The sequence below is a fragment of the Serinus canaria genome, chromosome 1 (genome assembly GCF_022539315.1).
Source record: "Serinus canaria isolate serCan28SL12 chromosome 1, serCan2020, whole genome shotgun sequence".
In the NCBI taxonomy this organism is placed as follows: domain Eukaryota; kingdom Metazoa; phylum Chordata; class Aves; order Passeriformes; family Fringillidae; genus Serinus; species Serinus canaria.
In genome coordinates this window covers 34,177,449-34,240,192 of record NC_066313.1, presented here as the reverse complement: position 1 = coordinate 34,240,192, position 62,744 = coordinate 34,177,449, and the positions used below count along the sequence as shown (strand labels likewise).

At 39.0% G+C, this 62,744-nt stretch overlaps 1 protein-coding gene across 1 annotated transcript; it reads left to right on the top strand.

Moving 5' to 3' along the window:
* Nucleotides 1-14,200: 14,200 nt before the first annotated feature.
* RAB38 (RAB38, member RAS oncogene family) lies at nucleotides 14,201-32,626 on the top strand. Its single transcript, XM_009102736.4, has 3 exons — nucleotides 14,201-14,631; nucleotides 22,246-22,526; nucleotides 32,338-32,626. The coding sequence occupies exons 1-3, from the start codon at nucleotides 14,427-14,429 to the stop codon at nucleotides 32,488-32,490; spliced, it is 639 nt and encodes a 212-aa protein (XP_009100984.1). The 5' UTR covers nucleotides 14,201-14,426; the 3' UTR covers nucleotides 32,491-32,626.
* The last annotated feature ends 30,118 nt before the right edge of the window (nucleotides 32,627-62,744 follow it).

Genomic DNA, 62,744 nt, shown 5'->3' with positions numbered 1-62,744 from the left:
AAATTCATGAAATGCAGAAAAATGGAACAGTTGTCTGTAATCAAACTACCCCATTTAACTTAAAAGGGAAAACTCACTTTTTACTTCAGTAGCAGAATTTCACAAGAAATCCTGGATTCTAATTTGCTCAAGTTGAGGGGCAGGGAAAGGCTTCATGGTTTTTTCAATCCCCTCTCAAAAAATATTAAGCCTGGTCCATGGCAAGTTGAACATGAGTCTGCAGTGCCCTTGGAGCCAGGAGGGGTTCGGGGATGCATCAGGCACAGCATGGCCAGCTGGGCAGGGGAGGGATTGTCCTGCTCTGCTCTGCTCTGGGGCGGCCTCACCTCCAGAGCTGGGGCAGTTTTGGGTGCCACAATAGAAAGAAGACATTAGACTATTAGAGAGTGTCCAAAGGAGGGCCACAAAGTTGGTGAGGGCCTTGAGGAGAAGCCATGTGGGGAGTGGCTGGGGTCACTTGGTCTGTTCTGCCTGGAGGAGACTGAGGAGAGACCTCACTGCAGTCTGCAACTTCCTTGTGAGGGAAAGAGAAGGGGCAGGCACTGATCTCTCTCTGGTGCCCAGTGGCAGGACCCAAGGGAATGGCCTGAAGTTATGTAAGGGGAGGTTTGGGTTGGATATCAGGAAAAGGTTCTTCACCCCGAGGGTGCTTGGGCACTGGAACAGGATTCCCAGGGAAATGGTCACAGCCCCAAGCCTGACAGCATTCAAGAAGTGTTTGGATGATTCTCTCAGGCCCATGGTGTGACTCTTGGGGATGTCCTGTGCAGGGCCAGGAGCTGGACTTGATGATCCTTGTGGGTCCCTTCCAACTCAGCTTGTTCTGTGGTTCTGTGCAGATGTTTGGAAATTTAGACTTGTGTTTTGCCAGAAGTGGGACAAGGACTTCTGAAATAGGTCATACTGTGCATTGGATTGTTTTAGCTTAGGGAGTTGGAGGATGGGAGAGGAGCTAGGTTCCTGCATTTTTCTAATAGCTGTAGTGCTTGAGAATAAGAATATGAAAGCTAGATAATTTTACTATCTTTCAGCCATTAGGAAATTGATTCTTTATCACCAGGCTGTTGCTGACACTCATGGCACTACCAATACAAAAACACTTGCTATTCACCATGCATTGTATCATGTTAACTACATGTGTTTTGAATAATATTCTGTGTTATTTTCTTAGCAATTCCTTCATCTGTCTGTCACTGCTTGTGTGTGGCAGCTGCACCAGTGCTAATAGGAAGATGGGAGTGTTCTCAGAGTGGTCTGTCACTGTCACTGCCCCCAGTGACTGTCATCAGATGTTTGCCTCTGGCTGACTGCTGTGTGTGAATGTCCCTGTTTTTTGTATTCCAGAGTTGCACAGAAAAATGTCAGTCAGCCTGATGGAGCTAGTATGTAGATGTAGATTGTTTATGTGGCTTCTTCCTATAAACAATGCATTAGCTGAAATAGAAAACATGCTATCACTCAGGAGAATAATTGTAGGGTTGGCAGATAGGTCTTGTAGTGAACATGTAAAGCCCTAATATATTTGACTGATGATGGAAGGTTAATAGATGATATCATGATTGATAAATACTTTCAGGGGAAATAAAGCTTATCATCAGCCAAGCAAATAGAAATATTAAAAGTTTAGTGTTGTGAAAATTAATGCATACTGAGGACAAGAAAGATACATCTCTTTAAAAAATCCTTGAAAAATCTATTAAAAAAAATCCATTGAAATCCTTGAAAATTATTAAGAGCTGTGGTGGAGTCTCCATCACTGGAGTGGGATGATTTTCCAGTTTCAGGACTGCCCCTGACACCAGAATTGCTCAGGGATTCATGCAATTGGTTTATGAAGGAGACTTGGCAGAGTCATCATGACTCCTTCTTGCTTTGTGACCTGAGAACTTGAAACACAAGGTGACATTTAACTTTCAAAATTGTCAGTCTAACTTTGCAGTGTAAATAAAATTCATATAAAGCAACAGCAGGGATTTTTTTTCTAAATTTGTTCAAAGTGCTGAATTTAGGACTGAATAATTTCAAAGTTGTGTTGTTCCAGGGGCCTTGGGATGACAGGAATACCAGTGCACAAATCAAGTTTATTAAAATGACAAGCTCAGGACAATATTAAAGCTTTATAGCTTCTTGCCTTTTTTTATTTTTTTAATGACTTACACTTTATGCATTGTTTTCTTCTCCATTGCTGGGGGCTAAAAACTAGCTTTTAAAATGGAATTAAGAACATTAGACTACTTTTGAAATTTCTGCTAACATCAGACCTCTTATGACCTCTGAAAGTACTAAGATATAGTTCCAAAGTACTTTGATTGAGATGTGATTAAAACAAGGCTGTAGGTAAGTCTGGAGGTATTGGTTAATAGAATATTTCTAAGGATGTTGAATGGAGAATTTTGAAAAGCATTTTTTCCTCAATTTTGGTATTTTAAAAGGGTCAAATGCTGGGGGAGGGGTGTTATTTATTTTAGAAGACAAAAAGGAAGCTGGAATAAGGAAGCATTTTCTCAGTGGTTTCAGTCTACAAAAGAGCATCTTTCACCAAGATTTTAAAATTTCAGTTTTTCATTCATTGCTTTCAGGAAAAAGACCGTCATGGCATGGGTTTTTTCCCCCCCATCAAATTATTTATTTCTTCAGAAAAGCCATTTCTGGTATGTGTTAAAAATCCTGTTAAAACATCAAAGCCATGACTGTTTTTGCTTTCACCTGAATGAGTGGGCCTTATTTAACTCTGCTCTAGACAACCTGCAGGGATAGAGCTGCCTGATACCACTGGAACTGTCTCACTTTGGCTTGGTGTGATCTCCACAGCATAATGAAGAGCATGCTGTGATGCCAGGAGCCTCTCAGGGATGTGGTGCAGCAGTGGGTGAGGAGGGAAGTTTTGGGGCGAAATTTGCCTACATCTGCTAGTGACTGTGGTAACTCCAGGACATTGCAGGAGTGGGGCAGGGACAGCTGGGGGGATTCAGGCTGTGCAGGGGGGCCCAGCCTCACCAGGTGTCTGGTAACACAGCCTTACTAATGCTCTCATTTGCACCATGAGAGCAAAACAGCACTTGAGTTGTAAAATAAAATGTGCTTGTGAGGTCCAAAAGCCTGTGGGTGTGAACACTCTTGTACCCAGACCAATTCATGGCTAACATTTTCCTTACTGCAGTCCATTCATTACACGTGTAGATGCATCAAGTTACTTTAAAATAAGTTGATTTCAATTTGGACATTGAATTTGAAATTTTGAGGGTGAGCCTGAGCATATTTAAAAGAAAATACAAGTCCTTTCCATATCCTGAGCAATACGGGCAGCATGTCATAAACAAACAAAAGTAAAAGCTTTGACTGCAGTATAAGATAATGCAGCACACTTGACTAACCTTTCTGAGCAGTGAGTTTAAAGTGAAATGCCTCTATTTCACTGAGAGCCAAAGTATCTTATGTGCTGAGGAGAAGGTATTGGAGACTGCTCAAGCAGGCTGAAATGTCTGTGCTGGTTACTGTGGCTTCTGTATGTGCTGTTGGCTGAAGCAGTGTGAGCATGTGTATGTGTATGTTTAGGTTTCCAAAAAAGTTCAATGCATTTAATGGAAGTAAAATGGTATTAGTAACCTGCAACTTTAGGAGGTGATCAGGTCCAGGACATTAACAGAGCATCAGTTTTTATCAGTTCCCTCTGAATGACAAGTAGTGAGGAGGAGAAGAGGTTGAAGCCTTTCTGTATAGCCTATGTACATATGTAGAATTTTTCTATGTCTGTAATAGGAAAGGCACTGACACGTACTCCTGCCAATTACTCCTGATTGTTTCATTTGGATCAGCTGGATTGATCCAGCAGATGCTATTTAGCATGAGATGCACAAGCTAAATTAAACTCTCTCTCTCTCATTTCATCTCTCTTAACATTTTAGTGGGGTGATAGTTTAGCTCACTCCTCTTCAAGCACATTTTGCTATTTGCACTTTAAGATATTTGTGCATGTTTATGCCTTGGGACCTCTGACTTACCTCTTTAAATAAAGAATACTTTTATGGGCTGTGTAGAAGGGCTGATATCCCTTCAGCTGTATGACAGGTGATAAATTGTAAGTACTGTCATAACCACCATAGACATTAAAAGGGGTGTCTTTGCCCTAGGAGGATTTCAGAATCTTGAAACTTATTTAATATTCTTAAATGTCAAGGAGTTCCAAACTTAAAGTTCATTGCGTTAGATGGGAAAAACTTCCCAAAGCCATTAACTAGCTGTACAGAACCCTTATATTTATTATAATTATATTTAGCAAAAGATACATAAGGATACAGTATGTGGATTTTTTAAAACTTCATTTAATTAACTTTTCTATTACTCTTTTATTTAACACTTGTAACACTAATATAAAATGATGGCCCCTTCTATCATTCTGTTTAGCGTTTTGTTGGAATAAATAGGATTTTTGGTCTGGACTATATAATGGGATTCCTTAGGGTTTTTCTTCTTATTAGCACTGATGACTGAAGGAAGCTGACTGTCTCAGAAGGCAAATCTTCCTGAAAGCACACAGACCATGACCACCTCCCAGGTGAAGTAATGGGAGGCCATTACTTCACCTGGGAATGGTGATGCCCAAACCTACTGTCTCCTGACTTGACTTTGTACTTTGCTCTTGGTCTGACTGTGCCACTTCTTACTCCCAAATCTATCTCTGCATCACAGTTCAGGAAAATCTGGAGCCTGCTTAAAATCCTGATCCTATTTTGGGACTCTCTCACTTCTCCCTGTAGGTGTTTAAGCATAAACAGGAATACTCCAAAAGCTTGACATTTGGGTGACTAAGTCTGCAGTCTGTACTATATTTTGCTTTCACGAAGATTTCCTTCTAAATCTCCTACGTTAGTAAGGCTGCTGAGTTTCGTCACTCAGTTACATTTCTCTCTGCTTTTCTGAAACCCTCTATTAACCTTGGGATTATATGCACAAGTTTGAATTTCAGCAGGATAATACCTGTATCCAGTTGTGGGAGGGGAAAAAAAAATCAATTACAACAAATAGGCTAGAAGGCCAAATCAAATACATAAAAACTCAGCAGTGGGATGACGAAATAAAAGCAATGAAACTTTCTGTTCATGGAAGGCATATATTTTCTGTATAGAAAATAGAAATAGGGTGATTGCATTTTCCTGCTTGTTGGGGGCTGATTTTTAAACTGAAACATTGAAAGGACGACTTTCCTTTTCTTTTATTAATTAAAGAGGCTGGAAAACTTGAGCTCCATCTTATCCTATAGGATTGTAGAGGTTTGTAATAGCAGCATTAAAACTTCTCCAGAAGGAAAATGAATGGGACCATCAGAGTGTGGAAGAACCAGGAGGGATAAAAGGAGATGAGCTATGGGAAAGGCAGGTGCTGATGGTGGCCAGGTTGATTAAGTTCCCGGCACATCTGCATGATGTACATTGGGACACCCTGAAAAGGAAAAAAAGTAAACTAAATAAAGCAAGGGACATCCTAAAACACCAGACAATCTAAAGGAAAAAAAAAACTATTCAGTGATTTGGCGTAGTAGGGACCTTAAAGATCCAACTCCCTCCCTTCCCACCTTAAACACATATGCCACTTTCTATCCCAGGTTGCACATCCCACCTGGCCTTGAACATTTCCAGGGATGGGACATCCACAACTTCCCTGGACAAGATGTGCCAGTGCCTCACCACTCCCACAGGAAAGAATGGCCAGTCTAAATCTCTTTTTCCAATTTAAAACCCTTGTCCAATGGCTATCTTCCCATGAAAAAGCCTCTCTCCCTCTTTTTTATAAGACCACTTAAAAGTACTGGAAGGCTGCAGTAAAGTCTCCCCAAAGTTCTCTCTTCCCCTGGCTGAATAACCCCAGCCGTCTCAGCCTGTCTTTGTAGGAGGTGCTCCAGACCTCAATCATTTTTGTGGCCTCCTTGGGCTCACTTCAAGACATCATCCTTGTGTTGAAGACTCCAGAACTGGACACAGTGATCCAGGTGGAGTCTCTCAATGGCAGAGTGCAGAAACAGAATCCTCTCCCTTGCCCTGCTGGCCACACAGCCCAGGACATGGTTGGCTTTCTGCACTGTGAGCGCACATTGCCAGGTCATGTCCAGCTTTTCATACACGGGAACCCCTCAATGCCAATAACAGGTGATGGTAAGGACAAACCCTCTTCAGCAGCTTCCAGGTAAAAAGCCTAGATGCTTTAATCAGCAAAACCTAATGCTTCATGGAAGTGGAGCAGATATGGAGCAGTACAAGTCTCCTCCAAAAGCAGCACCTGAAGGCTAACCTAGGGATGAGGAGGTGGTGGGTGCTGAGTAGCTGGCATCCACTTCCTTCCTGTTGCTGCAAGAAAACTTGGCTAAAGCACTGTGATATATATGGGTATAGGTAAGCAGAATAATTTAACACAGAGCAGGCACTTGTAAGAAGGTGGGTGTCAGTGTGGTGATATATGTTTTAAAATAGAATTACTTTCCCCTTCTGTAGGTGTTGGATTGAGTTTTGCTGCACTGCTGCTAGAGAGAAGCAATGTTAATTACCACAAAATCTCTGGCTTAAGAGTTCAACTACAGGTCTCTAAGTACAGTTCCCTTCCTCAATGTTAATTTGTGTGCTGTCTTGAACCCATGAACAATCATGGATGTCAAAGCTCATCTATACCCTCTAATTTGTTTACACCCTTCCCTGCAATCCAACTTCCACAAAGAAAAGAAATCCTGGCTCTGCCAGGACAGGTGATGGCCCTCTTCTATTATGTATCAGGTAAAAAAAATCATAGCTGGGAGTCTGGTTACCAGCTGAGAAGGCAGCTGTCTCACTGCTTAGATAGCTTCCAGAATGGGTAGTGTTCTTGGGGTTTCTTTTTTGTTTCTTTTTTGGGGAAGGTTTTTTTTTTTATTTTGGGGTTTTTTTTGGTTGGTTGGTTGTTGTTGTTTTCCTTTCTTTCTTTGAAAAGAGTGCTAAAACCAGCATACAAATGTTCAAAAATGTGAGAAAACGAAACCTTCCTGGTAGTTCTGATTTACAAAGGGATTTTTTCTCTTATTTTGAAATGTATTCATAAAAAAGCTAAAAAATTGGAAGATTTGAGAAAAATGCAAAGTTTCAGCAGCTTTGTAACATGCCCAGACATATCTTTTATATGTATATATATATATAAGGAATATATTCTGTGTATGCATATATACACAAACAGAAAGGACTGGGTTTTTTTTTAATTTTCTTGCAGTTGAGAACACTGACAAAAATCCCAGTCTGGAAACCCTTCACCAGATGAACTGAGAGCCACACAGTGTTACTTATCCTCCTTATCTATTCTTTTTTTTTTAGTCTTTCCTGCTGAGATAAAGCTTCCAAGAGCCAGCCTGGCCACCCTCCAGGGTTGGAGCAGTGTTCAGCACAGAGGAGCCTTTCTTGTTGAGCCCTGAAGTGCTACTCTGATAGCAGGCTAAATAACAACTAGTAAATGTGGAAGGAACCCAAGCCCAGCACTGTCTTTAGAAACACCTTTATTGTGTCTTACCTGTGTCTTGGGAGGTTTCTGGAGTGTGTTGGTGACACCCTCCTGTACTGATGAATTGGCTGATGAGGGAAGATGCACTGCTGGACCACATACTTACAAACAAGAGAGTTCTGTACAGATATGTAAAAACTGGGGGCAGCTCTGGCTGACAACCCTGAGAGAGTGGAGTTCAGGATTCTGAGAAGAGGGGAAAAAGGCAAAAGTCAGGGTTCAAACTTTGATTTCAGGAGAACAGACTTCAGCCTGATTCTGCTTGGGTAATCCTCTGGAAGCCCCTGGTCTGAAGAAGTGTCAGGGAGAGCAAATTGATTTTCAAGAATTACCTCCTCCATCTCCACATGTAGCAAATCAAGCAAAGGCAGCAAGAGGATTGCAAGGATGAATAAGGAGATTCTGACTAAACTCAAAAATAAAAAAGAAATGTATAAAATAGATGGAAGCAACAGGTGACTGGGGATGGATGTGTACATCCTGTCTGAGCCTTGGTAAGGTCTGAATCTTAAAATTATTACAGAGATGTCTCTGCCCAAATTAAGGTGCAAATGAGACCCTATGCTGAAGTAAATAGTATGAATTTTATTTGACAGTAAATGTGAGGCAGAGAGAGAAACAAGTGTAAAAAGAGACAGGAAGGGAGAGAAAGAGAGTGACAGAGTGACAGATTAAGTAGAAAATGTCACAACTCCATAGATTCCAACAGCATCCCATCGGTCCTGTTCTTGTCTTCTCAATCATAGGGTCCCACAAAAGGGGTCCCACGGATCCAATGGACTATTATACATTCAGCCCAGGTGGGAGCACCCAGGTTCCTCTCCTGCTGTCTTCAGAAAGAGAAAGAAGGAGAATCCATGGAACTACAGGCTGGTAAGCATCACAGAAAAGGTGGTGGAGCAAATCCTCCTGGGAGTAGATTCAAAACACAGAAAAGATCAGAAGGTGACTTGGAGTAGTCAGTGTAGGTTTATGAAGGATATATCATGCCTTACCAAACAGATAGCCACCTATGATGAAATCAGTGGGTGTGGATAAAAAGAGAACAGTGGATGATGAGTGCCCTGCCCAGTTCTGGGCTCCCAGTAAAACAAATGAGGATAACTGAGTCCAGCTAAGGAATACAAAGGTGATTAGGAGTTTGGACCATTAAGGAGAGAGAAGAGAGCTGGGACAGTTCATGTGGAGTAGAAGAGGCTCGTAGAGATCTTTAAAAAATCTGTAAAGAATACAGAAAAAATGATAACTCTATTAATCATTTTAAAAAATGCTTTTTATTGTCTGTGTGGTCAAACAGTGAAATACATTGCCCAGAGATTGTGAAGTCTTCATGCCTGTTTTTACCTGCCCTGCTGGGAGCAGGGTGTTAGATTCAGTAATCTCCAGAAGTACTTTCCTGCCTCAGTGCTTTGTGATATTTGAAATGACAATGAGTACAATTTACCAAAGAAACTCCTGATGAACTTTTATCAGGTAAAGGTAGCATCTTTTGTTATTTTGTTCCATGGTTTCAATTTACAATTACAAGGGAAATTATATAAGGCAATGCATATTAATTTAGGACCTACTCTTACGAATTTCCCTGCACATGATGTTGGTGCTTCTGAGTGAACAGCATTAAATAGTGATACTCTTTAAGAACCAGATAAATCTACATGAATTTGACAAAAGTTTCATCAATGTGATTCAGCCTTGTTCCTCAAGGAGATTTTCTCTGTGGAGGATAGGGTAGACTATTCTCTAAATTGCTCCTGTGAGGGTTTCAAATTGACCCTCATGGGAGGGGCTGATTTTCAGAACTATTCTAGCTTGACTTAGACATGCCTGTGTGTAGCACTGTAACTGACTCCAGTCACACAAATCCTCTTCAGTACCTGAGAGGGTTAAAACTGCTGCACTGCCACGTTGGTCCAGGCTTTTGTCCAGCTCCATAGGAGTATTGTATCACTGCAATGAGTGGGATGCTTCCATCTGCAGCCTCAGTGAGTGCTCTTACACTTCACTTATTGAATCTGAGGTACAACAAATTTCCTTTGGAACTGGCACATTTCTGACTAAATCTGCGCTGTATGATGCTTTCACTGCTGTCTGGCCTCAGGGACAAGCCATTTTACTTTTCCCAGAGTATTACTGACCCCCCTGTTATTAGATTTTACCCTTGGCAGACATTCTGGTCCTTGCCTTATTGCTTTTTGAGTTGCACTGTGTTCATGTATTCCCAGGTGACTGCTCAAATACACTTGGTATAAAATGCAGTCCAGTCCATCTGAGATTTTTTGCTGCAAGCTCCAAAGGATAGACTTTAACTTGGACTTTATTAGGCTGTATGGGTCTATATAAAAAAATATATCCTTGAGAGAGGGAATTATATCAAATTATTATTAATTTTTGAGCTTGTTGGAGTAGAAATATGTATTTGCATCTGAGCATTGTCTGTGTTCACACAGGGCTGATTGACTTGGAAGCTGCATTGGAATATGCAATAAGTAGTCAAACTCTGTTCCTTTATCAGACTAAGGGTTGCAATCATGAGAGAGCCACAAACTCTCACTCTTTTAACACAATGATTCATGCACCACTGGGCTTTTAACTGTGTAGCTAACAACTCTTTATTCATTCCATACCCCAGAATTAACTGGAATACAAACTGGCAAAAAAATGTTTTTGTAATTTTTTTAAAGTTAGATATAAAATTATCTTATAGTCTATGATATTGATTTGTATGTGTATGTGTGTATATATATACATACACACAGAGAGAGGTGTATTAGCATGTCTCTGAATTATGCTGTCATTTATACAGCATAAAATTTATACATATATCATATTTGGTAAGATCAATATGATGGTGTAGGTCACTCCCTTCAAGACATTCAAAGCTACCAGATATAACATAGCTGTGGTGTGAAAACCCTATGTCATTTTAGATGGCAATCTTTTGAATTTATACATTTCTAATAATCTGAATTTTGGTCTCCAAAATGTAAGAGAATATACAAAACTGTTAGAGACCATCCAAAGGAGGGCAATTAAGATGGTGAAGGGCCTTGAGGAGAAGCCCTATGAGGAGCAGCTGAGGTGGCTTGGTCTGTCCAGCCTGGAGAAGAGACTGGGGAGACCTCATTGCAGTCTGCCACTTCCTCATGAGGGGAAGAGGGGGAGCAGGCACTGATCTCCTCCCTCTGGTGCCCAGTGACAGCACTGGAGAGAATGGCCTGAAGCAGTGTCAGGGGAGGTTGAAGCTGAATATTAGGAAAAGGTTCTTCCCCCAGAGGTTGGTTGGGCACTGGAACAGCTCCCCAGGGACGTGGTCACAGCCCCAAGCCTGACAGAGTTCAAGAAGTGACAATTTCAACAATGCTCTCAGGCCCATGGTGTGACTCTTGGGGGTGTCCTGTGCAGGGCCAAGATTTGGACTCGATTATCCATGTGTGTCCCTTTCAACTCAGCATTTCCCATGATTCTGTGAATGTCTTTTTTTTTTACAAAAACTACTGCTTTGTAGTTTCATTATCTCAGACAACACTTGATTTTAAAAGGTATGTTGATAACAAGTCTGGTGCTCAAGGTTAAAATCCTTTACTGTGGTGTATGCCACACAAAGAGGAGTGGTAGAATCCAGGATGCAGTTATGCTTTTCTAGATTGTTGTCAATGTAATTGCATCTTCAATATCTTCAATTTTATCTCTTGTCTCAGAAAAAAAAGGTCTCTACTAGTGACAGAGAAATAGTGAGGAATTTCTGAAAATTATCACTGTAAAATGAGTTTCATTTTATGTAGAGCACAGCACAGCATGTAATGCCTTAATTTGATGGAATTTTAAAAAATGTTATTATTTACAATTGAGATGTATAGATTTATCATCAACTATGCCAATTAAAATAGAATTTTAACAGACTCTAATAGACTCTAATTAATATTAGTATAGTATTAAAAAAGAATAATGGATAGGCAGAAAATACAAAACTAAAACAGCATAGATGTCAATAATGTCACGTGTAATTTCAGTTATTTTTTTACAATGATTTTATAAAGTTTAAAATGTACATATACCAGAGAATACATAGACAAATGAAATATAAACACAGAAATATTGACCAAATTGCTGGTGTGCTTTCATGTTCTTACTGCCTGGACAGCAGCAGAGTAAGAGCTCAGGGGCAATATCTGGTTCACCCAGCCTAACAAGTTACTTGGTGTCAGCTGAGCCCAGCTAACCACCTACCTGTGGGTGAAAAATACAAGCTGGTATGGTTTATATTACCTGTCCTTAAGTGTGGTCTCATCTAACACAGATTTCACTGCATCATCTCCAGGCTCAGAGTGCTTCCCTGGCCACCTCTGCCTGCAGGAGATGGCTGAGTTGCAGTAACCTGTTTGTGCACATGAAGGGATCAGCTGGCATCATCAAGCAAATCTTGCAGTGATCCTCTAAGCCATAACCAGCACAAATTATTTGCCTTCTCCCATGGCAGTGCTGCAAATTAATGATAGGTCCACACCTCCCCATCCCAGTGCCTTCGGATGGCAAGGAGGCCAAACCAGTACCAATACATGGTTCCAAAAAGGTGGAGTAAGGCAAGACATTTCAGGAGCATTTTAGCAGATGGTGCCTATAAAAGCCAGCTCTCCATGAAGTTAGGAGTTCTGGGTACAGCTTTCACTCAGCAAGATGCTTCAGTCCATACTTCCCTTTAGCTCAGTGAATCATCCCTCTGACTGCAATCATCCCTCTCCTCCATGCTCACCCCACACCTGAACACCTCACTGAGCATCTCACTGGTTGCCCTACTGCCAGCCCAGCGTGACCTTGATTGAGCCTGTGAGCAGCTCATTGTACCAGGGGGCTGCTGGGGCCAAGAATTTAGCCACATTCAGAGAAGAATTGGATATTTAAACAAGTAACAAGATTATCCAGAGCTATTATAGCTAATTCTAACAAAAACTCTAGAAGAGAGCTAAAGCCTCATGCTTCTGGATATAGGCCAGCCTCTAACTATACTTACTAATAACCTAAGACCTCCAGTTACCAAATACCTTATTTCAGGGACCTTCCACGCACTGTTCTCTGAGCAATTGCCATCCATCAAACAAGGATGAAACATCAGATGGAATTTAAACCTTATCCAAAACACCAATTTAATTATTTCAGAAACTGCTAAATCCTCTCAGCCTGTTCTTTGTTTAAGCTCTAAAAGGGGAAATCTTCAACTTTAGAGGGTAATGGGGAATACTTAGAAATACTCAAGTGTTGGATCCTCTCAGGAAACAAAGGAGCTGTAAAGACAAGAATTTACATAGCACACACTACCAATAGTAACAATAATGAGCTTGAATCATGCAAATATACTAACTGATCAAACTGGTTTGTCTGTTAAATTGTTATCCATACCTAATAAGGCTAAGCCCTTTAAAATTTCTTTCCAAACAGGATACAAATGACAGCTTTTTTTTGGAAAGACAATATATCTTATTGAAAAAAAATCCTCCTATTAAAAAAAAGGTTCAAGGAAAGTAAGACATTTTTCCTCTCAAGTTACCTATTTCCACTTGGTGTGTTTATGTATATATACACACACAAGCACAAACTAAAAATTTGAGTTTAAAGACCGATTATAAAAGATTGCATAATATGAATGTTCTGGATTTTTTGTCTACAAAAATCCAGCTTTTTGGGTAGTTGCCAAGATTCAAATGCCATTTCAGTTCACTCTTGGATAAGAACTCCATCAAATAATACGACAATAAGTAAAAAATTTGTTTTCATTCAACATCAATAAATATAAAAATTATTCACTGATAAGTTGCACAAAATATTAAAATTCTGTGGGCTTGCCATCAAAGCTGTTAAAAGAATCAAACACCTCTAAGTAATAGGTAGAGGTTTCCAGCTAAGCTGCCTAGGTAAAATTCACTGTGCTCTTCATTCAAAATAAAGGGACAATCATGTCAGTGGAATGATTTACTCAAATTGGTTCAGTTGTTTGCGAGTTTGGTATCACTTGTTTTGGAAAACAGATGGCTGTTGAGACACTGGCATTCATATGCTCGAATGCTGTTACGCTTTCATAACTTCTGATTATCGGAGTCATGAGATAAACCTGGATTTTTTGCATTTTAGAGTCCAGTTGTATGAAAAAAATAAAGCACAAACTGCCTGCTGCATTCAGATGGGAGCACTCTTATAGGTATAGAGAGACAATCACAATTATGGTAACGAAATTTAAAAATATGTATCTGCTGTAATTAATTTTGTACAGCCCACCTAGTATGGACACAAGTAGAGCTGCTGTATATTGCTAAAACTGCCACTTCTAGTGATGTAACTGCATTCACACTAACTTACACAGATTAGAACCAAATTTCATCCAAAGCTGAAGTCACGCTGGTTTTATTTTTGCACTTTAGTGCAAAAATGAAACCTCAGAAGAGAGTTTTCAGGGGTTTTTTTGCAGTGCCTGGGGCATCTTAAAGACATCCGGAAACAAGCATAGGATGATATATTATCACCAAGGCAGTGATTCAAAATTTACTGTGTGTAAAACTAGTGCACAACAGAAACACTGTCCTTTCAGCAAGGAGCCAAACAGAGTACAGAACTGTTGCATGAATTTTCCTGCAAAGCCTTTAGCAGCCAGACTAATCCCAGACACACCTCGGGCTGACCTTTACACACATACGCACAAAACTTTCTGGGAGACTTCCTTCCCCCAGTTCGTCCTTCATCTCCCAGCAGGGCTGCCTGCTGGACCTGGTCATCCTGCTTCCGTAGGAAGGGAGAGAGCCTCCACCTACCTTGCTCTCCTTCCTTCCCTCCCCAGTCCCTCACCCCTCTCTTCCCCTCAGGCTGGCAGGATTCCTCGAGCAGAGCATGCAATCAGTTTGCAGGCAGCAGCCGCAGCCAGAGGAAAGATGCAGAAGCACAACCAGAAGGAGCACCTCTACAAGCTGCTGGTGATCGGGGACCTGGGAGTGGGCAAAACCAGCATCATCAAGCGTTATGTCCACCAGAACTTCTCCCCCCACTACCGGGCCACCATCGGGGTGGACTTTGCTTTGAAGGTGCTGAACTGGGATGCTGAGACTGTGGTGCGGCTGCAGCTCTGGGATATTGCGGGTGAGTACAGAGGAGAGCCCTTTGCCCCATAATCTATGGAAGAACAATACAAAAGACAGACCTCAATTCATTTGTACTGATCTGAAAGCTGGGAGCCGCCACTGCCTGTGCAGTGAGGGTGAGCAGATTGAGGAGAGAAAACTTTAAGGGCAGCTTGACATTTTGGAGATTCTCTAAAACCAGCAGACTCCCAAACTAAGGAAGCCAGAGAGTCAGAGTGGAGCCTGCTCTAACTGATTTTTTCACCCAAGCCCTTGCACATATTAAGGGACTCAGGCACCTCTCTCCAAATGCCCCAGTTGTTTTCCCTGCAGCTGATAATGTTCAGTTTTGTTTCCTTGAACTAACAGATCTCTATGACAGAAAAAAGAATAACAAGAATGCCCTGTTAAATATTTTTAATTTGATGAAATAGATGAGGCATTGAATAAGATGATTAAAATTACTTTTATACCTAAAAAAATAAAGAAAATGTATACGAGTTAGTTTATCAAAATACCTTCCTCCTTCCTCTCTCGTACCTGCCCTCCTTCAGTCCAATGAAAGCAATTTCTTAGGTGTTTTGGAAAGAGAAATGTTTCTATTTGACGATCATTCTGGCTGTTAAAAATATAATCACTCATATTTAAATACCCTTATTCCAACATCAAGCAAAAAAAAGACTATTTACCCTCTGCAAAGAGAAAAAGAGTAAAGTCCAGCTATCCCCACATGGTTGCATCATTAAAACCCACAGAATTTGACATTGTTGCTGTCAGCGCTTCAGACATTTTTGATATGGCTTCAAATTAAGCAGGCAACTTTTTTCTTTGCTACCACCTTTCTGAAAAATCAATAATTTTTGTTTCAGTCCAGAAAATAAGTTTATCTTGATGGCATATATCCCATGCTGTAAGTAATCACTTTCCATTTTGTGAATGTAAGAATCAAATACAACTGCAACAATAGATTACAGCATAAAGGGAGGCATTTAAAAACTCAATTAAATTAAGAAATTACTTTCATGAAATAGGGAATAAAGGTGAACATCATATCAGCTGTTACTGTACCAGCCTGTGGCCCGAGTTGTGAGCCCACTCGGGCTCATTGATCTAGCCTGGAACAGCACTGGGTAAAACTGGTGAAATGAAAAAATTCTTGACATTCTTATCAGTGGAGGGAGTGCTTTTCTGCTGCGCTGAGCTGTCTCATGTCTGAGCTCTGAATTTGGCACTGAGGTACTAAAACTTATGCAACAACACTGCTTTATGTAAAATGTATAAACTCTGCTTTTTCACACGCTAATTCAGTCTTGTGGTTTTGTGGTTTTAAATATATATGTGGCAGTTTTCTTTATTAAAAGATACAATAATGTGGCAAACATTTATTTCACTGTTCACAAGTGGCTGATTGCAACAACAAATATGTGCACTGCCAGAAAAACATTTCTGCATGAGAAAAAAGCACTTTATAGTAAATTCTGAATGCATCAGGGACTTCAAGAATGTATTTTGCATGCCTTGTTTCAGAGATTTATTACACTACTAATCATGTGCTGGCGGATCATATGATGTAGCTTTCAGTCAGGCTGCAAAAGCAATTGCACCTAGTTGTAGTGCTGAATGACCAGCATGCTTTCTGAGTTATCACACATGACAGAGAGAATTGCAGCACAGTACTGAATTTCGTATGAATCGCCCAATTCAAAGCATCGTTGTGAAGGTCAGGACAGTGGTTGGTAATAAAAAGAGTTGTTGTCTTAGCTGTAATGACTTCTGCATAAGGAGCTGTAGCTGTTGCTGGCTGTACATAGAGAGCAAGTTCTGTAAGCAGCACGCTGAATTCAGATGATCATGGTGCAGACATAAAAGTTTTCACACATAAGGCATCTGGATGGTGAGAGAAAAAGAGATTCAAAATTGAAAGAGAAAACTGGAATTGATTGGAAATATGGAGAGAATGGAATTGGTTTCTCCTGGCTGTGGCTGGTCATGTAAAATCATTTGCAAAATACAAATGGGCAATGAGAAGAGGGAGGAAAATAAAATTTCTGGTCTAAAAACATCCTTTCTCTTTAGATGGACTCTGCTATCAAGTCAGGTTTATCTTTTAGGATAAGGAAATACACTTTCAGTCCCTGACCAAGCTGAAGGATGTTGGGTTAGCATGCAGAACACCTTGAATTGAAGCAAATTCTGAAAATACATTGATAATATTTCATATCAGGAATTATATATGAATACATATTTATATATACATACCAGGTATATTTTAGCTCTTATATCCTCTCCCCTCTCCATTATACAGGCAGTGAACCCAGTACCAAGCATATGTGTACTCCTCCTTACTTTACATAGGTAGTAAATTGTTTAAAAATCTAGAAATAATTTTCTTTAAAATATTGTAATTAAAACTACTGTCAAAGTTATCTACATTATTTGTAAGGTTTATGTATGATGTTACTTCCTTTGAGAAGTGACACATTCTTGCTGTGGTAGGACCAAGTAGTTTGGCCTGGTTTACCCTTACCATACATAAGAAAAAGTAAATTTTGTTTATCTGGTGCCATCTAATTGAATGTAGTTAATATTCGTGTAAGATATTTTTCTGTGTTTTTTGATTTTGTAAAGAAAACTGTAATATGATCTAACAGCTAAATGCTGAAACTGCATTTATTTAGATGACAGACAAATGCCAAAAAACAAGGATAACTAAGTATTGCAAAAATTAATTTAAGGATAATGTAGGCTCTGCATCACACGTTGTTACTTTAAGACAGTGGTTTTAACTCATACTATATTCCTGAAACTGTGGGTGTTAGGCAGGAATAGTAAGATTAACCATAATGCTATATGGTGTTATTGTGTTTGTAACAACGTTCTGTCATTAAGTTCGATGAACTTATGTCTGATTCAGTTAAAATGCCTAAGTTTGAGGTGACTGAATGTTTAGTATTGAGTGTGGGAGGAGATATACATGATAAAATTCACCTTTTTTTAAATTTCTTCACAACAATTCCATTTTGTTTCCCAAAATATTAGTTTTGGTGTTCCTGTTAAAGTGTGCCATCACCTCTGCTGCTGTGTCATACAACATTAAATCTTGCCCCTCAGTCAAATTCTGTCTTTATTACTTTATCTTTTCTGCTGTCTTTGTGTGCATGTCCTTTAAATTCAGTAATGAATTCTTAGAAGGAAAGCTTTAAAGAAACTCTGAATCATGTTTTGCACAAGGTTACAGTGGATGGGGTTGGCCCTGCAGATGCAGGCTGGCACACTGCTCCTGAAGAAAACAGCTGTTGCAGAGAGCAGATCTGGGTGTATTTGCTATTCCCTTCTCTGCAAGACTGCTCTCTGTGCTACTGTCTGTGTTTTGTGCCCTAACAGCCCAGAGATTTCTCCGAAGACCAGCTTTAGCCATAGATTTTCTGCAGGGAGGAGCTTTGAACATCAGAGAGAAGAGAGCAGCACATCAGAGCCAGCTCCCTGCTCCTTTTCAACAGCCATCTCAGCATCCTCTTTATCACTCTTTCTGCATTTGAGTGGGCTGGGTTATCCATTGCTCCCAAAAAGATATTGCTTTGTGTTTAAAAATCTGCTTCTCACCTCATAAACAGCTGGACCAACGCTCTCTGAAAGAACAGTTCCATTTCCTTTCCAGGTCGCTCTCCCCTTCAGAAGCAGCAGCCTACCCACAGATATAGACCAGCATCTCTGCACTTGTAAAGTTTTTAGGATTGTTATGCTGCAGAGGGAGTAAGTGGAAACCTGTTCACTAATGCCAGGCACAGCACGTCCTCAGCATTTCAGGCTTCCGGCCGCTGCTAGGCATTGCAGCACATATGCATAAATAAGATAGTCATGGTGATTTCTAGCCTAAGTTACCTTGAAATTACTGTTCTGCAAACATAAATAAGTCTCTTGCTGTGAGGGGTTTTTTTTTTTTCAGTAGAGATTGGTGCTGGAATCTGTGGGCCAGATCCTGCTGACAGCCTGCTTTTCCTCGTTCTGGGGTCGTGCACATCAGCTCAAAGGCTGCTTAAACTTCAGTCCATAAAGACAATTATTTGAATTCAAGTGTGAATACTCAAAAGATATTTTGAAGGGAAAGGTAAAAGATGTTTAAATCTTCTCCACAGTTTCCAGATTTATAGTGTTGGCTAAAGGCTGTCTGTAAAGTAAGGTGGTTCCCAAAAGCATTGTCTCTTGGGACCATAGCAAGAAGTAGAATGCATCATAAAACTCAGCATTGGGCAGTTTCAATCAATGTCTAATTCAAATTATTGTGCCACATTTCAGATGCTGTGGCCAAAATTGTGGAAATTATCTGAGTTTCATCCCTTCATCATCACTTTTTATACCTTTATTAGAGATGATAGTGGTTAGTGAAAATTTTAGATTGCTGTACAAATTTATTTGGGGTAAATTTTTATAAGCTGTGAAAGTTCAGCTGATGGTTGCTTTAAACCCATGAACTGATAGCTTTGCCTGCTGCAGAGGTGCCACTGAGATTAGGATAAATGTGCAGGCAGCTGCCCTTCAGACAGGGAGTGCTTCCTTTCAGTAGAAATCTTGCTGCTTTATCACCTTGGTCTCACTGGGTTCGCTTCCAAGTAGAGAAGTATTCATCTGAATTAACAATTAGACATTTCTTCTCAGTCTCCAACTACAAAGGGATCCTAACCTTCAGTACTCCCAGTAAATTTTTTTATCTAATTCAGGGCTGATAATCCCAACATAAAGCCCCATCTCAGTGGCCAAAGGCCATTGGAATTACAGGGTTTGACACCAAATGGCAGTGGTCTTGTAAGTGATGCAGTAAAGTACTATGGGCCAGATCAAATATTTCCCAAGCTTCTGACCCTTCCAGTGAAAAGCAAAACCAGTCTTCCCCAGTCAGTCTTGAAGCAAAGCAGATTCTAATGTTCAGGGCTGCCTGCAAGACACCACCAAATACCTGATGGTTGATCTATTTTCTAGCCTAATTCCTGCCAAAGACATTGTGTTGCTGAAAACCTAAGGCCAGATTTTGACATCTTTAATACATCAAGCAGTGCCTATTATTACAAGCAATTCTGCTAAACTAAAAGGTTTTAGGAAACTCATCTATTAATATAGGATTTTGTTCACATAAGGAAGAATCTGTAGAAAAAAGAGTACTTCTGCATCCTTAGACAAATCATTTAGTTCTCCAAGCTCAATGCAAATACTAGAGATCCCTTTTTCCACAATTTAAATTAAATAAAAGTCGTTATGCAAAGGTCATAAAACTAAAACTCTGATTTATAAAGTACCTCTTTTTCCATTTAAACTGGCCTAATGCCTTTCTGTCAAGTATATTGATACATTAATTATAACTGATGGAGAAAAAGACCACTTCAAAACCAGTTCAGACAGTTAATCATGCAGCTCCATTTTTTTCTCTTTCTTTGAAGTAGTTGGTGATGGAAATTGGTTATCCCTGTCTTCCTGCAAAATGCTGCTTTTGCAAACACATTGGCTTTTCTGTGCAGTGAAAATCCTGTGTATCTGAAAAAGCAGCTGGAAGCCAGAGGAAGAATCAGTGTTATACAATTTGTCAGAAATTTGCGGGCCACTACTAAGCGGAAGATCACAACTTAGGAGCCATTTATTCCTTTAGTCACTCCCTTCATGGTGAATGATTTAATTCTGCAAATGAATAATTTAGTTAATGTTCTGTGACACCATGTCCCACCAATCTCAATGAACTGTGTCCTAATAAATGTGTGTGAGGCCTGAGCTGAGCTGCTCTCATATCACCTATAGTGTAAGCATCCCAAGAACTTTGTATCAGAAGTATAAACCATCAGTGAAGTACAATATTCATCAAAAACTATTTGTACATGTTGCTGCTTACCTCACTGCTGTTTCTAATCAGACCTTGGCTTTTGGTGGAAGGCACCTTCTTGCAGATGAAAAAAGAATTTCTCAACAAGGAGATTATTGAATAGCACATGACTTAGCCATTCATCTGATTAGCCCAATGATAGGAATCATAAGACATTTGAATAAAAATATAGAATAAAGAAATTTTGAATATGACCTCTTCTTTCCCAGAAATAATCTATTTCTATCTTGTTTTATCAATAGGACACAGTGTTTCTTTAAGACAAAAAAAAATTGACATGAATTTAGACAGGCTTCCTCTTGCATTTCTGTATCATGTGAATGACTTTCTCCTTGCTGCCACAGTGCTTAAAACCAAAGACAAACATCACAAACTGATGGTGTTGACCCCCTAAGTGGGTTCAGTGCTATTTCCATTAAATGAAAGTGCATGGTCTAGAAGCCAAACAATTGGTACCTTTTCCTTCTCAGCCCTCCCTTACATTTGACAGCAAAATTTCCATCAGACAAATTCTCCACAAAAAAACCTTCCTGGGGTCAGAGGCAGACTGCCAATCTTCTTGTTTTCCTAACCTACTCAAAATTGCTCATGTTGAGAAAATAAGGCTAGAAACAGGTTTGCATTCAATGCTTCTATTTCCATAGCACTTTTTCCCAGCTATGGAAGTGCGTACAGGAGCTGTCTTGTTTAAAAACTCCTATTGTTGTGAAATGTTTCAGGAGTTTATAATTCTTCTTTGGACCACAGCTCTGCTGCAGACATTAGTAGAAAATCTATTTTTTATTTTCAAGAAAAGTTCTGTGTAATTTATTTTTCCAGAGTTCCCAAGGCAGGTATATTAAGAAATCTACAGCTATCAACATACCACATTCTGATGTCATGTGTTAATTTGTTCATGCTTTTAATCATATAAAATGAAAGATATTTACAAACATCCATGTTTGAATATACTAATGTACTGGTAACTCACAAAACACTCTGTCCTTTCCCAGAAAGCACTTTGAATTCAGCAAATAAAACCATGAAGCTTCTGAACAGAACTGGTATGAAACCCTCCTCACAGATCTTTTCAGTGGAGCAATGCAGCTCTTCATATTGCTACTTCAATGTGATATTTCTTGAAGGATTTTCCATGTTTGTAAGGCTTTACATTCACCTTCCTCACCTCTGTGTTTTAGTTTGCCAATAAAAGTAAACTTGCAATTACACTGATGCTTGGTATAGCTCCAGAGCTACATTATGGCACTGCTGGTTATTATCATTTGCATGACAATATGCAGGGTCCTCTTCATGCTTGAGCAGTTCAGTTGTGTTAGATGTTTTAGACAAAATAATATAGTACCAAGGAGTTTCCAATCTGGCACCTATATTTTTTTGTGACTCTTGTTGAAAGTCCTATTACGTACCCAAAGACTCGTGGCACGGTCCACAGACTGAGAAATCTGGTAGCCTAATAAGACCATACACTTATTATTCACTTATCACACTTATTATTCACTTATAATGAACTTCATTAAATTTCCTTGGGTGTTGGGTTGAAAATTACTTTTTCATGCAATACTCTCCTTCATTTTCATACAAATTATTCTAGCATGGTACTTATAATTATCTAGTCAAAGAGTAGTTTCCCAGAGAATTTTTAAATGAAGTCCTGCCTTCAGTAATGTTATCTTAGAAAACCTGCTATATGAAATACTGACCTAGAATGAAGCTCTGATTTTTACATGGTAATGTTTTTTTTTTCCCCTCCTACTTTCTTCATTACAGGACAGGAAAGATTTGGAAACATGACCAGGGTGTATTACAGAGAGGCTATGGGAGCGTTTATTGTCTTCGATGTTACAAGACCTGCCACATTTGAAGCAGTGACAAAATGGAAAGAGGATTTGGACTCTAAGTTGGTTCTTCCAAATGGCAAACCTGTGCCAGCAGTCCTATTAGCAAACAAATGTGACCAGGGAATAGATGTTCTTATGAACAACGGCATCAAGATGGATCAGTTCTGCAAAGAGAATGGGTTCGTGGGCTGGTTTGAAACATCAGCCAAGGTAATGTTTCCATTTCTTTTCAAATGTTTTTAAGGACAGGGAAATCAGTTCCTAAAATAGTTCATTTGGTCTAAATGTGCACCTTGAAAAGCTCCTCTCTTGTAATATTTATTAAACATAGATTTGTAAATATATAGTATGCAATTCTATTTCTTTAAGGTCTTTTATTGCAACATTCTGAAATGCAGCTGCTGTGCTATAATAGGCCAGCAGTAAAGTATGTACCTGGTCAAGGGGTTACTGCTCCATAGCCTGGGGAGGAGGATGACCTTAGGCAAGGCATAAAAGCTACCTCTTGTGAATGATATGAAGATGTTTTTTTCATCATTCTTAACATTGAATATTATCTCTAAATATTTATATAACCACTTTGCCCAAGAAATGCTGATTTGAAACAATAGCTTCATTGCCTTAGATTCCAGAAATAAAGTCAGTCTATTGTAGTGCTTGTACAATGTTCACTGTTATAAGCTCTCACTCCCAAAAGCCTTTTCAAAAAATCACATATCTGGGGAGGAAGGAAATACCAGTGGTCAAAGGGCTGAATGAGCTGCTCTGAGGTTCAGTTCTTTACCTTGGTACAGATTTCCTGAGTGCATGGAATATTGAGATAAAAATCAGAAAGAGCACTCAGGCTTTCCAATTATAAAGGCCAAAAGTACATTGGTACTGTAGATCAATTTGAGATTTCTCAGATAATTTCAGTTCATGCAGGATTTGGAGAGCTGGTATGTGAAATATTGATTTGAACACAACAATTCAGTAGATACTGTGTTGATGGTATCCTCCTATTATGAAAGCTTTGTGTCATCATTGACAGCTCTGGGGAACTTTTGGATGTTTGAAATGTAAACAGTTTTGTTCTGGTTTAACCTAGGTTTTCTAGTAGTCTGGAAGCAAAAATGCTACATTTGATTGTTTAATTCCTTTTAAACACTTTATTTAAGGTACTTAAGAACTTTTAGGGTGTACATTTGTATTTTATCTTTCTGGTCTCGACACCTTCTTTAAGCATTAATATTTAAAAGATGTTTCACTAGCAATCAGCAAAAGTAACAGCAGGGGAATAGCAGCATATCCCAGACTGCCTCAAGCATTGCATGAACTCTGGGCTGAGATTGCAGCTTTTCAGTACTTAAGGGGGCTTATAACAAGGATGGGGACAAACCTGTCATGAGAGCCTGTTATCATAGGAAAAGGGATAGTGGCTTTAAACTAAAAGAAGGTAGACTTACACTAGAGATAAGAAATTTTATTCTGGCAAAGGATGGTGAAACACTGGACCAAGTTGCCCAGACATGGTGGGTGCTCCATCTCTGGAAACATTCAAGGCTAGATTGGATTTGACTCTGAGCAACCCAATCTAGCTGAGGATGTCCCTGCCCTCGCAGGCAGGTTAGACAAGATGACTTGAAGAGGTCCCTTCCAACCCAAGCCATTCTATGATTCTATGATTCTATGTCTTTGTAATCAACGCCTTTTCTTCTCGACTGAATGGGTCTCAAATCCAGCCACTGTTTCTTAAGATGCCATTTATAGGGAGAAATTTTGGTCTAGGTAAGTGTGTAAACTATCTTGCTCCACAAAAGGATACTTCCTATTGCTTCATTTGCAACACCTGATTTGTATTTAGGTTTGTGGTTCATCTGCTGATTTGTGTTGGGTGAGGCCAAGAGAATCCAGTGTTCCTCTTTATGATAAACTACATTTTACTATGAGAATGGGATGTGTACCATGAATTCCATACATCAGTCCCCAGGAAACACATGTCCACCACTCAAAAAGGACAACCACATTTATTGTGGTAAGGGCCATTGCAGATCATGACAGAAAATGAATATGAAAACAATTTCAAAGATCACAGAGAGATTTTACAATGATGATGGAGACAGTTTTGGGCAACAATATGGAAGTATAAAAGATGTATAGAGGATATATGTATATTTTTTTTTAAGTCATACAGGAGGAAATATTTCCAAGTTTATCTAAGCTGCATAGAATTAAGACTTTCTCTTATACTAGACATGGTAAATATCTAGATTCTTCTTACATTAACTCCAAAAGCCAAGCAGTCCCCAGACTGACAATGCAACCATGTAGGAACAAAAAAATCCAGCTATGACAAGATTTGCTTTCAAAAGCCACTCTGAGGGCACACAGCTGTTACCAGACAATTCTCTCCTGCTATACACCAGAGACCTGTTGTTCTGCAATCCACACACCTGATTTCCACCCAGAATTGGAGGCTTCCGACTTTAAAATTATGCAGAGAGTCATTCCAGTAAAGATGGTAGAATCACAACCTTTAAACTAAGTTAGATCAAAACTAAACCTTGCACTTCCTTTTCTAAACAAAAGTTAATATTACTACTATTTTAGACTTCTGGATATTGTACATACCTGGTATTCTTTCAGCCAAGGCCATCATAAGTAATTGAACTTGGGTCTGATAAAAAAAAAATTACTAACTCTGTTTGCTACAGAGAATAGAAACTCCTTTGAAGCAAAATAGCATGGACAAAGGAGTCATCATATTGCTGCTATCAGTTTTAGCAGTTCAAATAAGTAATAACTCTCTTTTTGTGGTACCCTGGAATAATTAGATCTCCAGAGGTTTTCTGGAGATGTGCTTGGAAATGTTAAAGCCTTGAGAACAATCTGAATATGATTTATGCATTTTGGAAAAACAAAGGTGATTACTTATAAAAGGAATATCTTTTTGTTCTGGTTGCCTTGCAGAAAGTAGCATGCTATATTTGTACCTACCATATTTCAAGATGTCAATGGTTTTAAGCTTTTGTCTGTTCACTGGAGGATTACACCCCAAAAAAAAACAACTTCCCTGTATTATTCCCTGGTGCAGTTTTTGTAAGCTAACAGCTCCAATATAAAACATTTGAGCCACCTAATGCAGGCTTATTGCAGCCACCTATGTATTAGTTTTGATTCATACATTGATCTGGAGGAAATAACCCTCATTCAGTCTTCTCCCTACAAAGACAGAAGATTTTGTTAGGATAGTTTTCCATGTGAGAAGGGCCTTGTTGGGCAACACCACCTCACAGTGTAGTCACAAGTTAGACTGTTGCCATATATCCGGTGGTGAGCCTGGTCTCTTTTATATCTGCATATTTACTTCACCCACATTCATTGCAGTTCAAGAGGAACATCCCCATATTGTGACCAAATAACCCTTAATAGTAAATTCTTTAATAAATTTCATGACCGCAAATATTGTGAAAGATTCATTCTTTTAAAGGAAAGGAATTTCTTCTTCCTGTCACACATTAAACTATCCAGCACATGGCCAGAGCAGCTGAGAGCTCCACTCACAATTCCAAGCCTTTAAACTGTTTTCACCACCATGCCCAGTTCAAAGAGGTGAGCTTTTGACTTGGATTAGAAAAGGAGCAATTTCAAGCTTATTATCTCTTTATAATGAAAATGGAACTTGTGTAACAAAACAGACAAGTCAGGCAAAACTAAATGTGCTTGAAAGTACCTAATTCAGAAATAACTTGAAATACCTTACAACTGGCCATGGCTGTGCTGTTATTATGCCTGAGATCCTCTTTTCCCTGCTGTAATTCTGCTATCAGCAACACAGAATTAGATGAAAAGACATTCATGTTTTGTCCAAATTGCCCAGAAAGGCTGGTAGCTGTGCTTTTCAGATCCTTACAAAACTAGGTTAAGCACACAGCTCCTTGTCTTCTGAGCATCGTGACCTGGAGACTGATGAGCAGTCTGAGTCTCTGGGCTATTTGGATACATCCTGTTTGGACCAGGACAGTGTTATAGTTCTGCCCCTAAGAAATGTGGGTAATAGATGTCCTTTATTCACCTTTTTGTGACAGGCAGTCCATGGTGTGTTACCATAGATTCAGAATGAGTTGTCTTGGAAGAGACCTTAAAAATCATCTAGTTCCAACCCCTTACAGGGCCCAAATGCTGGACTAGCCATCAAAAGTCCTCTTTGTCATCACTGTATTGCCTTTAGAAAGTCATTCTCTCCTCTGTTCCAGCCTTTCTTTCTAAAAAAAATGACATTAATTCTTTCTGTCTTACCAGGGAATTCTGTGAATAATCCAAGATCTACTAGCCCTTGTTTAAATCACAGATTCTTCAGTTCTTTTGACTGGACAATTATTATGAAAGATGAAAAAAGCAAGCTATGCAGTAGATTTGCAGAGGAACTGGATAGGCAGTTCTGATTTCCATAAAGAAAAACAAGGTTTGGACATGTATTTGAATTAGGCTGACACTCAAAACTAATCTGCTGATCTGGTAACTGAAATCCAAGCAATCCATTTGAGACTGCCAGACCCAGTTAGGGATGTGTGGCTCCCTAGATTGTCTTTTTAATTCACTCAAAAAAAGTCTAACCAATCTCACGGTACAGTCTGAGGAAATATTTCAGATTCTGCCATAAAGCAAGAAATAAAGCTGACACTTAAGACAGGATATTTCATTTCAGATGTACAATCACTCTGCTCAGAATCCTCTGCAAAGTTTGTTTCCTGTAATTAAAAGAAGTTGACTCAGATTATCCTATGGGTATTAGAGCTGTCCTGTAGCTCTCTGGATCACTTTTATGAAATGTATTATTTAGTGCTGTACCAAATCTGGAAATTCAGAGAAACACAAAATTGTTGAAATCAGAAAGTCATGAAGTGAAATAATTTGGTTGCAGGCTATTCAACCAGATGGAAGAATTCAATCACAGAAAAGATCTTGTTCTCAGAGTTGCAGTCACAGCAGTTCACATCTATGAATTTCATGTTCATGCATCTAGATGGCTTTTAACTTGTATGGCTGCATTTTCCTAGAAACACCACTTCAGGAGTACAGCACACCATCCTAATAAGGCTCTGTTCCCAGCAGTTTCCAGGGAGTTCTGCTAAGGGAGCATGTGGAACCATTCCCTCAGAGTGCTAGCTCAAGGGGGGTGCAGGTTAAAGCATCTTTCAAGTCATTTCCTTGCTCCTGGATTTTCATGCAGTATGGAAATAAAATGTGGAAGCTATGAGCTTCTCACTAGGCTTCCATCTAATACCTGAATATTTCACAATTGGTAAATGTTTGCTTTTGGGAAGTCAATTTCCTTCAACTGCAGCAGTAGTCTAAGGTCATGTCTCTAGGCAGTGCTGATTTAGAGCTCCCCAAGCCCTCTCTGCCTCATACACACTGTGCTTCACCCTGGTTTTCAGGGTAAGACTCAGAAGCATCAGAACCAGTAGGAGGAAAAAACTGTCAATGTAAAAAGGGAAAAGTGTTCTATCATAAAACAACCAGATAGTCAAATCTAAGATACATTCATGGTAAAAAAACAAGAAGTTTTTTCATCTGAAAGTGAGACAGGCCCTTAAAACTTGTCAGGGCCTTTATTCTTCTACAAAGAGCTAAGAGCCAGTCTAATATGTGGGAACTTGTTTCATATTTTAAGAAGGAATGCCCTAAATATTAATGTTTTGCATCTGCAGTAGAAATGGCAGATAAGGGGGAAGGTAATCCAGAATGCGAAAACGATTGCTGAGCTTGTGTACTGCTTTGAGTCACATTCAATAATGTATTTATATTCCCTTTAGCTGATTGTTGCTTACAAGACATTATTTCCAATAGCAGTCAGTTCAAGGGTCTTAAATAATGCAGGTCTCTTTCCCTGCCCTCAGTTGCTATCCCTGCCATAAAAGTGCCTTTTGAAAGGATATATTTTAATAAGATTGATCTACAAAGCAAACTCTAATTTCATTTATGTCCTCCAGTTTTCCTTTCTGGATTTCAGAGATTGGTCAGAGCTATTTTCTCTGCCTTGTTTTGTTTGGTAATAGAATAAAGAGTAACGTGTTCTGGTTTTCACTTTTCCATTCCTTCTTGATGAGGCCAGGACAAAGACTTGCACAAGTCACAGAAGCAGGGTTCAGGTTCTTGCTCTGGCAGATTTTGGGAGGTTGATGCAGGATAAATCACTTAGGGATGGATTCAGAAGTCAGCTCTTGCACTGACATGGATAGCTGCTGGGGCTTACTGAGCCACACAGAAATGGGCCAGGCACCTCAGGGGACAGGGCAGGGCAAGGTGCTTGGGAAAGGCTTTTATAAAGGCTGCCATGCTGAATCAGGAATACAGGACTGATAAAGACCCCATAATGTGGGTAAGATCCTTTTTGGCCTTGCAGTAAAAGCAGTCTCTTGGGAAAGAGCTTTTCTTGAGAAGGGAAATTGTTGCATTCTTACCTTACCATGTCAAGACTTCATCCTATGCTATCTCCCACTTTCTGACTAGCCACTGCATGCTGGACCAGGATTCATGTGGCATTTTCTCCTTTTGACAAATGGCCATAGCAGCCCTTCCCTATCATGGAAAGCTGGTGCCCAGATAAACACATCAAAGGTGCAGTGCTGAGTAACACCAGCCTTCAAAAAGCAGTATAGGGAGACCGGGTGTCTCCTGTGTTTGGGGAACTGTGAAGGTAAAAGTGGCCTCAAAGGAGGCTGGATAACAACACTGTAGGTGTGAGGCAGAGAGAAGAGGGAGAGGGAGAGGGAGAGGGAGAGATAGAGGAGAAGAGAAGAGAAGAGAAGAGAAGAGAAGAGAAGAGAAGAGAAGAGAAGAGAAGAGAAGAGAAGAGAAGAGAAGAGAAGAGAAGAGAAGAGAAGAGAAGAGAAAGGAGTCCAAACTTCAGCAATCGTTACAATTTCTGTGATGCTCTTTTGTAGGACAAAGCCATATGGGAAGTGACAGTTATGGCATTTCACCATCGAAACTCACTGAAAGATAATTTTTCACTCCACTGTTTCACCAATGTTTTCTTGCTTTTTTGAAGCATAATTAATTTTATTTTCAGGTATAATTGAGGCAGTTTCCATTCTTCAATACCATTAGTATGTTGTCTGTGATTATTCTTCTCTGTCCAATCTTACACTCTGGTTGTTGGTTTCTTTGTGTTTGAGTGGATTTTCACTTTCTCTTTTTCCTCTTTCTTCCCCTTGATTGCCTCTCAACACTTCATGGGCCCTAAAATCACCAGACCTCTGGATGTCTGTGTTTGGATAGCAGATCATCTTCTGCTGTCTGTAGCTTTTTCACTGCCTACAGAATACAGATTTTTCTTTTGCAAAGCACACAATAGGAGGAGAGGTGGAGAAATCAATATTTCATTAGTCAGACCAGAATACAGCAATGTCTGATCTGCAGGTCTAGGACGCCACAGGATTAAGGTTGTAAGAAAAGGCAATAGTAGTTCCAGGAAGGAAGTGGTCAAGGCAGGGACCTGGGACAGCAGGAGTTGCTTTGCTGGCATGCCCACAGGCTCCTTGCAGCAGGTGACTGAACATGTTATTTCTCATCCATACTGTGTGCCAGTTGTCATCTGAACCACGGGAGCAGGCTGGAGCTAGACACAAGCTCAAAACCAGCTGTGCTGTCAGGGTCACCCTTCCTCTTCCTCCCTGTGTACCTCAGCTGAAATTGTTATCCACACAGCTTAAATGCTTCATGTAAATGTTAAAAATGAGAAACTGCCTCTCTAGACTCAGGACAGAACTTTTTATTCCTTCCCTCTTTCTTTTTTTTTTTTTTTTCTTGATTGAGTGCTGGCTGGAGAATTTTTTCTCTTCTGCATTTTTAGGCTCACATCTGCCACATATATTTCCATCTATCACCAGCAGGGATGAGGGATGTCAACATATACCCATTTTATGCTCTTGTGGGCTTGGATCCTTCCCCCTTTCCCTATGCCATGAAATGATAGCCTCTGACAAAGATGTCTGCTGTTAATACATCTGAACATTAATCAGTTTGGGCAGGATCTTAGATAGTCCCTAAGACCTTATTGAATAAACACATGCTGCCATTTCAACACAGAAAAAGCACATGGGCAAATTAAATGCTCACCAGTCCATCAGCAAAAACAAACACAACACAAAAGGTTTTTACATTTCTTTTTTTGTGCATTTAACAATCCTGTTTTGGCTTCAGTTTTCTAAGCAGTGCTGAGAGATATTTTTCATTGTCTGGGTTTTTTTTAAGTAAAATTTCACAGTGCTCTGAAAAAGGTTTTCAGTGCATGCTTGAGGAATTTTCTAGTCTGGTCTGAGAGAGCCATGTGTTACAGCAGAATTCTAACATCTCAGTAGAGAGACAATTTCCAGCCCCATATCACTTTCTAGCAGTTACTATGTACATTAAGATGTGCTTTTCTAAAGCTTTGGGAGTTTACAGCTTAATGATATTCTTTACATACAAATTATTTAAGCTCGTGTTTGTCATTGAAGAAACCTGTGAAATCTTGAAATATTTAACATTTTCAGTTAGATCCACAGATTTCAGCCCTTTACTGTAATGCAAAGGGATGGACAATGGAGTTTGTGGAGTTTTGACATTGATTTCAAGGGGATTGGATAAAGTCATGGTTCCAGCATGTGGTGGCTAGTTGGAAAGTGGGAGATAGCATAAAAGACAAAGAATCTATTCCTTTAGCTTTTGATTTTCCTACAAATGTGTCTTCTCTACTGAAACACACACGTTTCTTTCTTTTGTAGCTAGTTTATGGCCTCAGTACAGCAGGCTCCAGGTTGCCATCCAGAGGGATCTGGACATGCTCGAGAATTGGGACTAGATGGCATTTAAATGTCCCTTCCAATCAAAACTAGTCTATGGCCCAGAGATTCAACTTGAAAACCTGGGTAATTTTAGGCAGCAAATAAAACATTATCTTTACAGAGCAAGAGTAGTATTTTCATATACACAAATGTATGCCTATGTATTGGCATGCATTTCCATAAGGATGTGTGTGCCTGTGTGATACAATTTCCTAGAAGACTGAAGCTACAGTGAAGTTTCTATCTCCTGCTTTGTAAAATAAGTAATCAATGCCAATAGTTACCCTAGGAGAGTGCCTTTTATGCCAGAAAGCCTGAATTTTCATGCCAAACATATTGGTGGCTGTTATTTACAAAAAAACCAACTTAACTCAGCACTGCTTATTTTCTATGCTATGTGGAGCTGTGTCTCACTGATCAAGCTGTTTCATCTTTACTTCTTCTACAAACAGGGTAAGAACTGCTGCAAGTTAAATGTGCAATTGATATCAGGCACATGTGGGAAATATGTGCTTTAGCTTTCATCTTAAAGCCCTAGAGTGAGGATTTCTGTCCTACAAATGAAACCAGTGGTGATATATTTCTTTTAAATCATTGCATTGGAGATGCAGTGCATTGCAGTCAGCCTCCACAAGAAATAAGGGAGGACTCCAAACCATACAGAACTGTTTTACTGTTTTGTGAGTAATTTGAGATTGTAGCATTTATTCAATGAAACTGGTCCATCACAGATTTCATTGTGAGCATTGCATACAGAAATCCTGTTGAAATTGTGGGAAAGGCTTCAAAAAATAAGTGCTATGCATGGCTATAATCACTGGTAGGTAATTAACTATTTGGAAATGAGTAACCATTATTCAAGCAGTGAAATATGATCTTTGGAGTTTTACTTCAGGCATTGATCTTCAACACCTCTCTGGCATTTGCTTTTTAGTTTGTTGAAGCAATCAAATCACCAAGAGATTGAGGTAATTTAAAATCAGCTGTGTATACATTTAAAGACATACATGAATCATAATATATAGAAAATTTAACCAACTTCAAAACTCCAGTAAGCACTACTTAACACAGAAAATTTTTGAAAACTGTTTATTACAGTAAGTAAACTTTTGATGTTGCTGAGGGAAAAATTTAATTATACACAGGAAATTTGCAACATGTTTTTATTATTATTGACTAATCAACCTCTCTTTCTCTTTCATTTCCAGGAAAATATAAACATCAATGAAGCTTCCAGATGCTTGGTGAAACACATAATTGCTAGTGAGAGTGATCCAGTTCAGTCAGTTGAACCAGATATTATAAAACCACACTTGAATTCCTCCAAGATTGTCAGTTGTTCAGCTTGCTTTAAATCTTAAGAGACTTCCAGACTATTACAAGAGCTGAACAACTATGATTCACAATTTGTATTTTATTCAATGAAACCTGCCTGCCCACGTTGTCCCTAAGCAGATTGCAATTTTCTCAAAAATACATTTGAATTTTTCCATTTTTTTTCAGCTTAAATTTATTATGAGGTGTTCATTCCTAGCAACCATTCAAAGCTCTCTAAGGCTATTGGTCAAGTAAGACTCATGGTGATGGCTATGTTTTCCTATTTGGTTGGCCCCAGTGATATCAAAACCCATTTCTTTGCCACGTGGTTTCTGAAAATTCGTATTTGTGATGAGACTGCAGCAGCACCTTAATTGTCCATTGATTTCCAGGATGTTTTCTCAATACCTTGACCAGGCAAATGTCATCATTGCACTCTTTGTCACCCCTCAAACTTGAATGATCTTGTTTCATATAAGGAGGGTTATGATGAAAATGAAAGTTGAGCTTTTCAGAAAGAGACACCAAGAATGCTCTCAGTTAAATATTCCCACTGCAAGTTCATTCTCCTGGATGTAGTGACAGGACAGAAAATTCAGGACCATTTCACATCATTCAGTTCTCCAGAAGATCTGAGCTTCTGAGACTGATGAAGAATTGGCTCCCTCTTTCTGAGGAGCTGCATTCTCAAAGTTGATAGCCTTAGATGAAGCAAAATGGAACAAGGCAAGGGTGAGAGGTGACAAAACAGGCAATCAGGGGCACAGTCTCATGGCTGAAGCAGATCAGGGTTTTCAGAAAGGGTTTTATTAATTTTATAAATATCTATTCTATAAAGTCTGCATTTCCTTTGGAAACTCACACTGGTTTTTTTCCCTGCCTCTCATTCCTCATGCCACAGATATTCCCAAGTGTTTAAACTGTGTGTATTCTATAAGTCCTAACATACATCCCTTCATTATGTTTATTCTCTTGGGAAAATTCACTATCCACACTCCAAGATACCAGCAGAACTTTTCAGGAATCCATCTGTGTTGAGCAGAAGGGTATTTGCTTTCTGAAAACATTCTTCTAAAATGTATATGAATCATCACAGGAAGCAAGCAAAGTGAAACAGTCTTAAGAGACACTTCTGTAAGATATGAAAAATTTATTCAGCTGTACTGTGGAAACGAAATTGTTGGCTTTCAGCATCTCACAAACAATGCAGGTTGGTGGAGTCATTCAGTGAAGTGTGTCTAGACAAGAAGTCTCGACATCTGGCTGCAAGCCCCTTCAAGACCAACTTTGCCTCTTTCCTGCAATAGACAAATCACTTGCAAATTCTGTTCTTACTCAGATTTTCCTTCCTAAGCTGTGAACTCTCAGTTGCAGGAGCTGTCTTCAGAGATGAGTTCCTCTTCTTAGAGAGGTGTAACAGCATGGAAGGGAGGAGACAAAATCACATGATGCCTTATGTTTGCAGATGCCACTGCAATACTTCTCTGAACACTTAGCTGGAAATGAGGAGTGAAATTCTGAGTCTAGTGAATACCTGCTGCATAGGAAAAATGGAAAAAAAAAGAAAAAATTCCTCAAGCTGACCTTTTACTGTGGGACCTATGAGTTTCCTGTGCCTGTAAAATTCATCCTACTTGACAATGTAAGGTATATGTTTGGACTCAAAGTTCTTTTCCAATGTAAATGATTCTATGACATTGTGCCTCTGTCACTATCTGCTCTGTTACTATACAGGCACTGCAGACAAGAGCTATTTTTCTCTCTCTGGAGAGCTAGGGACAGAGACATAGCTCTTTATGCGCTCTTCCTAAAGCCTTCCATTTTTCTCACAGAATTTTGGAATAGGAAAGCAAAGTCTCTAGTTTTAAAATATAAAAATTCACATCCAGAATTAATCTGCACAGACATTGATGTATGGATTCATATATATATATTATGAGCTGGCTTTTTTGAGAGTAATTTTCCAGTTGTCTTGGATGCTGTGGATGTTGGATGCTTGGATATACTTTCATACCTGTGTTAAACATGCTTTAAGCCCTGCTGTGATCTGTGTCAAATGCCTTAAGCTTCCTGCCTCAGTTTCCTCATCTATAAGACAGGGATCTATGTACACACCTACCTCACAGCACTCCCTGAAAGTCACTGTTGGCAGCGTGCTTTGGGGATACATGTTCTACAAATGCCAAGCTCTGATACTGCTCAGAACGAAATGTGAGTGCCCTCTAGCATAGATACATGGTGCTGTAAAGCTTTAGTGCTCTAAACCTATCAAAGGCTTGCCTGTGCTACAAAAATTATCTTCAATTATTCCACCTCAGTTAAGCTGGTCTAGGTTACAGAGCGACGTGTGACTGCATGGGCTGCTCAGATTGGCTGCAGATGGTCTGCAAACGGAAGCTGTGGCTGCACAGATGTCATGGCATTGGTTTAATAACCCCAGCAACAAAGCTGCAATTCAGAACTAGTGCCACATCAGTTATTTCAAGTTTAAAGCATCATTTAAGTCGTCATATGGGCGCCTTATTAAGGATAACAATTCATATCCTGAGCCAACACTGTGGTTAACACAAGGAACTAGATATTTCAGACAGCTTCTAAAGGGCTACTTTTTCATGAGTTGAGCCTCATACTTCACTTAGGAATCTGTGGGTCTCAGGTGCAGCAGAGGAAATTGCCATTTCATCCAAAAATGCTTTTCTGCCCAACTCCCAACAAACCTAGCAGTTCCTAATGTGTTTTGCTTATCTTCATATCCCCTTTATTTGGTGGCTTCTAGCAATACACACTAAACATAATGGGAGATTCCACAAAACTTTGAGAACTATGGTTAAAGATCTGGTATAACAGCAATTAAAACAACCCTACATAAATAAAACACTTTAATGACATATGGAGATATTTTTGTTCTGTCATCTGTTGCATAAACCAGCTTTAAAGTATGGGCTCATCATCTGTTCCATAATGTTTCTGTCATGTCAGTTTCCACTGCAGTCACTTCTTGGGCAGTTTCTCCACCTCTGGTAGATGGAGGACAGAGTGTCACCAGTTGCTAGACTAAGGACTATACAAGATGTGTGTTCTTAAGTCATACATATTTACACCATGAGAATTAGAAGAGTATCACAAAGAATCAGGCCTCCTTAGGAGGTTACATAATTACATATGTTCATTTTTATTTGTACTAAAGTGATAAAAATCTGTCAAGTATTTTTCTGTAACGCAATAAATGTGTGAATGCAACCTGAATATCTAGCAAACAGAGCCTTTTTAGGGTAGGTGGTTGTTATAGGCAGGCCAGAATAAAAGCTTTAATTTAGAATTAATGAGCTCAGTTTGTGCCAGTACCCTTTCAGGAAATGTAAAGTTTAATTAGGCTGTGTCAGTCCCTAACACCTTGGATTTCCTTAGGTTTTTTGATGCATTCTGTGCTATGTCCTCTCTGCTGGTCACCAGGGACCAGGCATCTCAATCACATGTCCATTTCAAAATTAAAATTTTTTCCTTTCTGTTTGCAATAAGTAATGAACAATGAGTCTCTATTGCCTTGCAACTGGGCAAAGGTACTGCAAAGCAGAACTAAAATTAATTTTCATTCTAATTGTCCAAATACTCCCCTCTGGATGTCCCAGCACCTCAAACCACATGTTGATGAGCAAGAGAGGTGCTGGACATGAGAGGTCACCCCAAACACTCAAAGAAAACAGTGGTCAACACCTTCACCCCCAGACATCATTTGCAACACCAGTAATGACAAAATGACATTTTCCGTATTAAAGCTCCATTAAAAAAAACCTCATGACCCTAAATACTTTGGGCAGCATAGACATATTGCTGATAGGAAAATGGATGGAGTGAAAGATAATTATTCAGTTATTCCAGAAAGATCATAATTTATTTGACCAGTGTCAGCCTTCAATAGAAAGACATTTGGAAATCTGAAAATCAGGCTTTGTTATTCTTACACACCTTTTATTTAGATAATGTATTTTCAATAATTTTTCTATTCAGGAATAGCTGTTCCAACAGTACTTTATGCATTCAGCTTGAATTGTTGTACATAAATATTTTATCTTCTTTTTTTTTTTTTCTGTTTTAACCTACCTGACTCTGTAAAATGGAGAGGGAGGGACAGAAGGAAAGAGAATGTGCACCTTTAAACAGCAGTGTTGTTTTACTTCTTGAAACACCTTTTGTAGCTGGATGAAGTGAAACTGGCAAACAGATGTGAGAAATTAATTTAGTGTCAATTGTCAGGAAACAGTCAAACAAAGTATCTTTTACTGCACCAATATTTATGCATGTGACTGCAGGTTCTATTGTAATAAAAGATGGTATTTCTGACAAAACATAGAATATGAGTAATTTGTAAAATTCATTCATTAGCCAAAGCAGGCACATACAAGTAATCATAAGCTAATTCAGCTTTCTTCATATGTAGCCAATTTATGACATATATAAAAGTCCATCTTTAATTTAAACTTCTTACTTTCTGTACAACTTCTCTTTTAAACCATCCAGGTTAATGTTTGACTTTGGTTAAAGGGTTACATATCTGAGACAGAAACCTTCCACCTTTTCTCCCTATTTTATATCCAATTCCAAATGCAACTTTTATGGTTCCAGCTCTTCAAACCTCAGTTCAAAGTTTGATTTTACAGACAGAATTTTTGGCTCACAAATAGATGCATCATCAGTTTGGAGGCTCATTAGTAACCAGGCTCTATTCTTGGAAGTCTGACTTGGTAAAAAATGGCCTAAATATGTAAAATGGGCACCTGCATATCTAGGATATAGCAAGTTCATTTTTCTACAGCTGTCAGGACATGCTGGTATCTGCACCAGTGTTACATACTTGACTTTTCATGATTCCCTAGAAATAGTAGATTGTCTTAAAAAAAAAAAAAAAAAAAAAGAGAGAGAGAGGGAGAGGTGATTGCATGCAGTGTCAGTCTAGTATTTATTTTACAGTTTTCAGCTTTTGTGCTACAAAAGCAAAAATATTTGCATTCTGGTTTCATTCACTTTTTTATTTATGGAACCTGACACTCTCACACCCCATGGCTGAGGGTACGACAAGACCCTCAACAAATCCCCAGTACTTGGTGGCACAGTTGCAGCTACACTGACTACATCTCTCAACCAGGAAATATATTTGACTGCACAGTTTGGGAATGTTAATTTTCTGAAAATTATCCCCTTTACAGTTGCAGTGCATCAGATGCCTAATTAAGATTGGAACCTCTGTGTCCTATGTTTCAAATTCAGCAATAATAGTTTACAAAGATGAGATATTAAACTGAGAAAAACCACAGCACACTAGTCCAAGAAGTGGAAGCTGAGAAAATGAAAATTTCCTGGTAGGCTTCTCTGAAGGTCAGCAACAGAAAGTTCTTTTAGTTTGGTATTTGCCTGGTTTCTTCCAGGAAATAAGCTTTCTGTTAAGCTATAGCAGCTCAATTCCACAGCAACTGGTAATAGTTCCACCTGGCATCTACAGAGTTTACATAGTTTTGGAAGTTCTGATTTCAAAAATGGCACCTTTGTTAAAGCTTTAAAAGTCAGTGGTGCCTAACTAGTGGTGCCTAAAGGTTAATTTGCTGTACCATGCAAATCTATCCATGTATCTTCTGTTTCCATGAATCCATGTGTTTAGTCTTCACAAACCATGCAAGGAAAGGGCCACTGCAAGATATTCCTGTGGTGGTGTTTGCAGGGGTCCCAAGGAGGAGGTGAGAGATGAGAATCTTGACTCCATGTTTCAGAAGGCTGATTTATTATTTTATGATATATATTATATTAAAAGAAAATTATATACTAAAACTACACTAAAAAAATAGAAGAAAGGAATTTCATCAGAAGACTAAAAAGGAAAGGAATGATAATACAATCTTGTGATTGTTCAGAGTCCTGACAGATGTGAACCTGTGATTGGTCATTAATTAAAAACAACCACATGAGACCAATCAAAGATGCACCTGTTGGTAAACCATCTCCTGACCACATTCCACAGTCATCAGTTATTGTTTACATTTCATTCCTGAGGCCTCTCAGCTTCTCAGGAGAAAAATCCTAGCAAAGGTATTTTTCAGAAAATATGTCTGTGACATTTTCCTTTAACAGTGATGCCTCAGCCACATCCAAAATCCTGCAAAGGAGATTGACATAATGAATGGGGAAGCAAGGAATACCGAGCAACCAAGGTCAGGGGGTACAGAAACATCTGGGACTCATCCAGGACCAATTCAAGAAGCATTGATGCTTGAAAACTTCCTCAACAAGAAGCTTTATGAAAATCTGACACAGCATGAAGTTTTTATTACTTAGAGGTATTTGAATTTTCTAGGGCAAAATTTGCTGTTTTTACCTTGTGCCTTGTGTGCCTTGCATTTTCTTCTTTACTGGCTGCCTTGCCAAAAATGTTTATTTCAGGATTTTTCTCTTTGGCCTTTGGTGCCATCTGGTCTCCTTGACTTGACACTTGATGAGGAGCTTTTATCAGAGCCATTAAGACTGAGGCTGTTACTTTTTAGTTTCTGTCAGGTTTCTAAGTTTTTGAATTTATTTAAATGCCAGCTATGCTCAGACAAAGGACACATAGCCTCATACTAGCTACTGTGAAGAAAATTAATTCTATCCCAGCCAAAACCAGAACAGAGGTTCATCCAGGTCACAGAGACCAAAAGAGTTGCTGTTGCTTATTCTGAAGAAGAGAAGGCTCTAAGGTGACCTTTTTGTGGTCTGTCAGCATCTAAAGGGGGGTTACAAGAAAGCTGGAGAGGGACTTTTTACAAGGAAGTGTAGTGACAATGCAAGGGGGAATGACTTCAAACTGAAAAAGTGTAGGTTTAGATTAGCTATTAGGGAGAAATTCTTTACTGTGAGGATGGTGAGGCACTGGCAAAGGTTGCCCAGAGAAGCTGTGAACTTCCCATCCCTAAAAGTCTCCAGGACCAGGTTGGATGGGCTCTGTGCAACCGAATCCTTTTGAAGACGTCCCTGCACATGGTGGGGGGATAACAACAAGATGATCTTGAAGGTCCCCTGCAACCCAAAGCATTCTATGTGTCTATGATCCTGTGATTCTATATTCCATACCATGTGACATCTCACTCAGCAATGGACTAGAGAGGAGGTTAGTGGTAGTGGTGGTATGGGGGGGTCACTGCTTGATGACTTTCTCGGCATTGATTGCTTGGTGGTGAGAAACTGTTCATTTCCATCGCTTGTTTTTTTAACTTTTATTTCACTCTGTTATTTTCTCTTTCAATACAAATTTTTTTTGCTGTTGTTGATCTGAAGGCACAAATGAGTTAGGATAACAGAGGCAATAATGGGCAATAAAACAAAAAAATGCAAAATTGTTTTTAACCTTTGCTTAATAGTAATTTCAGACTGCTGGGTATACACTCACACATGGAGAAATTGTTGTGTTACATTTTTTCATGTTCACACACTAAGGATTAATGTTAGAATCTGATCAAAATTTCTATTTTGCACCAGTGGTTCTGGGTAACTACCCAAAAGTGATGTATTATGTTTCAGCTTGCCTTTTCAACTTCAGTCTATCAGAAAAGATTTACTGCCTGGGAAAGGTGACAAAATAGAGACACCCTCAACATTTAGTCATGGTGGAACAGAAAGAGGAGGAATTCTGCCAGCAGCCTTGCTGATGAAATTGAGAAAGGAGCTGAGCTGAGAGGGAAGAGAGCCAGTCTCTAGACACGGTTACCCCAAATGGATTATAAAAGCTCTTTATTTCAGGTAGTTCAGACAGTAACAAATCCAGCCAGCAGAAAGCCTTCAGGGAAAGTGATGAGTGGGGTTGCCTGAGATTAATGAAAACTACACAAATAGAGCAAATTGGCAGAAGTAGGGGTAAGAGTCTGCCCTTCCATAGGTCTCATAGTTATTAACATTAAGAATCTGACATTACAGTTGATGCCTTTGATGTTCTAAGGTCTCCAAGGCCAAGAATTATGCTTCCTCTTTTCTCCATCTCTATCCAAGTGCAGACATTAGACTAATGGAAAAAAGTGAAACACTCTGCCCAAAAAGAGGATCGTAATCAAAACACTCAAAAAGATATAGATAGTGACTGGAAATATTGCAAACTCTATGACCAGCATAATAAAACAAGATGAATATTTATCATGTTCACTAGATCTACTTCTCCATCTACCCATTTTATATGCCTCTTCCTGCAGTGTTTATTAATCTGGCTGTCTGTACACATATAAATGGCAATCATTTTAGGGTTTCCATCTCAATTAGCTCACATGCATTGTTTGCCTGGGTCACCCTCCATCTTCACATCCAGTCTGGTGTGGGAATGCAGAGCAGTATACTCAGAAACACCATGTCTTGGGGCAGCTGGGGGCTTGCAATGTTGTGGCAAATCCTCTCTGCTGGAGCTCACATTCTGTGCTTGTTCAAGGGTAATGCAAGCCCCAGGCAGTGCTTTGTGTTCCTGGCAAGTGGAGACAAGGGCTGCAGCCACATTGCCTTAGCCCAAGTCAGCAGTTGAAGAGGACACAACTCCTATCTCCTGATAAAGCCAGCCCATGGGAATGGGCCCAACCTGCCACACAAAGCAGCAGTTCACGACTCCTGTGAAGCCTCACCTGAGCTTTGATAGCACAGCCCCGCACAACTAAAATGCAAACTTACTCACCACTGATTGAACTCTCTAAGGAAAGTCAGACCTAAAATGAGATGTAATCACTTAGTGGATAACAAAGCTTAATATCCACCCTTGTGGTCTTCAAAACGTGGAGGCAGCTGCCAGCCCTGAGGTGTCCAGCTCTGCAGTGCCTCAGCTCCTGGCAGCAGCAGTGCTCCAGCTGCCTCAGCTCTGCCTCCTGGCAGGCTCATGGATGCCCCTGTGCTGACAAGAATGAGCAGTTTAGTACCCAACTAAAGCTCAATTTTCCTCCCCCACACAATTCCTTTTCTCACTTTTCCACTTACTGCTCTCTTCTCACCCCTCTCCTGCTGTAGGGGCAGGGAGCAAGTGGCTATGTGGTGTTGGGTTGCTGGCTGGGGCTGAACCAAGGCATCCGTGTGGCTTTATAAAAAAGAGAAAAAGCACAGGATCTTATGTCTGTCTCCCGTTCCTGGCCTGCTGCAATAACCACCATGGTGCAAATGCACATGGCCAAAGGTTTCCTGTTTCCTAATAAATCCTGAACTGCATGATCAAGGGTGAAAGCTTCATCACAGCTTTTAGAAGCCTTATACCTCAGGTCAAGAGTCCATGGCCCCATGATCTGGGCATTGCTGTGGAAGTGCAGCTAAGAATCAAGCTTAAGACTGAGAGGGACAAGGTCTCTAAAATCTATAAAATATCCTCTGTGGTTTTATAAGTGCTGTCTCCTTTCATTTTTATATATTGCCTCTGTGTGCTTATGCATCCCAAATAAACTTTGAATAGAAATGAAATAGCTTCAATTTGCATTTCTATAAAGCCAAATTTGATTAAAGATATACAAAAACCATAAGTACATCTGGATGCACATTGGTCCTCTGCTCTGAAAGCAATAAAAGCATTTGTGATGTAATCTACCATCTTATAAAGAAATTAAGGGGGACGATAAAAATTTAAAAATGTTAAAAGAGAGAAATTAATTTCAAAATATCTCTTGAGTATTAATAAAGATATAAGGGATAATCTTGCAATGGAGATTCATAAAAGGATACTCTTGTAAAGTAAATAATTAGAAATAAGAATGAGTACATATATCAAATGGATGGGACTATCAGCAAGAACATGGTGGAGTCATGTGTTGAGGTGATTAAATAAAAAAGATGGAATATAGGAAATGACATGATGAATTTTTTTAAAATTACATGGGAAAGAAATACAACATTTCAAATTCACATGGGAAACAAGAAGAGATTGTAGCTCTTCTCATGTCTCTTTGAGCCAACTTGCACCAGCAATACCAAATTATCCCAGGCAGATGACATTTATTAGAGGAGAAATCATTGTGCCATGCATTTGTGCAGATGGCACCAAAAATCATGGACTCAAAAACCAATGTCTCAGATTTGTATATGCTCAATGTCCACAGAATAGATACACATGGTGTATCTGCTTCCAAGTACTGAAGTAAAAACAAACTGAGTTCTGGAGCTGTGAGAGCCCTGCAGGGCCCCCTGAGCTGTTGGTGAGTGTGTTACTGTTATACAAGGGAGACACTGAAAATACAGAATCAACAACAATGCTTTTCAAGTATTCAAAGGTCATGAGGAAAAAATGTTCCCAAATACCAGCCTGTTGGTTTCAGAGTAGTGAGATTCTTAAAAAAAAATACATCCTTCTTTTCTGATTTCTGAACACTGAAGGCTTCATACAGTTTTTTTTCTTCCAGCTTTTGTCATCAAACAAAATCTGGAATATCTTTTTTCTGAAAAAGGCAACAAAAATTTCCACTAACCCCTATGATTCCAGAAACTGGAGGCCCAGAAAAAGCATTGCCACTAACTTGTATTAATTAGTGGCTTTCAATGATTGTCCAAATTCAACAGTCATTTTTGAAAATATTGGCTTTATTACAACATACAGTATATACACATATATATATATATATATTAAAAATTATAGTAATAATACTTTGTGTACATGTAGTATGCACTTGTGGTATTATCTATAGCTTGCTTAGTACAAACACAGCTAATTTGTATGCAGCTGTGGTCGTAGGGATGCTAAATCTCCTAGGAGCAAGCTCCTGACAGAAAACCTGCTCTGGCCCTAACTTTCCACAGGCAGCAGCTTCTTTCATAGCTCTGGGATCCTCCAGGGGCTCCACCATGGACCTCCATGGGCTGCAGGGGCACAGCTGCCTCACCATGGTCTGCCCCAGGGGCTGCAGGGGGATCTCAGCTCTGGTGCCTGGAGCCCCTCCTGCCCCTCCTTCTGCACTGACCTTGGTGTCTGCAGGGCTGTTCCTCTCACATATTCTCCCTCCTCTCTCCCAGTTGCTGTGCAGCATTTTACCCCTTTCCTCAAATATCTCATTACAGAGGCATCACCAACATCATTGGTGGGTCCAGTTTTGACCAGTGGTGTGTCCACCTTGGAGCCAGCTAGAGCTGTGTGTATGTGTGTGACATGGGGGCAGCTTGTGGTGTCTTCTCACAAAAGAGGGTCCCCTCAGACAGACCTATGAAGTCAGAAAACTAGGACAGATCCAGGAAATGGAAAGCAGATGGCTCAGTGGAAGGTAGTGTTTTACATCATAGCTCACTGATTAAAATGTCTCCATAAAGTGAAAGAAAGGACAGCTCACTGTAGTCTCTTGGGAAGTACCAATCTTAGCATGCTACAGAAAGAGTGATTCTTTCCTATTTCTTGGTGACTGTTATACAAAAGCTGTAGGGTGAAGATCAATGAAAGCCACCCTCTTAGATTAAGTCTCAAGTGTACTTTCTTTCCTAGGTAAGGAAGATAGAAATACCAAGGGGAAAGATTCAGCAGCTGAGCTGCTGAAGTGTACCCATCATTCAGCACATGAACCAATTCTGTAAGAATTACCCAGTAAGGCTTTTAAATATCCATTTCCCAGAGGCCAGACTTCAAACCAACAGCTGAATTGCTTTTTCACACCCTTCCTTGTGCCCATTTTTTGCAGTGATATACAGGCACCAGTGAATGACTGGCCTCAAAGAAATCTTCACTAGAACCCAAGGTGGTCTGGCAGACACAAAAATCATTGCCATTGGTTGAGTCATTAGGCTGTCTAAGATTTTAGTCATTAATAAGAAATCTTCTCATTTTCTTGCAACAATGACAACAAAAATAAGCTCTAACAAAGCAAGAATCTCAGGGCAGCAAGGCTGCATAAGAGCCAGAGAAGATTTCATGTGCATTCAGAGACCAGAAAAACTATAGGGTGTAGAATCTACTGAAGAACCACAAGCAGCTTTAGATGTTCCTGAGATTAGAATAGTTGGCAGCTGAGGCAATATCAAGGACTTGCACTTTTCTTGCTCTCCTTCTGTTGCTTATTTGATAGCTAGTGAGAATAGGCACTGGACTCTTAGTCTGTCCTGATGGACCTTTTCATGTCATGCAGTTAGTGAAATGAAGAGAGCTGAAATATTTTGGTGTTGTGGGGGAAAACAAGCCTTCAGCCAATAGGAATCCAGGGTAACAGGGCAAGAACTTTTTGGCCTTCAGAGATAATGCAGTAGTGTGAGTTGGAAAATTGTTCTCCACTAACCCTTTGGGGGAATTTGACAATCTGAGTATTTATATTGCAATTCTTTGCATGATGTAAAAAGCTCCTATGCTTCAAATATTGTGGTGGGTTGACTGGCTGACACTGGCTGACTGCCATGTGCTCACCAAGCCACTCTGTCACTCCCCTTCTCAGCTGCATGGGGTAGAGGAGAAAATATGATAGAAAAGCTCAGTGGTCAAGATAAGGACAGGAGCATCATCCAGAAGTTACTGCCACAGGCAAAACAGATTTGGCTTGGGGAAGTTAATTAAATGCATTGCCAGTTAATATTAAAATAGGATAGTGAGAAGTAAAAACAAATCTTAAAATGCTTTCTGCCAACCTTCTGTCTTCTTCTCAGGCTCAGCTTCACTTTAAAATGTTTTACTTTGTCCCCTCAAGTAGTGCAGGGGGATGGGGAATAGGGATTGCTGTCAGTTCATAACACTTCATGTCTGCCACTCCCAACTCTTCCAAAAATGCCAGTATCTACTCTGAGCCTGTTTCCTTTTCTCCTTTGCACTGTGGAGAACAAGACATCCAAGAGAAGGATACACTGTTTAGGTATCTGTCTTAGGAAGCCAGGAGCCATCTTTGGATATGATTTGACACTGGATGTGTCAGAAACACACATGACCAACAAAAATACCTGGCTGGCCTACAGCAAAATTTTGGCTGAGATGCATTATCTAGTGTTCTAGTAAGTCTGCCTACAACAAATAAAACTGAAACCTAGAAAAGTTTAATTGAAAAAAAGTAAAATATAGGCCATAAATATGGAAAATTAGCTAACATTTAAAATTTTCTTTCATCTAATAATCCTAAGTTAACAATAATTCTTGTGAGGAAATTTTAATTTTATATCTATATTTAATATTTTGAAAATATCTTGGTTTTCACCAGGAACTACAGCTTTTCTGAGGCAAATGGGTTTAGATTTCTCTTTTCTTCAGCAGATATTCTTAGTTCCCTTTGTTATTTGAAACGGTTTGTCTTCCTTGCATCTTCTTTGATGCTCTTTTACAAGACAAAATGAGATATCAGTTTATGGTCGTTGTTTTATATTAGGAGTCAATTGTTTTTTTCCTTGGCTCTATCTTACCTTTGTCTCCTTTATCTGTCATCAAAGGCAGTAGCAGATAATGAAGATGATATTTTCTTTTCCAAGTGAGATCTTCCCCAGTTTCAGCCAATATTCATGCTGCAACAAATGGTCCCCTCCAGGTCATTTGGTAGAAGAAGTACTGCCATTTCCAAATGATTATAAGCAAGTTAATCTTTTCATAACTCTTTTATGAGGTTTCAGCTAGTTAATCTATAATAACACATCCTATCAGCCAACAAATTGATAGAAGTTTTGTCCTTGTTGCATTCTATTTTTCCCCATCTTTGTCTCAGTGGTTGTCCTGTTTGTGATCTGAATAGTTTTGACAGTTTGTGGTTGACCCCATTACACTGACATAATTGATGACCACTTGAATTTTGATGACAAAGCAGCTGTATTAATCATGTAACACATCTGACTTCTTTTACCACATTAGCCCTCTGGGAAATCCTTTAGTAAATTATCCCCACATGTTAAGCCCCTCTGAATAACCAGTCCTGCTAAAACCTAAGCCACCAAAAGCCATTTCTTTTCTTTAGATTCAGTCTCTTAATTTCTAGCAACTTAACCTTTTTTCCACCAGGTTATAATCAAATTACATAGGAACATTTAATGCACAAAGAACAGTTGTTTTAGTACGATTGGAATTAACACAGAAACTGTCAAATGATTTGAATGGTAAGTGCATAACAGCAGCTTGCAAGCATGAAAAGCCTCACTGTTCTTTCTTTTTCCTATGTGCAGAAAATGACTTTGAATATTTGAGTCCATCCTGTCTTTGTAGCTTCTCCAGTGCTCAGAGTTCTGCCTGACACGAAGTCCTAGAAACAGACTCATTAAGGAGAGATTTAGAAAGAACTGGGTTGTAACTAGTGAAAACTACCCATCTCACTCCACCTGTCAGATGTTAAGTGAATTAGAAAGAAATGGCAAAAGTACTGATTTCTTGAGGGCAATTTTAAGAATTGAATTGCAATAGAGTTTCAAAGCTCACAAATCTGTTAATCCTTCAAAGACCCAAAGGTTGCTATTGCCCAAACTCAAGAGTATTAGTCAGTAGGTGAACCAACAGCCTGCTTAGGTGGGATAAAATCTCTGTTAGTATTTATCTTTACACAATGAATGCAGCCCTTACGGGGTGTTAATCAAAAGTTACAGTTCTTGTCTCAACAGATTTGTGGTGTATTAACTGACTGCACTCAAATATGAGGTCACAAAAGCGTGATAGCAGTATGTTTACCCATCTAATTTATTGCTGGATTTTATTTCAATTATAAGTGGCTTTAATATTTTTCTCTCTGTATTACAGGTCTCATATGGAGCTACTCCTACAGTAGCATTTGAAATAACAGAAATAATTCAGTATGTTAAAATATTTTTTGAGACTTTTTAGTGGACTTTTTTGTTATTTCTGTGGATAGTTCTCTGAAATTATTTAGTTTTATTATTCCACCTACCAGAATCATGAAAATTGTATTAAAATGTTAGATCAGGGTACTTTCTGATAATGAAATATCTTGAATGCATATGTGCAGTGAATCAGAAGATTATGAAATGTGTTTCAGGATGTCCTTGTGCACCTGGGCAAGTGAACAATTTAACCCATTGCTGTAAAATACAGCGGCTTTCTCAATTTGTCATGCTGATGGAAAAACATCTCTGTACAAAGCATACAAAAAAAAGAAATGCTGACACAGTAAGTGATCTACTCCACTACCTTAAAATACTGACTTGTGCCTCAGAAGCAAGAAACCTGGTGGGAATTTTCGAAAGACATTCTCATGACATTGGTCACATTGATTACTTCTTAAGGTTTTCTCTTCTGCCCTCGTTAAACTGTAAAGAATGCTGCTGCCTCACTGTCTGCCCTTGGGCAGACACACCCACACAGCTCACAATGTCTGGATCCCACCAGGTCTCAGAATCACAGAATCATAGAACAATTTGGGTTGGAAGGAACATTAAAGATCATCTATGTCTAAACACTCTACCATGAGCAGGAAACCTCCCACTAGACCAGGTTATTCAGAGCCCAATCCAACCTGTCTCAGAACACTTCCAGAACCAGGCAGTCCACACTCTCTCTGGTCAACAAAGAGCAACCAGAAAGAGAAATCTCTTTCTATGACAGAGTAGCAAGTCTGTTTAGGGTGAAGCCTCAGAGAAATCTCTCTCAAATTTCCCTCCTGAGAAGCCATATTTTGGCATCCAAGAGAGATTTTCTAGGAGGCACAGCGATGTTGAATTCAGTTACATTCACCACAATTTTAACAAGTGCAATATTTTCCTTTTCACAATGCACTGAACATACTTCTCGCCTGTACTGCATTGCCTCTGAGCTGCAAGAAGAAGGGATGCAAACAGTTATATTGCCTTGAGATCTATCTGGAGTCTGTCACTGCCCCAAGAATCTTCCTGGGAGCATGTTACATTTGAATTTTTGGGCAAGATAAAACTTCAAGAAAGAAACAAAGTTCCTGAGAAGAAGGATAGCAGATAGATTTAGATCTGCAGATAAACCTTATGAAAGTCATTACTACAAGAGACAACCAAGGCTTGCCAAGGGGCCTCATCCCTAATGCCTTATATCCAACTTCATTTTAACACAGAAAAAGCAAATCTTCCACTGCCTGTCCCACAGGAAGATATGTGTTTAGTCTTTTTGCCTAATCATACATTACTTCATGGAAAAACAAATGCTCAGTAGTTCTGCACTAGCAGACTTCCACCCTGTGTGCTGTCCACCTGGTCATGTTTTTTTGTGTATATTTATTCTTACCACCAGGGTTCTTAAAACAAGTTTAGATGTTTTGGCCAATGTTGACAGAAGAAGTTGTGCTGCTGTTTCCCCTGCAGCACTTTTTTGCTTTCCTTATCTTAGGCAGGAAAACAAAAGAGGCTAGAGTGCAAGAAACCATTTCAACCTAAAAAGCTTTAGATCATTAGTAATGCTGGAATTAAAAGATTAGAACACTTGTTTCAAGTGCTAAGTAGTCATGTTCTCTTATTAATGTCACACTCTACTAAGCATTATGCCATACTTTGTAATGCATGGATTCAATCCCACACATCCTGTGCAGAAAAGTGTTTTGGGGCTTGTGTTTAAATTTGAGTGCTTTTCTTAGTCAGGATTCCAGGATTTATACTCTTGGACACTCATTTCCTCCTCCCATTCTGCCCAAACCCAGCTTTCAGTGCCCTCAAATGTGTTTACTTTGAAAACTACGCTTTAAAACTCAGTGATCTTATGAAGACACAGAGCAGGCACTTATTCTAGAGACATCCCCAGACATCCCATGCCCCAACGCTTCACTGAGTCAGGCTACTGGGTCTTAAAGGGATTCTGCACTTGCAGCTCCTGCTGAGGCATTCCCATCTGAGCTCCTGCAGAGGCATTTCTAACATCCCTTTGCCTTGCCAGTGCTGCATAGCTGGGTCTGACAGACTCTCAGAGACAGGCATTTATCACTCCTGCATTACCCTACTCTGTGCTTGCTGCACTGTGGGGAAGAGCCTTACTTATCACATTAAAAATGCAAGGAACAGTTAAAGAATCCCACTCTTAATGAGGTGGTATTTCTCCCATCAATTTTAAGCAATGAATATTGCAAGCTCCCTTTTCAAGCAGGTTAGACTCTCTGCTGTCAAGGATAGAAGCTCCCACTGAAATGTGCTGAGCTCCTGACACTTTCAGGATCTGCTCTGAGCCTGAGTGTTGGGTGACTGTCACATCTAATTAATGTCAATCCAGCCCAGGGATCCTACCTCTAAGCCATGGTCCTTGGCCAGACAGTGCTGCTCTGACTAGAATTCATGGAGTGTAATTCACTGAACATACTAAATATAGGATGTGCCAATTTATGAAGGGGCAAGGAGAGCTAGACAAATTTCTATTTTAAAATGTCTAATTTTTTTCCTATGGAAACAAATGTATGTGTGAAATGATTAAAATGCTGGAGATCTTAGGGGGAAAATTTGTGAAAATGCTGTAGACCTTGGGGGAAGAAAACCTTCATCATGGGAGGATGTGTTCATCTCTGACAAAATATGAAACCAAAACAGGCACCAGAGAATACACAGCATTAATTGCTGCACTAATCAAGTGAGCCAGCAGTGTGTAACAACTCTTCACTCTTCATTTTAGAGGTAGCTACTGCAAGTGTTCAGGAGACTGAAATAAAGCATCCTTCAACTCTGTAAGCAAAAGGAGGATTGTGAAGCCCTGATGTCTCTCTGAGCACTGAATTGATCTAGCTGGGTTGTGGATGGTCCTGCAGAATCAAAACCATGCAGGAACAAGGTTCAGTCCTGAACCTCAGTTTTGAGGGAAAATGTAATTCCTACTACCTACGCATACAAAATCCCTTTTATAATCAAGCTATATATTTAAATTTCTAATTGCAACCTATGTATGGGTTATATATATATGTGCAAAAACTTTTACAGTCTTTCATCTTGGATAATATTGCAGAAAAGGAACAGAATATTAATAATAAATTTACTTATTTAAATGATAACTTTCAAAACTTGAGTAGAACTGGGTTGTTTGCTAATAATATCTGTGAAAATTGTATGACATTGCTCAAAGTATAAACAGAGATCTCAGACTGTGCATGTCTATGGAATTCTGAAGGGAATGGCAACAGGAAAGTAATTGGCCAGGCACTGTTCAAAGAAAATGTTTTCATGGTGTCAAGGTTTGGATTCTTACTCTGAATAATTTAGGTGGGAAGTGACCTCTGTATCCCTTTTAGTCCACCTATCTCTTCAAAGGTCTGATTTCAAACATAGAGGAAGATTCTCAGGGTATTTACAGGTCAAATTTTGAAAATCTTTAAGGATGACAATTCCACTACCTAACTTAAAAATTTTTCTAGCTGGAAATCTGGAAGCTGTGTTTCCAGATTTCTTTGATTGTACACCTTGGAGAAGGGTCTGGTGCCATTTTCACTACCTCCCTTAAGACCATTTAGGATACAATCAGGGTGTCATCTCCTGAATTATTCTGTGGAGATGCTGACACACCTTTGTGACCAGTTCAGGCAGCAAATTTAACTCAACTTTCCAGAAGCAAACTGTGAACAAAAACAAAGATGTCAGTGCAGGGAGATAGGATTTTAAAGGCAATGGTCTCTCATGCAGAAAATATATATCTCCTCTTGATTCAAACATTCAGTGAAAACAATTAGGGATGGCTGTCACTGTTAAATGCAATGAAAAATGCCTTTCAGTTTAGGCAGCACATCACATAAGATGATAGCTGTTAAATTGGTTAAAGTTAAATGTACTTTTATTGCCAGTATTCTCGAGTACAAATGGGAATGCGTCCAAACCCAAACTTGTGGACTTCATTTCTACAGGAACACTCCCTCAAGTGGAGGATATCTGTAACTAAGATGGTAATTTTCTTCCACAAATTCATCACAGTAAAGCAATTATTTTGCTCATATATTGAACTTATTGTAATCTGTGGACAGTAAAATCCAAGAACTTCTCACATTCCTTTTATACTGTGGGACCTAGAGCTGGATGCAACACTCCAAGTGGGGCCTCCCTAGAACAGAGGAGAGGGGAAGAATCAACTCCTTTGACCTGCTGCTCTCCCTTCTTTTGATGCAGTCCAGGACACAATTGGCTTTATGGGCTTCAAGAGCACATTCCTGCATCATGGTATTATTTTGGTGCACCAACACCACCAAGTCTTTCTACCCAGGACTAATCTTGACCTGTCCTCTGCTCAGCCTGTATTTGTGCTTAGTTTACTACATATGCATGGAATTTTTATAGGTTATATCTCCCATGCCTTCTACTTGGTGAGTATGTATATGTGTGAGTTTGGGGTTTTTCTTTTTATTTTTTTTCCTTGTTTCTTTGTTTGGGATCTCATTCATTTGACTTTGGGTTTTGTTGTTGGTTTTTATGTTTTTTTTCCTGGGAGAACATATGCACACCTGTTCTCCAAGTCTACAGTCTTTTGTACTGAATTCCTTTGGGTTTAAGTTCAACTTCCTGCACCTTGGGCCAGCGAGCTTTCCTGAATTCTGTGTTGGTTAAGAGGTTCACTAATGATAGGGCAAAGAGGGCTAACAAGGATATGTAACACCATAGGAGAAAAATGCGTGAGGAGATAAGACCCACAAAACCTGAAGAGTTTTACAAGCTCTTGTATAACATCCAGACAATTCTACTTGCAGATTAGCCACTGCTAATCCCTTCAGGCTTAGTGACTCCTAGGGACTTCAGACAGGTTAAATTGCTATTACTAACAGTTCAGAGGACACAACAACAGAAAGAAAAAAATAGAGTGTTGCAAAATCTTCATTCATTTGATTCCAGAGCTGAGATTAAGCATCTGTCAGGTATTGCCAGTGAGAGCATAACATTTAGAAAGTATTTAGAACGTGTATGCACTATGTATGTGTACATACCTAAATATGTATAGCTGCTTTATGCTTTGGGGTAATATTACATATAACATATTCTTACTAAATTAGCTTTGGTATTCCTTCCTTCTTGGCTATATGATTGTTCCTGTAAGCTTTTGTCCCTGCTGATTTCCTGTAGATCTCTAAGCCTGGAAAAGCCAAACTTGATTTTTACACTAAGCTGCACCATGACTGTGGGGTTTATTGAACCCTTATTGAGACATATTAATGGTGATCTATTCTTGTGTAATGATGTCACTGTTATTTTTTGTCATCCTGGTCTCTATAGATTTCTATAAAATATGCTCATAAAACTCAAGCAGCAATCTGAGATTTCTATATTTCCCATTCCTTTTAAATGTTACCTAGAAACATCTGCAGCACAATAACAGTAAACTATCACACACCTAAGAATACTTGCTGTAAACTGCTCCATTGTGCCAATTAAATGCAATATGAACTCTACACAGGGGAACACTTTATTGCTTCATTATTGCTTTTATATAATTTTAAATCCTGCTCACTGCAGCAACAAACATCCAAGCAAATATTTAAAAAGCTAAATGGGGAAATGTAGAACAAGCTAATCTGCTACTGGAAACTTTAATGTGTGCAACACCATATATGGCATATCTGTGTTCAGGGGGCAATAAAATATTTTCAAAAGCACAAAGAAAATGGCATATTTGCCTTTTTAATGCATGCAATTAGACATAATGGGAATGGATCTAACTGGTACAGTGGACTGACCTAAATAGCAGAGTGGGCTGGTGTTACATATATTGCATTGATAGTTTAGGAGAAGCATAAATCTAGAAAGGTCCAATTCACTGTAACAAAAAGCATGGTTGTGTGGGAGCACAAGGCATTATCTGTTGAATAAAGAATTTTGCCAGCAACGAAATTCCTCAACACTGCAGCAGGTTGAAAATTCCTGTCAACAATTGCCTTTGGTGCAATTATGATTTGAGCAGAAGCAGATATGTTTTGAAGTTGTTTCCTTTACAAGTCTCCAGCTGTCTGAGTTTGGAGAGTCAGAGCCCTTGAGCTGCTATTGAAAAGCCAGTGAGGTGGCACAGCTGATGTCTTTCTTGTGTGATTAATGACAAAACTGGAGGGCTTAAACAGCAGGTGCCTCAGAACTGTAGCGATGATGACAATTTAGTTTCATTAGAATGTTGTCTCTGCTCTTTTTGTTATTTTATTATAGGATTTTTTGTCAAAGTCTTTCAGCTTTCAGTCTGCATGGTCATAAAATCATAGAAGGGTTTAGGTTGGAAGTTACCTTACAGAACATCTTCTTCCAGCCCCCTGCTATGGGCAGGGACACCTTCCACTAGACCAGATTATTGTGGCCCCATCCAATCTGGCCTTGAACACTTCCAGGGCTGGGACATCCATAGCTTCTCTGGGGAATCAGCTCCAATGCCTCACCACCTTCACAGTAAACAATTTCTTCCTTATATCTAACCTAAATTTCCCTTCTTTCAGTTTGAACCCATTAGTCTTGTTCCTTATCACTAAAGTTCCTGATGAAGGGTTTCTTTCCAAATTCTGTATAGGTCCATTAAATTTCCTGTCATGCCCTAGTACAAACAGCCACCAAGGAAGACATAATTTAATATGAGTCCATAAAATGATGTGAAGAACTCTTTCTGTTTCTGGAGCAATTCATGCATAAAGAGTTCTGACTTTTAAACTAATTTTCTTTATTTAGGATTATGCTATATCTACATCAGATCCTCCAACATGGTGTTTCCTCTGAATTGTCCTTTTCTAGATAAGTTTAGTCCATCTAACAAGCCGTAAATTGAAGAAATGACTGCCTGCCCTTGGCAGCAAGACTGTGCCAATTCTCCACCAGATTTCCCAAACTTCCTAGCAACCCTGCAAAACAGATGAAATTCAGTTCAAGAGGGAAAAGTGAGCGGAAAAATGTAATGAGGATATTAATGATACATGGTGGAATGTAACCAACTTGGCTCCCTCTGTGTAGGCTGCCTGTCCCCCTGTAGGCTTTCTGCTTTGAAATAAAAGTAATTAATTCAGGAATGCACAAAGCTGTTTCATGACAAGAACATCTATTTTAGGATTGCACCACTTTGATTTCAGAATGCAGTGGCCACTTGAGGGCAATTCCAAAGCAGATGCAAAGTAGCACCTAATGGACCTAGCTAAGTTTCTGGTGATGACAAGGTCATACTATCTTGCCTCCATGAAATGCCAAATATTCTCATAAACCTTCATTTCACTGTGTATATGGAACTATTTCTTGCTCGCCTAAACAAGGTCCCTATGTATCCATTCAGCACTAGTTTCTATAGCCACCTTTTAGGGAGTTAGTTAAAAAGACTTGTAGAAAATTTATGGTATTAAGATCCAAAAGGGTTTGGAAAGAGAGAGGTGAAGATACAATCAAAGGATATATCAAGAAACCAAGAGGTCTTAGCGGTCGAACAGAGCACTGAGGTTTGGTTTAAGGCAGGAAGGAAAGGAAGAGAAGCAGCAGTGAATTTGCTCTATACCATAGCCCAGAGCTTAGAAACACAGATTCAGCTGCATATTTCTGTTTGCCAAGCAGGTAGAATATGGCTCATGCCACCTCTTTTCAAGGTGAACCACTGAAGGGTTGCAAGAGAAACAACAAGAGAGAAATGCACTTGGTATGGTAACTCAGAATTGAGACAGTAGGGAGTTATAGCTCCTGATCTAGTGTTTACTCACCTGAGCAGATTCTCAATCCTCCTACTCTCAGGTGTAAACTACTTTCAGATTTCCTTTTCTGGATTTACAGATATAAGGAAGAAATTCTTTACTATAATGGTGGTGAAACACTGGAACTGATTGCCCAGAGAAGGTGTGGGGTCCCCATCCTTAGAGCTGTTCATAATCAGGCTGGAAGGGGCTCTGAGCAACCTGGTCTAGTGGAAAATGTCCCTGTCCATGAAAAGGGGGTTGGAACATGACGGTCTTTAAGGTCCTTTCCAACCCAAAGCACTATATGATTCTATGATATTTTCAAATCATTTAATCCATCACACTGAATGGCACCACTTCACTTTTTCATTTATAAAAGATTATTATCTTTGAATATTTGCTGTAGTCCCCATGATCTCAGAGGAACAAAAAAGGAAAGAGGCAATCTCATTATTTTACTGCCAGTGTCTGCCCAAGAAATATTTAAACACTCTTCCTGTATGATGTGATTATAATTGAGCTGAATTAGATTTTAATCTCTGAAGTAAACCAGGAAAATGTAATTGAATCCAATAGTTAATTTGCATTTTACTGTGTGGTAGAGGTCAGGACCTACCTCGGGTCACTTCTCTAGTACTGGTTTACCAAGTACAAAATCTGCAGTCAGAACACATACTTTTAAAATAATTTAAAATAAGGGTTTAAAAATTTTAAATAATGGTTTAACCCTACTTGGTTGGCCAGTTTGTCTACAGCATACAAAGGGTGGGGGGGGTGTGGGGGTCAGACCTGTGCTCCACAGATGAATTTCAGTATTTATTTCTGTATTGAAACTATCTCAATACTCTGATAGTAGTTCCTCTCACACAAAACAAAGCACACATTCAAGTAATGACGCTTATTTAATGTTAGGTCTCTGTTTCCAATTTACTTCATCCTGTAGCTAATTGCCTCACTGCAGACTGCCAATTAGTTTGACTCCCAGCTGCATTCAGGAAGCCAAGTGGGAATGCCTGCATAAGCCTTTGAAGTCCTTTACATTATCTGCTACCCTAAAAAGCTTATCAACACAGCATTTGAGTGGAAGAAATGAATACTTATGAAAAAACATCAATCTTTTTAAAGCTTTAGAAACTGCTTTGACACAACAGGAGATGCTAAAGTGAGGCTTTGTCCCCAGTCCACTTCTCTCCATTCTGTCAGGAAGCTCTGATAACGTTGAAACTATAAAAAACCTGCTGTTTTAAACAACTCTCTAGATACTCATGAAATTCAGTGAGAATTTCAGAAGGAGCAACAGGATGTTTTTGTTAACCTGTGCTGACTATCAACACCAATAAACTCCAGACTCGACTGGTTGAAGAGTTCCAACTGTACTTGACATTTTGTGCCTCAGAAGCAGTGCCATACTAAAGGCAGGTGAGAAAGGGCCAGGAGGCTGGGAAAAAGTCTTGCGCTGTTTGACCTGGAGGCAGAACATTTATTTTCTCTCTTTCTTTAGTAGCAACAGTAAATGAGCAGAAAGATAGATATACTCACTGTGAAGCCCTAAATTCTTAACTTATTTCTGCTAATTATTCCCCTATAGTCATGTTTTCCTCCAATAAAAACAAAAGCTCCCACACCTGCTTATGTATGCTATGGGCTGATGGTGAGTGTATAATTAACCAATAATAACTTCAATAATATTAGATTTGGTTGGCTGAAGGCTACTGGAGCATCCTCAGTAAATTCAAGCAGCTGGTTGGGGGTTAGGTTCTCCTAAATTTGATGAGGCTGCAAAAAATACCATAGGCCCAAAAACATCTTCCTGTGGTTCACAGACTGTCTTGCCTTTTCTGAGGTCTCCAGAAATGAAGAAGAATCTGAGCTTTTGGAGAAACTTCTCCTCTGCCCTCTAAGTAAAGACAGTCAGAAAACAGGGTTTGGTTAGGTTGCTAAGGATACAAAACAGCATTTCTACTTTTGGTTGCTCCTGGTCACTGCTTCAATTTTCTTTCTTGCTGTACTAGCTTGGTTTGCTTTCAAACACCATTCAGTTCTGTCAACATCATGTATATCATGTTCTTATTGTTCTTTTCTCAAATCTATTGAGTCAGAAGTAAATCTTTTCATTAGCTGCTGGGAAGACCTTGTGTTGGTATTTTAGTTTTCTTTCTAGTGGGTTTTTTTTCAGTAATTTCTAGGCATTAGTCAGTCATATGTGAAGGTGGGTTCCTGAAAGAGGTACAAAGTTAAACACATAATTGTGATCTCTTGCAGATGTTTATCTTTCTTCTTTGTTGTTGTTTCCTTTGAACAAATTATCCAAAGTTATTTAATCTGAAAGTCTGCAATCATGCTTTGTCAATGGAAAAACAAATTGATTTTGGTCCTGGAGTAAGTGATTCACCTTGCTAACACAAGAGTATGAGTAGGAGGAAAGAATACTACAAAATTTCAAAATGTTTTTCTATTCATCATGAATTATTTCTTCGCAACACCTTTTTTTACTTCATTTTAAATCTCTGCCTTCTCTTTTCTTCATTTTTCACTATTGGGTCATATCTCTGCTTCACATGTTCATATCTTTATTTTTACATTTACTGTTGTTATCTCAAATGCTATGTAAGTTATCTCAAATATTATGTAAGTATGGGAAAGAAACAACTTTCTCTTTCCAAGTTGTTTATATTTCCTTCCATCAGGGATAGATGGATGTGTGGATGGATGGACAGACTAACAGATACATATGTATGTGGATACTGCAGAATGCACATTAACATATCACATTAAAAACCTTTCAGTTTTGCATATTAATATATGTCACATAAATGTTCTTATACACAGACTTGAAATTAAAATGAAAAAGAAGAAAAGTAGGTACAGTGAGGTAGAATAAGGCACTGGTCTAGAAATTAGAAATAAAGTGAGTTTCAAGCTCCTTGAAGTATTCTCCTGGTGTAAAGAATCAGTGTTTTTGCTGAGCAGTCCTACTTGATGTAGGGAAGTGGCATGAAGCTATGCTTTTTGCAGGTGATAACCTGTAATTCCTTGGGCTCAGAAAATGAAACAGGCAGCTCTGTTTCAAAGAGTCATTGGACCACAGGGCAATGCTTTTGTGAATGGTTAAAAAAACAGAGGACCTATGGTATTCATAGCATCTGTTACTTGAAAGCTGAGAATAAGCAGCAGTTAAGGTGTGATTTCTTTCATCATTAACTAATTTTTTTAAGTGACTGGCAATTTTTATTACAAGTAATCTTACTCACAATTAAAGCACCACTGTAATTTGGCTTTCCCTGTCATGCAATTTATGGTGTTCAAGCAGAGGAAGAAAGAAGAGTAGAGACCACAAAAATCACTTTCCCTGTGTAGAGGGAAAACCAGTATCAGGGATGCATCTTAATCCTGATATCTCCCAGACTGGGTGGAATAGGAGCACTGTCATTGGTTAGAAGCTTCATACAGGATTATGTGAGATACAAAAAGTTCCAAGATCTAAAAAATATTTCAGGTGCATGCTAAAATTGTGCTGTTTTCTCTGCAAGTTAAAAAGTTAGTGACACTTGGAAAGTCTTGTTTCAAAGTTTGAAATAATGTGGAGAGATTTATTCATATAGAATGTATATCATTAACAAAAAGTGCATTATAACCTTATATAATGCTTATGAAACTCATTTTATAGGCTAGAATAATTCCTTCAATTAGAAAGTTATGATCCTTGGATTGAAAAAACCACATCAAACACATACAAAAATTTGTTTATGACGTTGGACCAGCTTAATAATGACTCAGGAAACTGTTATGATTCCATCTGCTATGATTCCAATGATTCAGGTAGTGAACTATTCAGCAGAAGATGCTTGTGAAGAAATCCTAATTATACAGCCTGGACAGTTTTTAAAACTTACAGGATGAATGAGAAGAGCTACCAGTTTCCATTCTAAAAGGAAAGGAAAAAAAGAAAATAATTAACAGAATCAGAGGCTTGCTAGGCTCTGAAAAAACAGCTGCTGTCTTTCCAGGGTTACTCTTCAAAACTTGTTGTCTAAAGAACAGTCTTTTCAGAAAAAAAGTTAGAATACTTTGACAGAAATAGCCAGAGATCTTCCAGTGAGTTACAGCAGATGGCAGTTCAAAAGACAGAGGACATCTGTTTATGATTCATCTGACTTTGCAAAAGACTGTGAGAATTTGAGATAACGCTCTCAGTAGAGTTTTTATTCCTCATAGGTGAGAATGGAGTCACCTCCATCTGGCAAAAGGTCTAACAGTGATGCCAATTTGCCAAGTAATCCTCATTACTGATCAGCAAGTTACCTTAGGCAATATGCAGGTCTGCAGGGAAAAGTTACAAGATGTGGATGTGCAATGCTTTCAGAAAGAATGCTTTGCTCCTATAGACAAAATCTGCTTTCAGAATGTTTTTCCCTTTCCTTTCGTAAATGGATAATGAAGAGCCAGGAAGTCAGCTAGGAAAGGATTCTTTCACAAATGTTTCATTTGTAGTACTAGAAATTATGAAACAAACTATTGTTGGTGAAGTTGCAAAACTGCAGTGATTCAATGATAATGATTGTCTCAACTATTCTCCTTGTCCTTTTGAAGCATCACTGACAGCTGAAAAATATAATTTGGTACTGTGCCAAAATAACTAGGACTTGGTTATGAAAGGATATCAAGAAATTTTCCACAATCAACCATGATTTTATCTCTTGCCAGCTGGTCTCATGCATTTCAAAAATGGTATACTTGAACTCATTTACTAGAGTTAACTGTCTTCAATGTACACAGATAGGGCTGTGCAAGACAGTGAAGTTTAATAACAATGACAGGAAGTTTATTCTCAGAATTTCTCCACAGATGTGCTAATTAACTTCAGTAGATTTAAGACATGACCTCATATAGGCAGAGCAGCTGTCAGATGACCACACAATTTTTAGTGTCTTGTAGACTGAATAATTGTGTTTCTAGAGTGTAGACAAACCAAAGACAGAGATAGAGAGGGTGTGACTGTTTTATGGAGATACATAACAGTGAGGATACAAAAGGATTATGCCATCTCATGGCTTACAGATGTTCATGGATTTTATTGGTTTATTTATCTATTCTTGCAAATGTACAGTAGTCTAATTGATGTGTAACATTTTGACTGCATTATTTTTGCTTATTGCAGGGAATTAATAAATTCTTTATAGATATGACCAACGTGTAACAGATTTACTTTTTTCTAAGTAGGTAAATGACATGACAGCATGAAAATTTTAATAAACCCTTCCTAGGTTTTGAACGAGCAGCTGAACTGCATGACTGAAATTGTCTGTTCTAATCCTGTCAAGTGGCAAATACTGTAGACACAGTGGTAGCATCACCACTTTGTAGAATGATAGAATAGCTGAGGCTGGAAGGGTCCTTGAAAGATCCTTTGGTTCAACTTTTCATGGGAAAGAGAATCTGTATGAGATGATCTAGGTTTGGTCCAATGGCAGCTCAAAACTTTCAGTGATGGAGACTCTGCCACATCCCTGGTGATGGTCATTCCTTTGGTCCAGTTAGTGACTGTTCTTACTGCAAAAAATGTTTTTCTTACACCAAGGTAAAACTGCTGGTGCAACTTCTACCCATTGTCCCTTGTCTTCTGCCTTGGGAAAACAGAGCGTCTAATCTCTTTTTAGCTCCCTTTGAAGTACTGGAAACTGTGATGAGATCCGTCCTGATCCTTCTCCAGCAAGGAGAGATCCAACATCTTCAGTCGTTCCTCAGAGGGCAGTTCTTCAGACCTTTGATCATCTTTGTAGCTCTCCTTTAGACCTTCTCCAGTATGTCTGTGTCTCCCTTGAACTGTGGGGCCCAGAAAGGGAGACAATACTCCAGGTATGGCCTGAAAAATGCTGAGTAGAGTCAAATGATCATGTCTCTGTCCTTTCTTGAAACCAGATAAACAGCATGCACTGCACTTCCCATAAAAATACAAAGTGTTATTTTGGTGTAAAAAGGGACTCAGGTCAGTCTGCCTTGATGTGTACTTGGCAAATCCCTCCTGTTTTTTTCCCAAGAATCTGCTTCTTTTGGTTAGTAGTACTTTTGAGAGGACTCATTCCGGTACTTCCAGAATTGAAGTTAGGCTGATGGGTTGGTAGTTTCCTGGGTCCTCTTTTGGGCCCATATTGTAGATGGATATGACTTATTTCATACTGCTGATCCACTTCTGCTATGACAAACTACTTGCTAATATTAATACAGCCTAAAGGTAGGTGTCTTAATCTCATACTTAGTCTCATAGAATTCTGCTGCTGTTAAGCATAACTTTAAAAAAACCCAAGTGATATTCAAGTTTATGTCACAACACTTAACTTTCAGCTTTTTCAAACAAACAAACAAACCAACAAACAGCAAAAATAACTCAACTGTCTTTACTTGATGACTTTCTTCAGAATTCCATATGACAGAGGTAGGACAGGTTGGATGGGACCTTGAGAAACCTGGTCTAGTGGAAGGGGTCCCTGACAACGGCAGGGGTGGAACTGCATGATCTGGAAGGTCCCTTCCAGCACAAACCATTCTGTGAGTGTTGGTTTTTCAAGCCCAGGAAAATGAAGGCTGGTCACATTCATTAGGAATGTCTGAGCTTACATCTGAAACAAGAGTAATATTTTTCAAAGAAAGGTTTTCTGGAAGGAAATCTATCTTAAATTGAAATTTCACAGTATAGTCATTTCTACGGAACACATATGGAAATAAAAAAAATGTATATAATTTTCAGATTCACACAAATACATACAACTACTTGTGAAACAGACATGAAGGTTTGTTGTGTTTTGTTTTGTTTTGTTTTTGTAGCTCAGTTCATGATTGCATATTGTACAGCAGTAAAAAACATCCCAACACAGGTAGTTTAATGGATCATTCCCATCGTGTAGTTATCACAACAAAGAAACTAATTACACAGGACTGATATAGCTTCTGTGAATTAGTACAAGCTGTTTATGAGTTAGAGCAAGATACACCTATGGAAAGATTATTTCTTTCTTTCTGTGTGTATTGACTGGCTCCTCACTTTTTTAAAAAGGGAATAAATAATACTTTCTACTCAGCTCATTTGAAGGAAGATAGAACAAGTGTGTGTGCAGTTATGAGCTTTGAATAACTTTACCGCTTCTGTTTCTCTGGCAATAAAATGATCTACTATAATAGACCATTATATAAAAACTTTTTTGACAAGTGCTTTTATGAAAATTGAGCAGTGGAAAATTTCGATGGGTTGCAGTTTCCCTTGGGAAGAAAAAATGATAGGAAATTCCTTTCAATCTTGTCAGCACAATAAAATACTGCATTTCATATATACAAATAATGTGAAGAAATTACTGCAAAATGCAACCCAACTTGGATGTGTATAAAATTGAGAGAATCAATCAGAAGTGCTTCTATCTTGATGTTCCAAAATAAATGCAAGCAATAAACATTCCATTTTCAAATTACTTCATGATAATAATGCATCTTTACGGAACTCACATAAGGAAATGAATTATTTGGTAGAAACACAGAGAGCAGCACAGAATGCACAGTGTATCAGGATAAAATGTTCATGGAATTCACACAAACTGGGAGGTATTTCATAGTGAGAATTAATACAGAAAACAGTCTACATTCAATTGTGTTAAAAAGTGAACAGCAGAAAAAATTGAGGCTGGTGGAATCTATTATCCCATTCTTATTTAAACGACATACTTTTCATCCGTTCTAAGCTTCCTACTATATCTTTAACTCGTTCCAACATGGATCAGATATTACAGATCTTTATATCATATTCCCATGAAGATATTCAGAAACTGAATATATCAGTCTATAAGAAAACACTTTTCACATAT

Excerpts from the sequence above, each read along its gene's own strand:
- RAB38 (XM_009102736.4), top strand. The coding sequence starts at position 14,427 with ATGCAGAAGCACAACCAGAAGGAGCACCTCTACAAGCTGCTGGTGATC. Across the intron at positions 14,632-22,245 it reads GCAGCTCTGGGATATTGCGG|GACAGGAAAGATTTGGAAAC; the intron begins GTGAGTACAGAG and ends TCTTCATTACAG. Across the intron at positions 22,527-32,337 it reads GGTTTGAAACATCAGCCAAG|GAAAATATAAACATCAATGA; the intron begins GTAATGTTTCCA and ends TTTCATTTCCAG.